This window comes from Salmo salar, chromosome 27 (genome assembly GCF_965601325.2).
Source record: "Salmo salar chromosome 27, fSalSal1, whole genome shotgun sequence".
Classification (NCBI taxonomy): Eukaryota; Metazoa; Chordata; class Actinopteri; order Salmoniformes; family Salmonidae; genus Salmo; species Salmo salar.
In genome coordinates, this window is record NC_138317.1 from 14,472,572 (window position 1) to 14,544,660 (window position 72,089).

The 72,089-nt window shown below is 42.9% G+C and overlaps 1 protein-coding gene across 1 annotated transcript; it reads left to right on the forward strand.

The window, feature by feature from the left end:
• The first annotated feature begins 19,371 nt into the window (after positions 1–19,371).
• LOC106588311 (brevican core protein) lies at positions 19,372–49,070 on the forward strand. Its single transcript, XM_014177151.3, has 14 exons — positions 19,372–19,562; positions 30,942–31,021; positions 31,740–32,126; positions 32,271–32,445; positions 32,952–33,079; positions 34,585–34,878; positions 35,065–36,945; positions 37,093–38,094; positions 43,296–43,403; positions 44,282–44,440; positions 44,951–45,033; positions 45,190–45,334; positions 45,621–45,803; positions 46,496–49,070. The coding sequence occupies exons 1-14, from the start codon at positions 19,543–19,545 to the stop codon at positions 46,621–46,623; spliced, it is 4,773 nt and encodes a 1,590-aa protein (XP_014032626.3). The 5' UTR covers positions 19,372–19,542; the 3' UTR covers positions 46,624–49,070.
• Positions 49,071–72,089: the final 23,019 nt, after the last annotated feature.

The following is a 72,089-nucleotide window of genomic DNA, read 5'->3' on the forward strand; positions in this document are numbered from 1 at the left end:
GAACAAATGATGACAGAAAAATCTCCCTATCTGGTATTCTCAATATTTAATTGTCATTACAAATTAAAATACATTTCCCAACAACCCATCTTTGAGCCTGCACAGTAATGACAAAAGTGACCTATAAAAATATGCCACCCTGTATTTTCCTTTATGTGGTAAATAAGCAGGAACTGTAACAGTTAAATACGACCGCTGAGAGTGACTCAGATGGGCTAAATTACAGACTTCGAATATACACAACTCGGTTCCTTCTAATTTAGGTAATGTACTTGGGTAACCCTGCCTGTCCATGGAAAACAAATGCATCCCACCTGTAGGCATGGATTAAGTAAAATGTTTGTTTACTTACTGATTGTGGGTTATTTGTTTCAAGGAGTTCCAGCATATTTCTGAAGCAATGTTGAACCGCATTTGAAATCACGCCCATGAGTCACTTAATGACCTGTGTGCTACCAGATGATGGTTTCTGTGTGTCTATGGCACAGGAAGTCGGTGGGACCTTAATTGGGGAGAACAGGCTCGTCGTAATGGCTGGATCGGAATAAGTGGAATGGTATCAAACACATGGTTTCCATGTGTTTGATGCCATTCCATTCGCTGTGTTCCAGCCATTATTATGAGCCGTCCTCCCCTCAGCAGCCTCCACTGGCTATGGTTACTTGCATGTCAGAAAATGTTTATATTATAACTGAGGAATGCGTCTGGTTTTGTTTGGTCGGATCCATTTAACGTGGCTTCCCTCACCAAAGGGTATTTGGTTATTATTGGTAGCGAATTGAAACTGAATTAATTCACAGTGGCAGTTTTTTCTGGGCACCTTCATTGGGCCTCATGTAAGCTAAGAAACTGTCCTTATTTCTTAACATAATAATTCTCAAAGCTTTTGCACGCTGAGACGTGGCACAAATAGTCTTGTGCTTTAGGACCACCAATCACCCTTGTTCAATGTGTATTTAGTCGTCCACCTGGATGCCTGAACAAACCAGCCAGGTCCTCAAAAGGAAAACGCCTCTGTCCTTATAACATCGGGCACACAGCCATGTAATCTCTATAGACAAACATTGGCAGTAGAATGGCCTTACTGAAGAGCTCAGTGACTTTCAACGTGGCACCATCATAGGATGCCACCTTTCCAACAAGTGAGTTCGTCAAATCTCTGCCCTGCTAGAGCTGCCCCGGTCAACTGTAAGTGCTGTGAAATGGAAATGTCTAGGAGCAACAACGGCTCTTCTGCGAAGTGGTAGGCCACACAAGCTCACAGAATGGGACCGCCGAGTGCTTAAGCGCGTAGCGAGTAAAAAAAATCGCCTGTCCTAGGTTGCAACACTCACTAATGAGTTCCAAACTGCACCTGGAAGCAACATCAGTACAATAACTGTTCATCGGGAGCTTCATGAAATGGGTTTCCATGGCCGAGCAGCCACACACAAGCCTAAGATCACCATGCCCAATGCCAAGCGTCGGCTGGAGTGGTGTAAAGCTCGCCGCCATTGGACTCTGGAGCATTGGAAACGTGTTCTCTGGGGTGATGAATCACGCTTAGGGTTGCAAAGGTTCGGAAACTTTCCAGTAAATTTCCATGGGAAGTTAAGCCCGGGAGTTTTGGTAATTTTGCTTAAATTCATCAAAAAAGTTAGCTTATAACAGTGGGGTACAGATAAGGCAATTCTAGGTCTTGTGGCATATTTTGGTTAACCTATCCCCAAATCAATCTAATTGCAACCCTCTGCATGTACAGTGCATTCTTCCGTCACATGTGCAGTGCACTGTTCCAACACATGTACAGCTGATTCTCAAGATCTTGCACACTAATGAGATGCTATTGAGCCCACACTACTACACTGTCTGAGCCAAGGACTACATGCTTTCTGGTAAGTTTTGATAACAATACTGGGTGGGGTGAATATATTTTATATGACATACATGATAGGCTAACTAGTAAATAGTAGCCTACAGCAAAGTGTGTTTAAATCATTTCTAACTTGTTAACAATTTCTGCGTGTTAGTTTTTGCTACCATGTGGGTTTTAGCTTGCTTGTGCCTGCTACCTGAGTGTTAATTCACCTGTTTCCATATGTTTAATTTTAAAACATTTATTTTACAAAGGAGTTGTTTAATCTAACCCCTTAACTATTTATCTGTACATGGAATTGTATTTTGTTGTTTTTTTTACTCATTTTTTTATAATCTTTACCGGAAAATGCCATCTGATGTGTGGAAATATTTCACTGCAGCTAAGGTAGAAGGAAAAGAAGTGTACGTTTGCAAATACTGTGCCAAATCATATGTGAAGAATGCAACAAAGATGCAGAATCATCCAAGTATAGTCGTGGCCAAAAGTTTTGAGAATGACACAAATATTAATTTCCACAAAGTTTGCTGCTTCAGTGTCTTTAGATATTTTTGTCAGATGTTACTATGAAGTATAATTACAAGCATTTCATAAGTGTCAAAAGTTGCTCTCGGAGGATGTGTTGGTACCATTCTTTATTAATGGCTGTGTTCTTAGGCAAAATTGTGAGTGAGCCCACTCCCTTGGCTAGGAAGCAACCCCACACATGAATGGTCTCAGGATGCTTTACTGTTGGCATGACACAGGACTGATGGTAGCACACACCTTGTCTTCTCCGGACAAGCTTTTTTTCCGGATGCCCCAAACAATCGGAAAGGGGATTCATCAGAGAAAATGACTTTACCCCAGTCCTCAGCAGTCCAATCCCTGTACCTTTTTCCGAATATCAGTCTGTCCCTGATGTTTTTCCTGGAGAGGAGAGAAGTGGCTTCTTTGCTGCCCTTCTTGACCACAGGCCATCCTCCAAAAGTCTTCGCCTCACTGTGTGTGCAGATGCACTCACACCTGCCTGCTGCCATTCCTGAGCAAGCTCTGTACTGGTGGTGCCCCGATCCCGCAGCTGAATCAACTTTAGGAGATGGTCCTGGCGCTTGCTGGACTTTCTTGGGCGCCCTGAAGCCTTCTTCACAACAATTGAACCGCTCTCCTTGAAGTTTTTTATGATCCGATAAATGGTTGATTTAGGTGCAATCTTACTGGCAGCAATATCCTTGCCTGTGAAGCCCTTTTTGTGCAAAGCAATGATGACGGCACGTGTTTCCTTGCAGGTAACCATGGTCGACAGAGGAAGAACAATGATTCCAAGCACCGCCCTCCTTTTGAAGCTTCCAGTCTGTTATTCGAACTCAATCAGCATGACAGAGTGATCTCCAGCCTTGTCCTCGTCAACAGTCACACCTGTGTTAACGAGAGAATCACTGACATGATGTCAGCTGGTCCTTTTGTGGCAAGGCTGAAATGCAGTGGAAATGTTTTTGGGGGATTCAGTTCATTTGCATGGCAAAGAGGGACTTTGCAATTAATTGCAATTCATCTATATCACTCTTCATAACATTCTGGAGTATATGCAAATTGCCATCATACAAACTGAGGCAGCAGACTTTGTGAAAATTAATATTTGTGTCATTCTCAAAACTTTTGGACACGACTGTACATAAAGTTCCCTCAGCGCTCACAACAAGCAACCTCTGACAAAAGTCCCTCTACTTCTATTCAAGGTGAAAATGATGAATCAGACACCTTATCGATAGCAACAGCTCATGGTCCTCTTGGAATCAGAGTTTTTTGACTCAATGGAGGAACTTAGTCAGAGAAATGCTGATGAATGTCTTGCTCGAGCTGTGTATTGGAAGAGATTTCTGAATGTTCTTCGCCCAGCATACACCCCTCCAACCAGACATGCTTTATCTACTAATTTGCTGGATGCAGAGTTCAACAGAGTTCAAGTGAAGGTCAAGCAAATCATAGAGAAAGCAGACTGTATTGCAATCATCTCTGATGGGTGGTTGAATGTTCGTGGGCAAGGAATAATGAACTACATCATCTCTACCCCTCAACCAGTATTCTACAAGAGCATAGACCCACTGGTCTCTACATTGCAGATGAGCTGAATGCAGTCATAAATGACCTCGGACCACAGAAGGTATTTGCACTGGTGAAAGACAATGCTGCAAACATGAAGGCTGCTTGGTCTAAAGTGGAGGAGTCCTGCCCTCACATCACACCCATTGGCTGTGCTGCTCATGCATTGAATCTGCTCCTCAAGGACATCATGGCACTGAAAACAATGGATACATTCTACAAGAGAGCCAAGGAAATGGCTAGGTATGTGAAGGGTCATCAAGTTATAGCAGCAATGTACCTCACCAAGCAAAGTGAGAAGAATAAGAGCACCACATTGAAGCTGCCCAGCAACACCCGTTGGGGTGATGTTGTCATCATGTTTGACAGTCTCCTGGAGGGGAAGAGGCCATATCACAGTCTGCTGATATGGACAGCCCCATCAAGAGGATCTTCCTGGATGATGTATTTTGGGAGAGAGTGGTAAGCAGCCTGAAACTCCTGAAACCTATAGCAGTAGCCATTGCACGGATTGAGGGGGACTATGCCATTCTGTCTGATGTTCAGACTCTGCTTGCAGATGTAAGAGAAGAAATCCGTACTGCCCTGCCCACTGCACTGTTGCTCCAAGCAGAGGAAACTGCAGTTCTGAAATACATCAAAAAGCGTGAAGACTTCTGCCTGAAACCCATACATGAGGTGTGCATGTTGGACCCCAAGTATGCTGGCAAGAGCATCCTGTCTGGTGCAGAGATCAACAAGGCCTATGGTGTCATCACTACCATGTCTCGCCACCTTGGCCTGGATGAGGGCAAGGTTCTTGGCAGTCTGCCGAAGTACACTACCAAGCAAGGGTTTTGGGATGGAGATGCAATATGGCAGTCGTGCCAACATATCTCATCAGCCACCTGGTGGGAGAGACTTTGTGGATCTGAGGCTCTTTCCCCTGTTTCCTACATCATCCTCCAAATCCCACCAACATCAGCCGCCTCAGAGTGCAACTGGTCCTTGCTTCGGTACACACACACCAAAGCACGCAACAGGCTGACCAATACAAGGGTTGAAGAATTGGTGGCCATCCGGGCAAATTTGCGGCTTTTTTAGCGTGACAACGAGCCATCCTAAACAAGGTTGGAAAGTGACAGTGAAGATGAGGCCTCAGAGTCTGATGTTCAAGACGTGGACATTAAGGAGGTCCAGGGAGAAGACATGGAAGCCTGAGAGGAAGACAACCAAGCTTTAGTTTCTAGACTATCATTTTACAGATGTATGTTGAAAACGTTTTTGGGAGATGTGATGGATCATTGGGGATCATTCAATATTCCCTTTCTTTTGTTGTTCATTGAAATCATCCTATGTGAAGAGTCAACTCATTTAATTAAAGTTCAATTCGTAACTAAATAGTTTTTTTTATTTATATTGGAAGGATATAATAATTTGCAATTATGTCTACTCATGATAAGGTGAAAGGTTTATGTTTCTGTCTCCATACGATATGGTAAATATATCCAATGCAAAAAACACCTACATTTAAATGGTATTAATATTAATTTGCATATATTTCCGTTAATTCACATATATTTCCATTAATTCCACCTTTGAATATTCCCCAAAATGTGCAACCCTATTCACGCTTCACCATATGGCTTTCCGATGGATGAATTTGGGTTTGGCGGATGCCAGGTGAACGCTACCTGCCCCAATGCATAGTGCCAACTGTAAATATTGGTGGAGGAGGAATAATGGTCTGGGGCTGTTTTTCATGGTTCGTTCTAGGCCCTTAAGTCCCGTGAAGGGAAATCATACCGCTACATCATACAATGACATTCTAGACGATTCTGTGCTTCCAACTTTGTGGCAACAGGTTGGGGAAGGCCCTTTCCTGTTTTAGCATGACAATGCCCCCATGCACAAAGCAAGGTCCATACAGAAATGGTTTGTTGAGATCGGTGTGGAAGAACTTGACTGGCCTGCAGAGCCAGGACTTCAACCACATCGAACACCTTTGGGATGAATTGGAATGCCGACTGCGAGCCAGTCCTAATTGCCCAACCTCAGTGCCCGACCGCACCAATACTCTTGTGACTGAATTGAAGCAAGTCTCCGCAGCAATGTTCCAACATCTAGTGGAAAGCCTTCCCAGAAGAGTGGAGGCTGTTTTAGCAGTTAAGGGAGGACCAACTCCATATTTATGCCCATCATTTTTGGAATGAGATGTTCGATGAGCAGGTGTCCACATACTTTTGGTCATGTAGTGTCCATCAAAATGTATATTGTTACAAAATACCCCCCAAACAAATTATCTAAATAAATGACAAAATACTGGTGCCAAATAAAATACACAATATCTTGTATTTAAAATACAGAAATACAAAAGTCGATTCCCTTGTGGACCAAATTCACTGCATTATCCTTTTTCTGGAAGTGCATCCCTGTTTCAACTTTATTTCAAGTTCCTCCACTCATCCACCAACACCTATAATGACCTCACAGGATACTGCCATGAGACTTCTGATAAAATGTTCTAAAGGATCCTGTTACAAAATCACATGGATTTTCTTCTGGCCTTTCAAATACAAATGATAAAATACTAAAAAGTAATGGAGATACGTATTTCAAATATATGTAACAGAAATATTACGCATCCCTGACTGGAGGTAGGGAGGAGTGGTTCCCATCGCTGCACCGTAGGCAAGAACCAAGGTGTTGAATTGGATGCAAGCTGCTACTGGGAGCCAATGGAGAGTGCAAAGGAGCGGAGTGACATGGGAGAACTTGGGAAGACTGAACACCAGGCTACTTCGGCATTCATGGCACAAGCGCGGAGCCCAGCCAGCAAAGTTGCAAACCCCAGGTTGCAAGTAACATGCAACCTGGGGTTTAAATCTACATTTGCAGTATTTGATACCTGTTACGTCACCCCAGTCTGATTAGAAGGACCCACCTGGCCACCTGGATCTCTCTGGAGCACCACTCACTCTCCGGTAGCAGCGGCTGATCACACAGATGGTCTTTCTGCTCCCATAGATGGCGTCTGTGTTGTTGTCTATGATGGGTTTGCCTGTGGAATACATTTGCAAACCAATCCTTGGTAAATACAGTGTCTGTGTCACTACCGTCCAATTTCCTGCTCTAGTCAAGAAATCCTATAAGATTAGTGATTTTTCCAATAGAACCCTATAGGAGTCTCACAATCCTATTGGATTTTGTGTAACCTGTTTCAGAATCCTAGTGGAATTTTATTGAACTACTTTTTCCTATTGGGAATCAAAGGTAATCATATTGGACTCTATATGAGTCTCACAATCCTATAGAATTTTGTATCACCTCTATCAGAATCCAATTGGAATCCTATTGGACTACCTTTTTCCCTATTGGAAAAAATATATAATCTGATTGGATCCTATAAATCTTGTAGGATATTAGAATCCTATTAGAACTTTCTTAATTGAACCCAATAAATTATATACTGCTCAAAAAAATAAAGGGAACAGTAAAATAACACATCCCAGATCTGAATGAATGAAATAATCTTATTAAATACTTTTTTCTTTACATAGTTCAATGTGCTGACAACAAAATCACACAAAAATAATCAATGGAAATCCAATTTATCAACCCATGGAGGTTTGGATTTGGAGTCACACTCAAAATTAAAGTGGAAAACCACATTACAGGCTGATCCAACTTTGATGTAATGTCCTTAAAACAAGTCAAAATGAGGCTCAGTAGTGTGTGTGGCCTCCACGTGCCTGTATGACCTCCCTACAACGCCTGGGCATGCTCCTGATGAGGTGACGGATGGTCTCCTGAGGGATCTCCTCCCAGACCTGGACTAAAGCATCCGCTAACTCCTAGACAGTCTGTGGTGCAACGTGGCGTTGGTGGATGGAGCGAGACATGATGTCCCAGATGTGCTCAGTTGGATTCAGGTCTGGGGAATGGGCGCACCAGTCCATAGCATCAATGCCTTCCTCTTGCAGGAACTGCTGACACACTCCAGCCACATGAGGTCTAGCATTGTCTTGCATTAGGAGGAACCCAGGGCCAACCGCACCAGCATATGGTCTCACAAGGGGTCTGAGGATCTCATCTCGGTACCTAATGGCAGTCAGGCTACCTCTGGCGAGCACATGGAGGGCTGTGCGGCCCCCCAAAGAAATGCCACCCCACACCATGACTGACCCACCGCCAAACCGGTCATGCTGGAGGATGTTGCAGGCAGCAGAACGTTCTCCACGGCGTCTCCAAACTCTGTCACGTCTGTCACATGTGCTCAGTGTGAACCTGCTTCATCTGTGAAGAGCACAGGGCGCCAGTGGCGAATTTGCCAATCTTGGTGTTCTCTGGCAAATGCCAAACGTCCTGCACGGTGTTGGGCTGTAAGCACAACCCCCACCTGTGGACGTCGGGCGCTCATACCACCCTCATGGAGTCTGTTTCTGACCATTTGAGCAGACACATGCACGTTTGTGGCCTGCTGGAGGTCATTTTGCAGGGCTCTGGCAGTGCTCCTCCTGCTCCTCCTTGCACAAAGGCGGAGGTAGCGGTCCTGCTGCTGGGTTGTTGCCCTCCTACGGCCTCCTCCACGTCTCCTGATGTACTGGCCTGTCTCCTGGTAGCGCCTCCATGCTCTGGACACTACGCTGACAGACACAGCAAACCTTTTTGCCACAGCTCGCATTGATGTGCCATCCTGGATGAGCTGCACTACCTGAGCCACTTGTGTGGTTTGTAGACTCCGTCTCATGCTACCACTAGAGTGAAAGCACCGCCAGCATTCAAAAGTGACCAAAACATCAGCCAGGAAGCATAAGAACTGAGAACTGGTCTGTGGTCACCACCTGCCGAACCACTCCTTTATTGGGGGTGTCTTGCTAATTGCTTATAATTTCCACCTGTTGTCCATTCCATTTGCACAACAGCATGTGAAATGTATTGTCAATCAGTGTTGCTTCCTAAGTGGACAGTTTGATTTCACAGAAGTGTGATTGACTTGGAGTTACATTGTGTTGTTTAAGTGTTCCCTTTATTTTTTTGAGCAGTGTAGTTTGTTGTCGGAACTTCCAGTACAATACAACGACATGAATCACAAAATGTTTGCTGATCATAAACAACAGTTGTATATTAATTTCTGTTTTATTCACCTGTAAGAAAGCCTGCCCCTTTAAGAGTGACTGATTAAGTCACAGCTAGCGCAAGCCTGCAGTGTTTATTAGCCTAACTCCCAAGTTCAGCTTGCCAACTGTGGCTGTGCAAAGAATCTCAGTTTTTCTAACATTATTATTCTGTTTTATCCTTAACTATGCATGAATGCAAGAACTGTGAGAACAATATTTGTTTCCTTATGTTTCCTGACGAAGTTGTCAATGTTTTTGTCATATTTTCGTCATTGTACATAATTTTATTCACACATTTTTATGCTACAGTGGTTCCTCCTTTAAAAGTTGTGTCATACTGCGGCACACCCTACGTGCTGCTGCAGCATTCTGTGGCACGCCATTTAATTAATTCTCAGCCATTTCTTCTGTTACTGCAAGTTATTACTAGTTTGACCACAAGAGGGCCTCTTTGAGAAGCATTTGATAGTATTCCGTATTGGCAACCTTTTTTGTAATAACATAGTATATGGGATTGATTTTAAGAAATGTGGCTTAATTAATATTATGGTGTTTCCATTGAGAGAAAAATTGTTAGTTTGTAAATTCAGAACGTTTTGCTCTCGGAGTGCACACTGGACGTTCGGGCCGAGGAGTAGGGTTGATTTGAGCATTCTGGCCTTACAACGGCAGTCAAGCACCCAAGCTAACGTTGGCTAGCTACTTTCAGACACAAATAAGACCACTCTGACCATTTTAGTTTTCGTGTTACTGTAAGGCGTGAATATGGGAGGCGAAGTCAAGTTCAGGAGAGCGGAGTATAATAAACAGGCACACTTTAATACCAGTTACCAAATGACAGCACATAACACATACAAGTGCCAAACAAATAACAGTCACTCACAAATACAACATGGGGAACAGAGGGTTAAATAATAAACAAGTGATTGGTGAGTGAAGCCAGGTGTGTAAGACAAAGACAAAACAAATGGAACATGAAAAGTGGATCGGCGATGGCGATGGCTAGAAAGCCGGTGACGTCGACCGCCGAACGCCGCCCGAACAAGGAGAGGGACCGACTTCGGCAGAAGTCGTGACAGTTAGCCAGAGCGTTGGTGACTGTAAATGTGCTGCTGGAAACAATTTAATTACGTATTTTTCCCGACGTTTACTGACACCGGCCATATTCAATGGGTTTTGAGTGCTCGTAAAGTAATTATTCTGCGCTCTGGTACACTGCGCTCTGAAATCCGTGTAGATAGTAGGCTGGACACATTGCATTTTTAACAACGTTCTTTTCTGACAAAAATGAGTTCATTTTATCCGCCGTGGAGCCCAGTTTCATAATATGACCATATTTCCCAGGTTCTTGCTGTCGTTTTGAAGTAATCGCGAAAAAACAGGCCTTATTTTAGTGCATTTTTCACCCTGCCAGCTCCTATTAGTTTTATTGAGCACCGTGGCACCAACTCGCCTTCCGAATGTTCTATTCCCAGGTTATTGTTCAACGTCACAATGCCTGCTTCACTATTGTTGGCAGTGAGACCTGCTCACATTGTTTTATAGTTAAAATTTAAACAACAAAATGTAAACAACAAAAATAATATTGGAACTCTGCGGTCTTCCCATTGTTTCCTATTACAATTATCACAATTATAATGCATTTATGTGTTTATAACACCTGGATAATGAACTTCTTTCAATAAAGCATTTCACATTCTCCACTGGTTGAAATTAAGTATCTCATTGAAATACTATCCTGTGTCCTCAATTAATGCAGATGAAGAGAGTTAGATATGCATAGTTTTTTTCTCTATATATGAATTACAAATCAATCATGTTTCTAATCTATTGCATAGTTACAATGTGTAATCATTGATGTCCCAGGAGCAGAAGTGGTAAACACTGTTGAAGTGTATAATTGTAATACATACATGCAGACACAGCATCATTCAAATAATGGAGTTTGATATGACTGAAAAAGAATGTCTCAGAGGTTCATACCTGAACCGCACCTTTATTTGCCAAGGAAGAGTACATGATCAGTGAATATATTCAATGTACAGGCTACAATGTGGGAATCTTATGCGTGGTAATAACTACAGTACATGTGTATATAGAACTTGCATCCTTGGCACAATAAAGTTATTATATTCTACTCTATCCATAGACTTCATTAATGCCATTCAGACTTGAAGTTGATACAACAACTATGATAGCTAAGGTTCATAGATAGGTTCTGAACTAATATTCATACCAAACGTTTTAGGGTCCATACACAGATCGGCTACATACAGAAGCTAGCTACACATCCATAGGCATACAGTTATTTTTATCCTCCACTACACAATAAGCAAGTAAATAGTTAACTAGCTATGTTACTTCAGCTGCATTGCAAGGAAAGCTTACACAATTGTACATTCAATTTAGGGTAAATGCTTTAGCTAGCTAGATTCTTTACTTCTACTGTTTCACAAGACGACAGCCTGGTTTGCTGGTTTTGTCAGGAGTCCCCAAAACATTATACAACACGAATTACAAATTCATTCTCCTAACACTAGCTAGCTGGCTAATGTTAGCTTGTCAGATAACTTGCTAAATAGCGATTTTTGTAAATTAACTTTATGACAAAAAAATATTTGTTTGTCTCTACATTTACTAGCATATTCCTCTCAATTGTAAATGTTTTACTTGACTCGTTATGACGTTATAACAACTTACATCTGGCTCCACCGTAATGTTTTGTCAGCCATCTTTGTTCACGAACGCCAATAAGGCAACGGTGGCTTGCGTCAAAATTCGTCATTGGAACCACTCGATATGATTAGTCATATAAAAACCTTGGGACCCAAATGCATAATGAGTGCTCTAACTCCCCCTTGTGGTGGTCTGGAGCAATGAAGCCGTGATGCTGGGTACCTCTATGTCCCGCAGTGCAAGCTCGCAACTTTTGAAGGAGGAACCACTGTAGCTAGGTGAATCACCCAGCAGGTAACATTTATACCATAATTTTCTGGTTGTAAACGGCTTTTCTGGTTGAGAAGACATTATATTAACCGATTACAACCAATGAGTTAATTACAAGCAGGTAAATACTTGTTTTCCGATAAATGAAGACCCCCCCCCCCCACACACACACACACACACACAACTACCTGTCTTGAAGTCCCGATGGTACAGCCCTGCTCTTCCTCTCCCTCAGAACTCAGAGCTCATCTTGGGTGTTTGAGACAAAGGCGCCGTACTGATGAGGTGTGCACCATTTCCTCCTCTTGGTGTCATGGAGATAAGCCAGGAAGAGGTACTAGGCATAGACCACCTGCCATCTCATTTAAAGGACACCATCAGGGTGAGGAGAACCAAGGAAGTGGTGGAGATGAAGCAGAAGAAGCCTATGTCTACCCAATAGGAGTGGATGTCGAGGTCCAACAGTTTATTGCCGCTTTGATCATCCGGGGGTTTGCAGACTAAGTCATGAGCATAAATAACTTGTCTGGCTATTGTTCTTATTTATTTAATCCCAATTTCATGGTATCCAATTGGTAGTAGTTACAGTCTTATCTCATCACTGCAACTCCCGTACAGACTACTTCTTGACACAACACACATCCAACCCGGAAGCCAGCCACACCAATGTGTCAGAGGAAACACCATACACCTGGCAACCTGGACAGCATGCACTGCACCCGGCCTGCCACAGGAGTTGCTAGTGCGCAACGAGACAAGGATATCCCTGCCGGCCAAACCCTTCCTAACCAAGACGACGCCGGGCCAGTTGTACGTCGCCCCATGGACCTCCCGGTCGCAGCCGGCTGCGACAGAGCCTGGGCTCGATCCCAGAATCTCTGGTGGCACAGCTAGCACTGCGATGCAGTGCCTTACACCACTGCGCCACCCGGGAGGCCTGGCTATTGTTCTTCACCCACTGGATGAACCAAGCAATCGTGCAGTCAGCCCACTAGACACGCACTGGTTGAATCAATGTTGTTTCCATGTCATTTCAATTAAATTACATCGAACCAACGTGGAATAGACGTTGAATTGACATCTGCGCCCAGTGGGAGGTGAAAGGGTTATCTTGCTTGTATGGGGAAATCTAAAGACAGAAGTCGGCCATAGGTTAGGTGGAGCTGTTTTAGCATTGGAATTGGACGAAACAGCTCTGTAAGGAAGGCCTGAGATGCCTTTATAACTGATGTCAAGGTACACCGACTGAAGGGTCTGGGTGCAGGGTCTTAATACCAAAACCTCCTGCAATGAAAATTATAACGATCTCAGACCTTCAATAAAACATATTTTTTTGGTCAGCAGATGCTCCTATCCAGAGCAATTTACAGGACCAATTAGGGTTAAGTACCTTGCTCATGGGCATATCGACAGATTTTTCACCTAGTCAGCTCTGGGATTCGAACCAGCAACTTTTCAGTTAATGGCCCAGCGCTCTTAACCACTAGGGTACCTACAAAATTAAGCGGTAAACTACAAGGTACTCCCCGGAGACCATGATTGCCAATCATCAGGTAATCTAGAGATGACATGTTAGCAGGGGCGAAAATCTGATATCAACTTTGGGGGGGACAATTACATGAAATTTTCTCAAGAGCAATTCCTGAGGGGGACACCAAAAGTAGTGCTGTAACACATAGCCTACGTTGTAATATGGTAAATGTATATTGAGGAACCAAAGAAATAAGGTGTTTGCCGTACTCCTAACTACCGGTACCCAATACTACACAACTAATCACAACAGCAATACCATTGCCTTTAACAAATCTTAGTTCAGTCACCAGTTTAAGTTGAGAGTGGGGGTATCCATGGCATTTTCCAATTATGTTCCTATTTTACAAGTAAAAAAAATGGAGAACCTTTCATAATGTTGCCAAACAAAGACTCAACAAACTTACCTGAGACTCCCTGTCTCTGCCAGTCTGTCCATGCATATCTGTCCCCAGCTCTGCTGTCTGTGTGCCATCTGTAGCCTGCTCTGCCTAATGACATCATTGTGAAAGATTTCCATTAGAATTTCATTTCTTTCTTATGAACATTTTAACAACTAGTCTTTGAGATATTAGGCTACTAGGGTTCTTACTATGCGTTTTGGTGTATTGAAAAATACTCTGATGTCCGTCTTTTATTTTTCTGCCATTTTTCTACCTGGCTGGCTGGCTGGCTACACACACAAGTGTGTAGGTTATTTACAGTAGGAGATGGGCTTCTATCATCTTCAATCATTCTATTTGGGCTTCGATCTAAAAGGTAGCTAGCAAATGTGAAACAGATTAAAATGACAAGAGTTGACAGCTGTATGAGTTCACCATTTACACAACATATGCTGCAACCTTTTGTAATTTTAATAGTTTGTTTCATATTGGCTGGCTTCCAACAATAGCTGAATTTGCAAAGCTAGCGAGCACCAATTCAGTTTCAGTGGTGTTTGCTATAATCTTTGCTACCCGGGTTAAATAAAGGTGAAATAAAATAAATAAATAAAAGTTCCCTTGTGACAATTTAGCTTTTGCAACGAGACCATTAAATATATTTAAGACAATGGTAGAGGAGAGTGTAGTTCTGTTCAGTTTGGATTTCAGTTTATCGCTAACCTTATCACAGGGACTTTGAAGCACTAACTTACATCATCTGCATGCTGATCTTGGAATAAATTGACGATAGCAAAGATTCCATCTTTGACGACGCCACATAAATGGAATAGGTACTGGCTAGCTTAATAGTTAATATTTGCGCGCTAGCTCTGCATATTCAGCTAGTGTGTGTGCGCGATTGACTGGATTAACCTCACGTCAGTTACGTGCATTGAGTGCCTTTCAGACAGTAGATACGACCTCTCTGTTACCTAGCAAGCTAAGGAACTGGCAGTGGATCAAACCATTGTGAGGCAAAGGGTGGGGGGGTCGCAATCTTTTGAAACTTAAAAATGCGCTATTAAGTGTCTATAATCAGCACAATTGCTTTCATTGCGTATTATTAATATTATTTAAATTACATAGTTATGTTTCAGTGATATATTGGGGGGGACAAATCATATTTTTCCCAGGATGGGGGGGGTCGTGTCCCCCCCGTGTCTCCCGGGATTTCCGCCCCTGCATGTTAGAGAAACGGTAGAGGGATTGGTTTATCTGTTTCATAGAAGAAAGCATTACCGTATATATCAAAGTTTCGTAAGCTTCTTAGTCCTGTGAACATAGCATATAATATTGATACATTTTATTTGATGACAGATGGAGTATTGTAACACAAGACGTATGTGGCAGGGTTTACAGACAATCCCGAAATACAAAAAGAAAACCAGCCCTGTCTTGCTTCCAGACAAATTAAACAACTTCTTTGAGCGCTTTGAGGACAATACTGTGCCACCGATGCGGCCCGCTTTCAAAGACTGTGCGCTCTCCTTCTCCATGGCCGACGTGAGTAAAACATGTAAACGTGTTAACCCTCGCAAGGCTGCCGGCCCAGACGGCATCCCTAGCCGCGTCCTCAGAGAATGCGCAGACCAGCTGGTTGGTGTGTTTACGGACATATTCAATCAATCCCTATCCCAGTCTGCTGTCCCCACATGCTTCAAGATGGCAACCATTGTTCCTGTTCCCAAGAAAGCTAAGGTAACTAAACTAAATGACTATCGCCCCTTAGCACTCACTTCTGTCATTATGAAGTGCTTTGAGAGACTAGTCAAGGATCATATCACCTCCACCCTATCTGACACCCTAGACCCACTTCAATTTGCTTACCACCCCAATAGGTCCACAGACGATGCAATCGCCATCATACTGCACAATCCTATCTGGACAAAAGGAATACCTATGTAAGAATTCTGTTCATTGACTACAGCTCAGCATTCAACACCATAGTACCCTCCAAACTCATCATTAAGCTTGAGACCCTGGGTCTCGACCCTGCCCTGTGCAACTGGGTCCTGGACTTCCTGATGGTCTGCCCCCAGGTGGTGAAGGTAGAAAACAACATCTCCACTCCGCTGATCCTCAACACTGGGGCCCCACAAAGGTGTGTTTTCAGCCAGCTCCTGTACTCCCTGTTCACCCATGACTGCGTGGCCACACAGGCCTCCAACTCAATCATCGCGTATGCAGAAGACACAACAGTGGTAGGCTTGATTACCAACAATGACAAGACAGCCTACAGGGAGGGGATGATGGCCCTCGGAGTGTGGTGTCAGGAAAATAACCTCTCACTCAATGTCAGCAAAACAAAAGAGATGATAGTGGACTTCAGGAAACAGCAAAGGGAGCACCCCCCTATTCACATCGATGGGACAGCAGTGGAGAAGATGGAACGTTTTAAGTTCCTCGGTGTACATAGCACTGACAAACTGAAATGGTTCACGCACACAGACATTGTGGTGAAGAAGGCGCAACAGCGCCTCTTCAACCTTAGGAGGCTAAGAAAATGTGGCTTGTCACTGAAAACCCTCACAAACTTTTGTAGGTGCAAAATCCTGTTGAGCTGTATCACTGCTTAGTACGGCAACTGCACCGCCCACAACCGCAAGGCTCTCCAGAGGGTGGTGCGGTCTGCACAACGCATCACCGGGGCCAAACTACCTGCCCTCCAGGACACCTACAACACCCGATGTCACAGGAAGGCAAAAAAGATCATCAAGGACAATAACCACCCGAGCCACTGCCTGTTCACTCTGCTTCCATCCAGAAGGTGAGGTGAGTACAGGTGCATTAAAGCTGGGACAGAGAGATTGAAAAACAGCTTCTATCTCAAGGCAATCAGATTGTTAAACAGCCATCACTAGCACAGAGAGGCGGCTGCCTACCTACAGACTTGATATCATTGGCCACTGTAATAAATGTAACACTAGTCACTTTAATAATGCCACTTTAATAATGTTTACATATCTCGCATTACTCATCTCATATGTATATACTGTATACTGTATCCTTCACTATCTATTCTTACTATCTATTGCATCTTAGCCGCTCTGTCACTGCTCATACATATATTTTTTCTAATCCCATTCCTTTACTAGATTGTGTGTATTAGGTTTTGTTGTGGAATTGTTAGATATTACCTGTTAGATACTGCTACACTCTCAGATCTAGAAGCATAAGCATTTCGCTACACTCACAATAATATCTGCTAACCATGTGTATGTGACCAATAAAATTTGATTTGAAGGTTGGCCAAGTCCGTCAAAGGCCCCGGGTTTCAAATGGAAAATGTGATTTCCAGATGAATTTAAATTATTTAGTGATCATAAGCTTTTAAAGTATTCTGTTCAGATTGATTTAAGTCAAATGTCTCTAGTTTCTGCAAACCCTCCTTGAAAGTATTACCCAAGGTCTGGATATAGTTGGTCCCAAGATTTATGTTCTTTAACCTATACAGGATCGGTGGGTCCCTTGCGGGACGGTTGAGCTAGCGTGGGCTAATGTGATTTGCATGAAGAAACAAGAACATTTCCCAGGACATAGACATATCTGATATTAGCAGAAAGCTTACATTCTTGTTAATCTAACTGCACTGTCCAATTTACAGTAGATATTACAGTGAAATAATACCATGCTATTGTTTGAGGAGAGTGCACAGCTATGAACTTGAAAATGTACTAATAAACCAATTAGGCACATTTGGGCAGTCTTGATACACAATTCTGAACAGAAATGCAATGGTTCATTGGATCAGTCTAAAACTTTGCACATACACTGCTGCCATCTAGTGGCCAAAATCTAAATTGCCCCTGGGCTGGAATAATACATTATAGCCTTTCTCTTACATTTCAAAGATGATGGAACAAAAAAAAAACCAAAACTCATGTTTTTTCTTTGTTTTATCTTTTAACCTTTCCAATGTGTTACATTCTCCTACATTCCTTTCACATTTCCACAAACTTCAAAGTGTTTCCTTTCAAATGGTATCAATAATATGCACATGCTTGCTTCAGGTCCTGAGCTATAGGCAGTTAGATTTGTAATTTTAGGCAAAAATTTGGCAAAAATCCTGGAAACAACAGCCTTCAACATTTGGGATGTTGTTGTTGTTAAGGTTGAGTCTGTGAGTCCCGTGAGATTGGCAAAATCTGAACAGCCTAGTTCAGGGATGGGCAACTCCAGTCCTCGGGGCCTGATTGGTGTCACACTTTTGCCCCAGCCTCAGCTAACCCACCTGACTCCAGTAATCAACCGATCAAGATCTTCATTTTAGAACGCAAAGGGTTTAATCAGCTGTGGTTGGCAAAGGATGGGGAAAAAGTGTGACTCCACTCAGGATAATGCTGGGTTGGGCAGGTTGTGAGAGAGGCTGAAATTTCACCACAGAAATGGCACCTTTTTCTGGGTTTAAAAAAATTATCCCATACATAGCCAGCAAAACAGCCTTAAAACATGTTTTGCAATGTTTTTTATTGGACAATTCCAGGTATTCTCTCCCTGTTTCAGTCCGTTTTCTTCTATTTGAAGCATAATGAACACGACCTAGCCCTTTCTGCTTTGCCATTTCCCGCCTAAACAGTCCCAGCAATGTCTCATCAGTGTTCAATTCCTCTGGGTCTCGCCACTTCTGCCAAGACAGAGGACATCTACAAAGCACCATTCACTCACAGTTTAACCCCAAGGATGGGATGCCTCACTGTGTGCTTGCTTTGCATACTGCTCTTTGGGGATAAGAAGACAATGTTGTCATTGATACACTTTCAGAAATCATTAGCAGAAGAGGAACTTTGTGAAGTTCAAAGGTCTTTGTCAACTTTTGTGTACATAAACATTGTGTGTATTCATTTTGATTGAAATAATCCTACGTTCACATAATTAAATATTCACATCTGGAACTTCGAAATAATGTGTAAAATGTTCATTGACCAAAATAAACCAATTGAAGTGCATGATAAACTTATTGTAAATGCATTATTCATGGTTACCTGCAGGCATACATTACATTCAATAAATACTTTTTCATAGGCTGCATCTTCCCATCGCCTTCTTTGCATGCTCTCTGCGACTCTGGTCTATTCTCTCTCGACTCTTACCTGCAGCATCAGCAATTTGCCCGAATGCTGCACTGACTGACGCACTCTCCCCCTTCGTCTTTCCTCTCTACCCACGGCATTTCTCTTATATTGCTCCCTTGCAATAAAACCATGTCTTATCCTTTCCATTAAACGTCATTAAACGTCACGAATAAGCCTACGTTGAGACGTCGCTCAAACAGTTCAACTGCATTGAATGTCATCCCACTTTTACTCCATCCCTTTACACGGACACATTCTCCTCCGTCTTCTTAGTTGAATGAAAAAAGTGGGCAGTTCAAGATTTCATATTTGCCCTCACTGACTCAAACTCTCTCTTTTCTCCCTGTCCTTTGCAGCCGGTAGGACGTACGCGTCCCATACCTGCATAGAGTTCCTAGTATTCTTGGGTACAGTATTGAACGTCGCAATATCCCGCGCGCACTGCACCAAGTGAGGGAGCCGATGCCGAAAAGACTTCCCATCCTTTCAACCCCAAAAATATTATAAAATCCAGGATTGGACAACCATTAATCGAAATGTTTGTCAAAATAATGCGGTAGGTGACGTTTTATTGATAATTTAGCCTAACACGTTTGGACCGATGGCGTTTAAATGAGGGCAGAAAGTTATAGTTGGCTTTGTCAGAGTATATATATATATAGCCTGCACTTATGTGTGACATGCAGTTTTCTTTATTTCCTCTCATTGCTTTCCTTCCCCGGTGGTCCTGAATTTAGCCTACTCTTATTTAAATGGGCTATAATAGGGCTACAAGCAGGATTAGACCGTTTAGGGTCGTATTTCTTTTAAGCTCACCTGCGCACTCAGAATGTTTTTTTTCTTAAGAATAACGTTCCACGTTTCTTATTCTACAGTGAAAATCGGATGCGTAATTTGAACCTCTTTTCATCAGATTGAGAATAAATCCAGTAGCATAACTTTTCATTTCACAATCTCTCTGCATTGTCTTTTGACTGATGCATCTTTAACTTTGCTTTGTAGCTTAAAGTTTAATACTACAGAGCTGTGCATGTTCCACAAACTGTATTTCCACATAAATACGTACTTTCATCAGCAGTATAATTTAGGAAGAGACAACTTCCGCACATGGTTGGTTTAACCCTTAAGAGTCTATTGACGCGTTAATCTAAGAAACATCATTTTAAACAATCCCCATAAAAATCCATCAGTTTAAACTAGAGATATGTTTTTTGTGTACAGGGGCTGCGTCTCAATGACCACATCCACCTATGTCAGCCTTCCGCATCTGTGGTGGAAGGTGGCCAAGCTACAGTGGTGTTTGTCAAACCATGAGATGTCCAAAAATCAGTCTTCTCAGAATAAAATCTGTAGCATCCAAAAGGGTTCGGCCTACAAACTAAAGTGACCCCTCTATGGAAAGATGAGACTCTCGAGAATACTATGGTGTTCATACAAATGAATGGAAGTATGAGGGTAGTTTTGTGCCAACAAAAGTATGGGGTTAAATATGTGTCCAAAAAAAGGAAAATATTTCCTGACACTTAAAAACCTTATGATTTATTTTTTTTACTGTATTTTTTGTTGTTGCCATTTATGAATATATTATTCAATGTGTTTCTAGTGGCAATAGTAGTAAACGCCAAATTAAATATTTGATCAAATCATACATAAAAAAATATATATTTATATACCTAAAGGGGTATTAAAATTCAAAATCAATGGCTTAGACTTTTAGGTTTTAGCTCTTTTTATAATGTAGAAACCTAAACACCATTAAACTCTATCTCTATCCATCCATTAAAGCACAAAATAACTTTCCTTCACCACTTTCGTTTTTGCTGTCCTCTAGTACAGTACCACTCCTAGTACTTCTCAGTTTCAACAGGGTCATAAATAACACCTCTCTAACTGTCTTTAGTCTTTGCTTTTCCTTTCTCTTTCTCCCACTCTGTCTATTCCCACTGGGCACACACTGGTTGAATCAACTTTGTTTCCACGTAACTTCAATGAAATTGAAGGAATAGACAATGAATTGACGTCTGTGCCCAGTGGGTTTTCTCCCCCCCCCCCCCCCCCCCCCCCTCTCTGTCCCTCTCTCTAATGTAGTCTCTTAGTGGACATGTTGCCTTTGGCATCACAGGCTATAAGCGTCCATCTCTGTCAGGTGACATCCAACTTTGATGCAGCCCAAAACGTGATTTTGCTGTGTTTTATATATATTTCCACACTATGAGGTTGGAATAATACTGTGAAATTGTGAAAATTATGATAATGCCCTTTTAGTATAAGAGCTGTTTGAAAAGACAGCCTGAAATGTTTGCCTTTTTTGGTAGGATGGAGTTTTGGCCTGCCTGGTGACATCATCAATAGAACAATAAGAAAGAGAGTTCCAAACCTCTCTGCCAATAACAGCTAGTTTTCAGTTTTCCACTCCCCACTCAGACCACTCCCAGACAGTCTTAGCGAAATTATTTTTGTTTCTTTTGAGAATTTTAATTGAAAACAGTCACAGTAAGGTACTTTATCCTTCCCCGAAAATAAAAATGGCTGCTTTAGACCTTAAAGCCTAATAAGTAGCAACTGTGGCGGGACAAAACCGTGGTGATATTTCATTTTAACATTTTAACTCTTTTCTAAAGAGAGTCGTTGCTTATTCACATGATGGGTTTTGACCCCTGCGGCACTGCTTAGGCACTTTAATCTAGTGGCACCAATAGGATTTTAGCTAATAACTACCAAACTATTATCAATATTGAACTTCAGGGATCATTTTAACCGACCTATAATGCCAGATATCGTTTCAAACGGCTGGTGACACGGTGGGTGTGTATTACTTTTTACTATCGCCAGCTTGTGTACTTTGTTGCTACAAAGGTTGTTGTCTATATCCCATATTACAGTAGAACACCCACCCCCCAAGATATTTTTGAGAGATACGGTCTTGAAAAACAAATGTTATTGCCACTATTGGTAGTGAATGTGAACTTCTGAAGAGTTCATCAACCACTGGTAGGTTGTACATCTATGTTGAAACCAGAGTTGGGGTCAGTTCAATTTCAATGCTTCTTTAGTTTATTTGAAGACACTTTCTGATAGACTCTGGGTTCAATCAAATGACATTTTCAACCAACCGTTTCCCACTCAAGAAGCTGAAATTTCAATAGTGGGGTGCTTGTGTGATTCACACACTTTTTGATGGCTAAGTGAAATGGAAGGATGGCTGGGTAAACTTAATAGATCTATTAGCATTTACAATCTCTATGGAATCTCCAGTCCAGCCCAAAGAATATAGAATAATCCTGACTCGAGATTTCCAAGTCAATTACATCAATCTCCCATTGACATCAATACTTAATTTACATGAAAGTTCGAATTACAGCACACACACATTTCTCAAGTTACGATGCGGCCGTAAATGGCTGGAGAGGTCAGATTTGCAAGCTCGTGGTATGTGGGATAGAGTGAACAGACACTGTGGAGTTGGAGAGTAATTTCCCCCACGGGACTTTTTAATTTTTTTTAACAGATATGAGTGATTTATGAATTTGAGGAAGCAGGTTTGAGGAACAAGCAAAAAGTATCTGAGGTCTACATGGTTGTTAAAGGGATAGTTCACCCAAATTACATTGTTTCCTTTCAACCCAAAGTGTGGATTTTCGTTTCAGAGTAAGGAAACAAATAAGTAATGTGGGTGAAGTATCTATTTAACAGACAAGGTTGTAGGGAAGATTCAGAGGTAGTATTTTAAAAAAGGAACTTGAACTAGCCTTCTGTGTTCATTGAACAAGGGGAAGTTAGACGAATTAACTAGGGTTACGGAGGTTAGACCAGTGATGAAGAGACTAAGAGCTGAGAGAATTAAAAACAAGCGGCCAACATTCTCTTGTGTATCTGGGCCAGAACATTCCTTTTGTCATTTTCTATAAAACAACATGTGGATGTTGTGTTCTTGCTAGGCCGTGCAGAGACTGCTAAAATCCTCTGCTTCCCCTGTGACACAGTCTCCTCAGTCTTCTCATCCGGGAAACCAGGACATCATGCACCTTTTTGTCTTTCATCCCACCCTGCAGGAGGCGAGAGCAGGACACTCTGAGTGCACTCTGTTTCTCTGGCTTTTACCACGCAGCCTCGGGGTCTGTGGGCTCCTTTAGTTCAGTTCAGTAATGGACACGGTATATAGGGGGAGAGGAGCGGGGGGGGGGGGGATGGGGAGTGGGAGCAAAAACAGAAACGTGAGAGGTGTCCATATGAGTGAATGGGCCTGAACAAATACTGATGGAAGTGGAGAGCAGGAGGTAAGGAGGGAGAGTAAGATTATTTCTAAACTAAACACTCCATTAAGCAACGTTGAAATGAGGTGACAGAAAACGTAACCGCACTAAAATCGTTGCAAGAGTCACTGCTGTAATACCAAGAGCTTTTAGCTGTTTATGTGATTTGACCTTGATATGGCTCTTGTACAGTACAAGTGTTTGATATCATAATAAAGTGCAGCATGGGTTGTGAGGACCTATTTTCAAAGTCCCCACAATTACTCCTCAACACCTACATAAGCGGTTTGCTTGCATTGTGCCTGTCTTTTTGTGCCTGCATAAAGCGTCCATCATGGTCCGAACCATGTGTTCTACAACAATGGACCGTTGGCTTTCCGCGCGGCTCAAGCAATTTTCTTCAACTGTCAACACATTCAAATGAAAAAAGGACGCGTACATGGTGCCACGTTGGTTGGGAATTTTAGGAAGGTGCGCATTCGGACAGTACATCCCCCCGCGGACGATGGTCTCAGAGCCACGTAGCTATGTCACAGTGGGACGCAGTACTATCACGTCTCAGCGTCTGTGGACGATGATTTACGCTTTAAGAACTGCTTGAAAGAGCCCTATTTTGCACTGTGTGTATCATGTACTTGAGGATAATTTTCTGGACATGGCAGTGCTGTTGGTGGCGTCTCTGGGCCAAGCTTGAGTTCTATTCGCTGCTTTCTTAATTAAAAAGAGCAGAAAAGCTGACGGCACAATAACTGGCCAAGGGCGTTCTTTCTGAAAGATGTAGCCAAGAGAAGCACCAAAGAATTCAGGCTTGACGGCCATTTTATTCACCGTCATCAGTCTGTCGCCATTAGGATGAACACAAACCTGTGTTTACGGATACTCGTGTAACAATTATACAGTTTGAGACGCCCTTGGTTAGTGTCCTCTTCATGTGCTCATTGCTTTTCTTCAAGTCCTGTTTTAAGTGATTCCTTGTAGCTTTTGGCTTCTTTTTCCATAAAATAAAGAAAACGGGCCAGTGTTTCTTGTCCTGTAATTTTCCAATGTGGACTTTTGTAAGAGAATGGGTATAAAGTGAAACACAGTGTGCAGCTGTCCACTCGCCTGCCGCTCGCCTTTTGTGCGACGTTTTCCAGTCAAGAATATTAATGGCTGCCTGTCTGGGGAGCTAACCCAGCTGGCGCGAATACAAACAACATTTATTCCACCACAAGGCAGTGTCGTTTTATACGACACTTGTGTCTATTTGTTTGCGCTGTGTTTGGATTCCTTTGACTGGATTTGATATACACTAACAGCAATGATGAGAGTAAGGATGGAAGAAAAAAAAGCATAGATGAACAATCTGTGTACTGCAATTGACTCAATTGCGAGCGACTTCAGAGTTGAAGCGTGAGGCTAAACTTATCTGCTGTTTTGGTCCTGTAGCTACCACGTTGTAGCTGCGTAAGGCACACCTGTACATGCGCAGATACTACAGTTGAAGTCAGAAGTTTACATACACTTAGGTTGGAGTCATTAAAACTTGTTTTTCAACCACTCCACAAATTTCTTGTTTTAACAAACTATAGTCTTGGCATATTGGTTAGAACATCTACTTCGTGCATGACACAAGTAATTTTTCAAACAATTGTTTACACACAGATTATTTCACTTATAATTCACTGTCAGAAGTTTATATACACTAAGTTGACTGTGCCTTTAAACAGCTTGGAAAATTCCAGAAAATGATGTCATGGCTTTAGAAGCTTCTGATAGGCTAATTGACATCATTTGAGTCAATTGAAGGTGTACCTGTGGATGTATTTCAAGGCCTACCTTCAAACTCAGTGCCTCTTTGCTTGACATCATGGGAAAATCTAAAGAAATCAGCCAAGACCTCAGAAAAATTATTGTAGACCTCCACAAGTCTGGTTCATCCTTGGGAGCAATTTCCAAATGCCTGAAGGTACCACGTTCATCTGTACAAACAATAGTACGCGAGTATAAACACCATGGGACCACGTAGCCATCATACCGCTCAGGAAAGAGATGCATTCTTTCTCCTAGAGATGAACGTATTTTGGTGCGAAAAGTGCAAATCAATCCCAGAACAACAGCAAAGGACCTTGTGAAGATGCTGGAGGAAACAGGTACAAAAGTATCTATATCCACAGTAAAATGAGTCCTATATCGACATAACCTGAAAGGCCGCTCAGCAAGGAAGAAGCCACTGCTCCAAAACCGCCATAAAAAAGCCAGACTACGGTTTGCAACTGCACATGGGGACAAAGATTGTACTTTTTGGAGAAATGTTCTCCGGTCTGATGAAACAGAAATAGAACTGTTTAGCCATAATGACCATGGTTATGTTTGGAGGAAAATGGGGGAGGCTTGCAAGCCGAAGAACACCATCCCAACCGTGAAGAACGGTGGTGGCAGCATCATGTTGTGGGGGGGGCTTTGCTGCAGGATGGACTGGTGCACTTCACAAAATAGATGGCAACATGAGGAAGGACAATTATGTGTATATATTGAAGCAACATCTCAAGACATCAGTCAGGAAGTTAAAGCTTGGTCGCAAATGGGTCTAACATATGGACAATGACCCCAAGCACTCTTCCAAAGTTGTGGCAAAATGGCTTAAGGACAACAAAGGCAAGGTATTGGAGTGGCCATCACAAAGCCCTGACCTCAATCCCATAGAAAATCTGTGGGCAGAACTGAAAAAGTGTGTGCGAGCAAGGAGGCCTACAAACCTGACTCAGTTACGCCAGCTCCGTCAGGAGGAACGGGCCAAAATTCACCCAACTTATTGTGGGAAGCTTGTGAAGGGCTACCCGAAACATTTGACCCAAGTTAAACAATTTAAAGGCAATGCTACCAAATACTAATTGAGTGTATGTAAACCTCTGACCCACTGGGAATGTGATGAAAGAAATGAAAGCTGAAATAAATCATTCTCTCTGCTATTATTCTGACATTTCACATTCTTAAAATAAAGTGGTGATCCTAACTGACCTAAGACAGGGAATCTTTACTAGGATTAAATGTCAGGAATTGTGAAAAACTGAGTTTAAATGTATTTGGCTAAGGTGTATGTAAACTTCCGACTTCAACTGTATGTGTGACCGTGTGAGAGCAAAGTCTTGCATCGTTCTCATCTCAATTTTTGCGGTGCTGCTCAATAAACGTCGTAATGCCGAGTCTACCTTTTAAGTAATACAGAATAATATTTACTTACGCTGTTGTTCATCTGTCTCTGTCTATGTAATTACTTTGTAATGACACAGTTTTAGGCACATACTTTGAAGTGGTCCCGAAATGCTCATAGTCAAAGGACATATAGGGACATGACTTTCAGTTTCACTTAACTCATCAGAGTGAATATCCACAAGAGTGAGCAGTAGTAGTTTCTTACTTTTTACATGTAGGTCGTACTTGGCAGCTAAAAGCTGAATTGCACACAACACATACAAGTAAACAAATCTCAAAGCACATGAAAGCAAAACAACCATCAATTAAAAATATGAATGACATGAGTATAGGTCTGGACTGCAAAATTCTTAGTACTTAAAGCCTCAAGCAGGTCGAGCAACAACCGCGTACATATACATAGCTACAACCTGCACCAGAGTAGGTACTGTACAAGCCCTTTAACACAGACAGCTCAGAGTAGGCAATGTGGTATCTCCTGCACTTATCTCTTCCTTACCATTGCTTGTATCATGATGTAAGGCAGGGTTCCCCAACTGGCGGCCCGCGGGCCAGGTTTTATTTGTCCCTCCCAAATTTTCTGAACAAAAAACAACAACAAATGATTAAAACAAATTTGAATGGAATTTTCATTGTTGGACATAAAAGACTGTAAAAACACCAGGAAATCGGCTCCAAGTGATTTTAATTTAAGAAATCTGTTGCCAAGTATTCCCACGCATAATAGAGAGACACATGATTGTATTCAAATGTAAGCAAGGTTTGAAATTATTATGTTTTAGTCAAACATTAGATCTGTTTGGGCTGCGTGTGGTCAATTTGCAGTCTATAAATGATTTGTAATTATGTTCCGGCCCCCCGAACATCCACTCCAGAAATAAAATCGGCCTGCGGCTGAATCTAGTTGATGATCCCTGATGTATGGTGACCTTGGGTATCCAGAGAAGTGTACATGTATAACATACAGTGCATTCGGAAAATATTCAGACACCTCGAGTTTTTCCACATTTTGTTATGTTACAGCCTTATTCTAAAATGTATTGAATAAATGTTATCCCTCATCAATCTACGCACTATACCCCATAATGACAAAGTGAAAACACGTATTTAGAAAATGTAGCAAATGTATTAAAAACAGAAATACCTTATTACATAAGTATTCAGACCCTTTGCTATGAGACTAGAAATTGAGCTCAGGTGCATTCCGTTGATCATCCTTGAGATGTTTCTACTATCCCGGCTCAGGCTAAAACCCAGATGCAGACACAGGAGGCGGATAGTATGAGTCTCAGAGGTTATTAAAGTAGAGGGGCAGGCAAAAGGTAAGTCAAGCAGGCACAGGACGGCAGGCAATACGTAGGTCAAGGCAGGCAAAGAGTCGCAATCCAAATCAGAGTCAGGCAGGTACAGGATGGCAGGCAGGATCAGGGTCAGAACAGGCAGAAAGGTCAGAACTGGGAGAATCATGCTGTTGGGATGTTTTTCAGCGGCAGGGACTGGGAGACTAGTCAGGATCAAGGGAAAGATGAACGGAGCAAAGTACAGAGAGATCTTTGATGACAACCTGCTCCAGAGTGCTCAGGACCTCAGACTGGGGCGAAGGTTAACCTTCCAACAGGACAACGACCCTAAAAACACAGCCAAGACAATGCAGGAGTGGCTTCGGGACAAGTTTTCTGAATGTCCTTGAGTGGCCCAGTCAGAACCCGGACTTGTACACAATAAAATATCTCTGGAAAGACCTGAAAATAACTGTGCAGCAATGCACCCCATCCAACCTGACAGAGCTTGAGAGGATCTGCAGAGAAGAATGGGAGAAACTCCCCAAATACAGGTGTGCCAAGCTTGTAGCATCATACCCAAAAAGACTCGAGGCTGTAAACGCTGCCAAAGGTGCTTCAACAAAGTACTGAGTAAAGGGACTGGATACTTATGTAAACGTAATTTTTCCATTTTGCTTTGTCATTATGGTGTATTGTGTGTAAATTGATGAGGGAAAAAAAACCAACTTAATCCATTTTAGAATAAGGCTGTAACTTAACAAAATGTGGAAAATGTCACGGGGTCTGCATACTTTCCGAAGGCACTGTATGTACTAGGTCGCCATGGTCAAGCGAATGAACGTGGCTCTGTTTAGAGGGTGTCTGGGGCTCATTTAGTAGGCCAGTAGTAAGCTCTGTCAAACTGAGATGGAGGTGGATTGGTACAACTGGTGCTTGATTATTAGAATTTCAGTCACATAGAATGACAAAAAAAAAGCCTGAGTCAAGCCAGCTGGATAGGAGTGAACTCCCCCAACATGAAACACACACACACACACACACACACACACACACACACACACACACACACACACACACACACACACACACACACACACACACACACACACACACACACACAGAGAGAGAGAGAGTATTTGTGTGTATTTTGATGAGAAGACCTTCATTTAATGTGAGCAGGGCTGTGTTTTTGGGGCAGCTCACAGACTCTGCTTGTCTCTAAAACAGTGTCTGCAGTCAAAGTCACTTAATTGTCTACTGTGTTTGTTAATAGTCTACTGTGTCTGGGGGAGGGGGGGCGGGGGGGCAGGATCGAGTTTGGGAAACCCTGAGCTAACCTAACGTAGCCAGGCATAAAAGAAACGCCTGAAACAAGATCCCCCTTCCCCCCCCCCCCCCACATGCTGGTCTTGACGATAATAAAAAACTGTCGTCGGAGGTTCTCTTCTGCACTGTTCAACCAATCCAGTAAATGTGAAGGAGGAGTTAAGATAGAGTGTTACCTTGATAACGTCCATTTGTTGGCAACTCCACTAAGGCTACCAGCCAAAACATTCAGGGAGATTCCCCCGTCCTCCTCTCCTCCGTGACCAGGAAACCCGATAAGTGGTTGAGGAGTGTCAGTTCGTTAGTGTCCTCCTCACCTCAGTAGCCTCCTCTCGCGAAGTGCGTCCTCTACGTATTCTCCGCTGAACATTTAAAAAAAAAATCTGCCACACCCCCTTTGAATAAGCTGTTGCACATGCACATATTAAAAAAATATATGCTACTTATCCTTTTATCTATAAAATCTCTAGCACAACTAGCTAAATGTATTTTTACTACTTCATACATTTATTTTGGGTTACCACACCTTTAAACGTCAAGCACTAGTGAAGAAGGTCTCATTTCAAAGAAGTGGATTTGCTTCCACGTTTCCTCCCGTTCTCTCCTTGATTACCTTTGACCTTTTTTAAAAAGAGGGGTGGACAGAGGAGAGGTCGCAAGGAGTTGAGCAAAACCAATTGAGATTCTATCTTCATCATTGATGGAGGAAGAGAGGTTTTTATGACCAGCTAAGCCAAATGGCAGTAAACTAGGCAACATAGGAAAAACTGGGATGACATAATGATGTTATAATGACTGAAATCATCATTTTATAGGTGATTAAACTGGTGGTCAAGGCACACAAAACGTAATTGTTTTAATTTATGTGAGGCAAAAGGTAAAATCCTACCCTTTTGGAGAAGGATCTGAAAAGTACTCAAAAGTATGAAGTAACGTTTGTTGCCCTGTCCTTTCTGAAAAGGGCCTGAAAAGTATTTTGAAAAACTTTAAAAGAAGGCAAAAACTAGGCTTCTTCTGCTGTCTTTTGTGTGAGGTCAAAGTAAAAGCTTTGTTCGGTTAACTTTCCTGAAACGTAGTCACTCAAAAATGCTTCTGCCCTTATTTGTGTGATGTAGACGTTTATGGTCCCTCCCCTTTCCATCGTGGCCGACTCTGTGAGTTCGTGTGAGGTCAGTAAGAGCGGCCTGCCATGCCTGCTGAGCTAATAACAGGGCCAGACTGGGGAAGGAGCACTGGCAGGCAGCCCTGGGCTATGCAGACATGCAATTTGCTCGTGGAGGTGATGAATCGCTTCCGGTCAGATGTTGACTTACCCCTTTTTGGGGGCTGAGCTACTGCTCCTCTCATGCCTCTGTGTCCTGTATTAGGCTTTCAAAGCCCCTGATCCTTTTATTTCATTTAATTGTGACCGTTTAGTCTTTACTTTATTCCCATAAATGGTAAATGTTCTGTCCTCCACCACACATTTTTTCATCATGTGTGCTTTCCCCTAATCTCTTCATCAACTCCACTTTCAATCTCATCATCCTCTGTTTCACCACATATCCCTCTCTCTGCTCCTTCTCGCTCTCAGCTCTCCATCGATCTGTTTGACCCTGTTTATCTCCTTCAATCTACGTGTTTACCCTCTGGCATTGATCTAACACTTTAATACTCATCATTCATTACATTTTGACCCCTCTGTCCTTATGTACACTCAAATCATAGAGGGTAAATAATGTGGGAGTAAAATAAGCTTTTATAAGAATATTGTAACCAATTGGCAAAATAGAGATTGTTTCTTCGATGCAGTACAAACAAGGTGCATTTGCCATAGGGTGTATATGGAATATGTCCCATTTCCCCCCCCATCTCACTCTCACTACCTCTCCTCCACAGACCAGTAAGGTTCCTCTCCCTTCTGTGCGCAGTTTGCCACCTGACCATGGCTTTCCCCGCCCAAACAGGATACTCAGAAGGTACAAATCTTCTAAAGTGTCTTTTGATGGACTATTATTATATGGGATGGCAATGCATTGCATTAAAACATTTATTTTGAGATCAGATTATTATTTTAAAGCGATACTTCGGGATTTTCTCCTTTATGTACTTCCCCAGAGTCAAATGAACTTGTGGATACCATTTTTATGTCTCTGCGTGCAGTTTGAAAGAAGTTGTTAACTAGCGTTAGCCTGATTGCTAACTAGCAGTATGCTAACTGTTCCTGAAGACTTACAGTCAAAACTGTTCCTGTAGACTTCCAGTCATTGTGCTAATGCTAGTTAGCATTGGCATGCAAAACTACCTCTTAACTTCTTTCATACTGGATGCAGAGACATAAAAATAACCTTAGCAGCCCTGTGGTCCTCATGAACAAAAATGTAAAGCCTCAGTTACTGTGTAGTATTTGCTGCATAATTGTTGCTGTTATGCTCGAGTTTTGAGATAGTTAAGTTAAACATAAATTGTGTATAATTTATATTTATATATATTCAACACGTACCTGATTAAAGTATTTGGTTTTCCGCCATTCCATGATCATGGAATCTCAGAACTCATCCGTGGAATATAAAAATTGCTGCAAAATCTTGGAGATTGTCCCCAAAATGCATTATTCACCACCACCACTAGAGGACAATAGCCATCCACTTACTCATTAGCATCGTTTACTGACTGTACCTCTCCTTCCTGACCTAGACGACAACCGCCAACTCCAGGTCACCATCTCCAAGACAACCCCCATCTCTGCTGCACACCTGGGGGGCTCCATCACAATCACCTGTCTGGTGTCCCTGTCACCTGGGCCCCCCTCATCCTCCACGCCCCCCATCCCGCCCCGGGTCAAGTGGAGCGTGTTGCATGAGGGGGAGCAGGAGGAGACAGAGATCCTGGTGGCGCGGGGTCAAAGGGTGAAGGTCAGTGAGGCCTACAGAGAACGAGCCTCCCTGGTCAACTTTGCAGACTCGCCTGAGGACCTCTCCCTCTGGTTGGGGGAGCTGCGCTCAAGCGACACGGGGCACTACCGCTGCGAGGTGCAGCAAGGCCTGGACGACGCCAGTGATTTCACACAGATAAAGGTCAAAGGTAACAGAGGTTGTAGGAGTCGTTGTGAATTTTTGTACGTTTTTTTATTTGTCTTGCAGTTTTTACCACATATTGTGTATTTAAGCCTGTCCGAATTTCTCTGTGTGTCTATGTTTGTGTTTGTGCACACGCGTGTGCATATAGGTGTGGTCTTCCACTACAGACATGCCTCTGGCCGCTATGCATTTTCGTTCAGTGAGGCCCAGAGGGCATGCGAGGGCATTGGGGCACACATCGCCACTCCCGACCAGCTTCTGGCAGCCTATTACGATGGCTATGAGCAATGTGACGCCGGCTGGCTCGCTGACCAATCTGTCAGGTAAACCCCAGTATCCACAACATGACCTATAATACAAAGACACATTTCTTAAAGTTGCTAGACTTTGTTTTGACTACCTGAGTTATTAACGAGAAAGTGCTCAGGTGCCAAGGTTATAGAATGACAACCCACAGCAGTGAGCTAATTCACACGTCTAATAGGCTACTGGGGCTTTGAATTTGGCCCACTGTGTGGTATGTTATGCTATTTCACGCAGAAGCTGTTGCCCTTTTCTGGCAGAATGTGTGTTGACCTGACGGCAGCTGAATCCTCCTCCTGCTCACTCTAGTCCTGCTGTTAAATATGCTAGATTTCCTCATGTGTAATGTCATGGCTTACATGTGTAAGATAGGGACTGCATTTGGTCCATGTTTCCAACACACAAAAAAATCCTGCTAACAGATTATACAGCAATGACTGAGGCCCCTCACCTGTCAAAGTTACTTTACAATGCTTTCTACTCACAGGAAATACAAATATTTTCTGTTCTTGCACCTATTCTGCAGATATCCAATCCAAGTTCCCCGGGAAGGTTGCTATGGTGACATGGATGGCCGTCCGGGATTGAGGAACTATGGGACGCTGGAATCAGAGGAGCTGTTTGATGTGTATTGTTATGTGGATCATATTGATGGTAAAAAACAACAACTTGTGAATAGTTCCCTGTAAAAAAGGATGTAAATGTGATTCTACAGAGCAATAACATATGTTTGTAAGTCTGTGACGTTGCAACAAAAATCATAAAGGACAAAATATTAAGGACACTTGCTCTTTCCATGACATAAACTGACCAGGTGATTCAGGGTGAAAGCTATGATCCCTTATTGATATCACTTGATAAATCCACTTAAATCAGCGTAGATGAAGGGGAGGAGACAGGTTAAAGAAGGATTTTTAAGCCTTGAGACAATTGAGGCATGGATTGTGTATGTGTACCATTCTGAGGGTGAATGGACAAGACAAAAGATTTAAGTGCACTTGAATGGGGAATCGTAGTAGGTGCCAGGCACACCAGTTTGAGTGTGTCAAGAACTGCAATGCTGCTGGGTTATCCATGCTCAACAGTTTCCCCTGTGCATCAAGAATGGTCCACCACCCAAAGGACATCCAGCTAACTTGTCACAACTGTGGGAATTATTGGAGTCAACATGGGCCAGCATCCCTGTGGAACATGTTCAACACCTTGTAGAGTCCATGCCCTGACAAATTGAGTCTGTTCTGAGGGCAAAAGGAGGGTGAAACTCAATATTAGGAAGGTGTTCCTAATGTTTTGTACACTCAGTGTAGTCTATGTAAATTTGTCAATTCAGATGCTTTGTCGTTATATATTATCATGTGTTCTAAAGGCACTCTATCAAATGACTGTGTTAGGTCTCCATAAAGGGATAGTTCACCCAAATTACAAAGTGACATATTGGTTTCCTTACCCTGCAAACAGTCTATGAACAAGGTATGACAGCAATCCATGCTTTGACTTAGTTTCCCTGGTACTGTTTCCACATGCTAACGTTTTAGCATTCAGCATTTGTGGCACCATTCAAGTCATGGGACCAATATTAGCATTTTTCACACATCATGTTCAAATCATCTATAAATTACTTTGTGAGCTTCACAATTTTAGATACTTTCGGATTATTTGGACATGATGTGCGAAAAATGCTAATATCGGCCCCATTTCTTGAATGGGATTTGTGCCACAAATGCTAAAACGTTAGCATGTTGTAACAGTCCCAGAGAAACTAAACTAAAGCATGGATTGCTGTCATACCTTGACCATAGCCTACTTACAGGGCAAGGAAACCCATATATAATTTTGTAATTTTGTTGAACTATCCCTTTAAGTTACAGGCATGGAGGGTTTTTAGCTAGTGGACAGAGTACACACTTTAGATGAGTCAGATCATTAGTATTTAAACAGCATACACTTTAGACATTGACAGTACTTTTCCTCCAAGGACAGTTACAATACCTTTTTTTATGTGTAACATATTCAAAGTCAATTTCCCAACCAAGGTCTCATTCTCCCACGTATTCAGCCTTTTGTGTTTTTCCAGATACTGCAGGGAAATGAAGGATCTAGGACAAGCGTCTGGAATCTAATTCCCATTAGGAGTCTAACACGTGACCCTTTTTGTGTAGGGGAGGTGTTCCATGGCTCTGCCCCTGAGCAGCTGTCATTGGACGAGGCTCGGGCTTACTGCGAGAAGGAAGGGGCAGAGCTGGCTACCACAGGGCAGCTGTACGTGGCGTGGAGCAAGGGTTTGGACAGCTGCAACCCTGGCTGGCTGTCTGACGGCAGTGTGCGGTACCCCATCATCATCCCTAGGGAGCGCTGTGGAGGGCCTCAGGCAGGGGTCAAGACCCTATATCGCTACAGCAACCAGACAGGCTTCCCTGAATCATCCAGCCGCCATGATGTTTACTGTTTCAGAGGTCTGAGTATTGTACTGGACTAATTCATTGTAAAATAGATCATATAGGTTTTAGTATTGCCAGAGATTTGTCGGATTGCATGCTTCCGGCGATTCTGTTGTGATGTTATGCAGAGAATGTGTTTGTCATATGAATGGAGATACAACTATCTCCCTGAGTCTCCTGTCTAACCCCTGTTCTTCTCAGGTATTGGGAATTCTCACACTGATGCCCCCATGGACTACATGGCCACTGAGCCAGAGGACATCGTACAAGATACTGTCGTTCTTTTGGAGCCTGCTGAGGAGCTCCATCTGAGCCAGGATACCGAGCAAGTGGAGCGAGAGGCCCAGAGTGTCCTGGAATCCCTCCCCGTCTTCCAGTCGGCTCCTGCTCAGGAGGACCTGCAGGGGACTCCCCCTACTGCTGTGTCAAGCACAGAGGTTCCCCTCACCCATACAGCCTCTTCCCAGGACCTTCTCCAGCCCTTTGACGAGACTTCAGTTCCTGTAGAAGAAAACTACTACGCCCAGCATGCTACTTCACTACCCAACACCTCCAGTGAGCCAGACTCCCTCCACAAAGAAGACTATCACTCCCAGCATTCTACTTCACTACCCAGCACCTCCAGTGAGCCAGAATCTCTCCACGAAAGAGACTATCACTCCCAGAATTCTAGTTCCATACCCAGCATCTCCAGTGAGTCAGACTCCCTCCACGAAAGAGACTATCACTCCCAGACTTCTAGTTCCATACCCAGTACCTCCAGTAAGCCAGACTCCCTCCACAAAGGAGACTATCACTCCCAGAATTCTAGTTCCATACCCAGTACCTCCAGTGAGCCAGACTCCCTCCACGAAGGAGACTATCACTCCCAGAATTCTAGTTCACTACCGAGCACCTCCAGTAAGCCAGACTCCCTCCATGAAGGAGACTATCACTCCCAGAATTCTAGTTCCATACCCAGCACCCCCAGTGAGCCAGACTCCCTCCACAAAGGAGACTATCACTCCCAGAATTCTAGTTCACTACCCAGCACCTCCAGTGTGCCAGACTCCCTCCATGAAGGAGACTATCACTCCCAGAATTCTAGTTCCATACCCAGTACCTCCAGTGAGCCAGATTCCCTCCACGAAGGAGACTATCACTCCCAGAATTCTACTTCACTACCCAGCACCTCCAGTGAGCCAGACTCCCTCCACAAAGGAGACTATCACTCCCAGAATTCTACTTCACGACCCAGCACCTCCAGTGAGCCAGACTCCCTCCACGAAGGAGACTATCCCTCCCTTCATTCTACTTCACTACCGAGTACCTCCAGTGAGCCAGACTCCCTCCACGAAGGAGACTATCACTCCCAGAATTCTACTTCACTACCCAGCACTTCCAGTGAGCCAGACTCCCTCCACAAAGGAGACTATCACTCCCAGAATTCTACTTCACTACCGAGCACCTCCAGTGAGCCAGACTCCCTCCACGAAGGAGACTATCACTCCCTTCATTCTACTTCACTACCGAGCATCTCCAGTGAGCCAGACTCCCTCCACGAAGGAGACTATCCCTCCCTTCATTCTACTTCACTACCCAGCACCTCTAGTGTGCTAGATTCTCTCCACGAAGGCAATTCCAGTCTCTACCAGCTAGTGCTGGAAACAACCCTAGAATTCCCAGAGCCGTCCTATGAGCCACACAGACATTACCAGCCGATGCCAGAGATGAACCCGGAGGAACCTGACTACCAACAGTCAGGATCTTCCAAGCACTTCCAGCCGATGCCAGAGACCAATCTCGAGTTGGATCAAGTGGAAGCCAACTACAGCACAACAGGAGGTAACCAGAGTCATCGGGAGAATACAAAAGAGACTACCACAATGGCCTTTGAACCCATAGAGAATGCTACCGAGGCACGTGGCCATGCCGCAGAGAGAAGACACAAAGAGGTGATCGTGGGAGAGCCTAAGGAGACATCCATCTCGACCGAGTCAACGGGAGAGCTTGATCCCCGCCCAGCATGGTCTACCCTCTCCCCCTACGCTAATGCAACCTCAGTGTGGTCACCCCTGGATGGATCTGGAGATGTGTCCCAAGGTATGGCCAATGTGGCAGCCAATTCCTAAAGTACTTAGGGCTATAGCTTTATGATACATACTCCTAACTCTATTTACTTTGTCATTGTAGAGCCGTGTAGAACTTGATAATGATGCAACAAAAATGTTTATTGTACTTTCTTTACAGAGATAGAACTAGGTGTCCACCAGGGAATCCATACAGACAGATCCCCCACCTCCTCCCCCACCTCCTCCTCCTCCTCCTTCACCACTCACATGTCTGCCTCCCCTGGAGCCACCAGCATCCCCAGTGAGGAGCAGACAGAAGTTACGCATTCAAGCAGCATCTTATCTGGACTGGATCATTCTGAGGAGCTGGGACTGGATGTGTACTCCATAGTAGGCCATCCACAAATAATCTTGCAGGGAACTTCCTCCGCTAGGCCGGAAGGCAGCACCAGTCTAGATTTTGAGGGTATCATCATTCCAGAGAGATTGGTACCTTCAGGAGAAGTGGAGCTGGCACCAGGGGAGTCTGATGAGGAGCACCTGGGGTCTGGAGAGGGCATAGCCACTACCGAGTCTCCAGACCTCTCCACCACCTCCCAGCTGCCTGTCGAGTTTACCACTATGGGCTATCAAACAACAACCTTGTCCAGAATAGAGATGGATCCCATAACCACGGACCCTGAAGAAGACGGAAGTGGACATGAGCCAAGCACCGATGAACCATCCCTGGGAGAAAAAGTGACCGTCTTCCCCCTTGAGTCGCAAACATCCAGCTGGGATCTGCACCGCACCACCTCTGCACCCCAAGAGTCTCAGGACGACCTTGAATACAGTGGGGAACCCCTTTCCACCTCTTCCCAGACAGATCTTCCAGACTCCTCAGAAGAACGTGATCTGTTTGGGTCAGACTCCTTGTCCACCTCAAGTACGGATCCCACAGCAGCCACCATGTCCACATCCACCATGTACACCTCCACAGAGTGGGCCACACGGACCTGGAGCCCCACCACCTCCACGACACAAGGTCCCCCAGAAACATCTGAGCCGGAGAGGGTGACGGCTTTTATGCCGCCCGTGGATCAGGGCCGGTTGGATCTGGAATTCGGCCTCACCCAGCCACCCACCCTGCTCATGTTGCCCAATGAGAGGGCTGCCGTGGGCAGTGCCAGGAAGATTTCAGGTAACACTAGAGCCACCCTAACCAGCCTAACCGCCCTCCTCTTGCTACTCGGCACCGTGATACACTAAACCCTGGCCACTCCCACCCCAAGCTGCCTTGCTCTACTTTCTGCAAACCACCAGCCTCCCAACGGCTCCTCTTCGTCTGTCTCACTGTTTGTCTCAGCAGCCCACTCACCCTCCTTCCCTTCCCTCCCAGATAAAGAGCACCCTGCTTCTCGTCATTGACAGATATATGGGACAACTCCCTTTTACCATTTGTCAAAAAAACCAGTCTTGCTGTGCATCATGTTTTTTTTTTTTTCACTCAAAGATTGACTTCTGTGAAGTACTGTATTGCCCGGACACACCATTTCTGTGAAAGAGAATTGCAATGCTTGTTTGTCTCCTCCTATTCTTCCTGCAAGACTGATGACCGACTTGCAACTTCACCGTCTTGAATGTTTCAGCATTCAGACAGTCAATTTCCTCTTACCAGGGGCCCATATTAATTTGAGCACAATTCCAAATGAAAAAAAGTAAAGATTACAGATATTATTGATTTAATAGAGGGATAGCATCCCGATTACAAAACATCAGCACCTTTTTTAAACTTACTCAGCAGCTATTGAGTTAGTCTATAGTAGATTGTATAGCACAGAATGCCACTTTTATAACCACAGTAACGGAATGTTTCTTGTAGATATCTAAATTACATCTATCAGAATATTTGTAATGTTAATTGAGGTACAAATGTCTGTAATGCCATCAATCTCCCAGTGTAACATACCATTTGAAGAATGACAATGACCTCCTAGATGGCAGTCTGATCATAGTTTTTTTTCCTGAAAATGTTAACCATTTGTAATGAGTAAGAGTTGCTTAATGGAAAAGGGAGGCTGGTTCATTGTTTGACGCTAAAATGACATCAGTGTGACATGATTAGTTCCATGCCATCTAATCTAAAATGGTCTTTGCAGATTGTGATTGCATAGATGGAGAGTAAGAATCAGCATCTCACAAGCACAGCTAACAGCATTGGTTGTTCTTTAAACATGTGTGCTTTCTCCTCTAAGGAATTAACTCATACAGGATGGCACAATTCATAAAACCATTCAACCAACAGACCATAAACCAGCCCGTTGGATAACTTGAACTGAATTGTATAAAATGCTACATTCGCTGTCTCATTTTAGTAAATGTGCTTTTACACAGAGACGTAACCATTAAAGGTGAAAATTAGAGGACATGACCTTTAATCTTTGGTTTAGTCACTGGTGCTTTACTTTCCTGACAGATTAGGTAGAAGTTTCCCTAACCACTGACACAGCATCTTGTATTTTTTCATCCACCCGATGGTTAAAATCAGGGGTTGGGTAATCTGATCCTACAACTGTAGTTAAGGACACTTTCTACCTCAAGCTTTCGCGCCACAGGTGAAGCCAGATACATTGCCTTCGGAAAGAATTCAGACCCCTTGACATTTTCCACATTTTGCTAGGTTAAAGCCTTCTTCTAAAATGTGTTAAATTGTTTTTTTCCCCTAATCAATCGACACACATTACCCCATAATGACAAAGCAAAAACACGATTTATAAACATTTTAAAACTGAAATATTACATTTATTATTATTCAGACCCTTTACTCAGTACTTTGTTGAAGCACCTTTGGCAGTGATTACAGTCTCAATACTTTTTGGGTATGATGCCACAAGCTTTGCACACCTGTATTTGGGGAGTTTCTCCCATTATTCTCTGCAGATCCTCTCAAGCGCTGTCAGCTTGGATGGGAAGTGTTGCTGTACAGTTAGTTATTTTCAGGTCTCTCCAGAGATGTTCGATCGGGTTCAAAACCGGGCTCTGGCTGGGCCTCTCAAGGACATTCAGAGACTTGTCCTGAAGACACTCATGCGTTGTCTTGGCTGTGTGCTTAGGGTCATTGTCCTGTTGGAAGGTGAACCTTCGCTCCAGTCTGAAGTCCTGAGCGCTCTGGAGCAGGTTTTCATCAAGAAACTCTCTATACTTTGCTCCATTCATCTTTGCCTCGATCCTGACTAGTCTCCCAGTCCCTGCTGCTGAAAAACATCCCCACAGCATGATGCTGCCACCACCATGCTTCACCATAGGGATGGTGCCAGGTTTCCTCCAGAAGTGATGCTTGACATTCAGGCCAAAGAGTTCAATCTTGGTTTCATTAGACCAGAGAATCTTGTTTCTCATGGTCTGAGAGTCTTTAGGTGCCTTTTGGCAAACTCCAAGTGGGCTGTCAATTGCCTTTCACTGAGGAGTGGCTTCCGTCTTGCCACTCTACCATGAAGGTCTGATTGGTGGAGTGCTGCAGAGATGGTTGTCCTTCTGGAAGATTTTCCTATCTCCACAGAGAGGAACTCTGGAGCTCTGTCAGAGTGACCATCGGGTTCTTGGTCACCTCCCTGACCAAGGCCCTTCTCCCCAATTGCTCATTTTGGCCAGGCAGCCAGCTCTAGGAAGAGTCTTGGTGGTTCCAAACTTCTTCCATGTTATTGGGGACCTTCAATGCTGCAGACATTTTTTGGTACCCTTCCCCAGATCGGTGTTTTAACACAATCCTGTCTCGGAGCTCTACGGACAATTCCTTCCACCTCCTGGCTTGGTTTTTGCTCTGACATGCACTGTCAATTGTCGGACCTTACATAGACAGGTGTGTGCCTTTCCAAATCATATCCAATCAATTGAATTTACCACAGGTCGACTCCAATCAAGTTGTAGAAACATCTCAAGGATGATCAATGGAAACAGGATGAAATTTCGCGTCTCATAGCAAAGGGTCTGAATACTTAAGTAAATAAGTTATTTCTAAAAACCAGTTTTCGCTTTGTCATTATGGAGTATTGTGTGTAGATTGCTGAGGATATATTTTTTAATAAATTTTAGAATAAGGCTGTAACGTAACAAAATGTGGAAAAAGTCAAGGGGTCTGAAGGCACTGTACAGGCCTTGTGAGTGTTGTATCAACTCAATATGGGAACTTTGGTGCCACCTACTGGCTGATTTCATGTTAAGCAGAATCAAATCAAATTTCATTGGTCACATTCACATATTTAGCAGATGTTATTGGGGGTGTAGCGAAATGCTTGTGTTCCTAGCTCCAACAGTGCAGTAGTATCTAACAGTGCAGTAGTATCTAAAAACAATTCACAACAATACACAGAAATGTAAAAGTTAAAGAATGGAATTAAGAAATATATAAATATTATGTCGAAGTGGCGTTGACTAAAATACAGTATAACAGAATACAGTATATACATATGAGATGAGTAAAGCAGTATGTAAACATAATTTTTAAAGTGAATAGTGTTCCATTTTTACAATGGCCAGTGATTCCATGTCTATGTATATAGGGCAGCAGCCTCTAAGGTGCAGGGTTGAGTAACCGGGTGGAAGCCGGCTAGTGATGGCTATTTAACAGTCTGATATAAGCTGTTTTTCAGTCTCTCGGTCCCAGGTTTGATGCACCTGTACTGACCTCGCCTTCTGGATGATAACAGAGTGAACAGGCCGTGGCTCGGGTGGTGGATGTCCTTGATGATCTTTTTGGCCTTCCTGTGGCATCGGGTGCTGTAAGTGTCCTGGAGGGCAGGTAGTTTGCTCCCAGTGATGCGTTGTGCAGACCGCACCACCCTCTGGAGAGCCCTGCAGTTGCGGGCGGTGCAGTTGCCGTACCAGGTGGTGATACAGCCCAACAGAATGCTGTCAATTGTGCATCTGTAAAGGTTTGTGAGGGTTTTAGGGGCCAAGACAAATTTCTTCAACCTCCTGAGGTTGAAGAGGCGCTGTTACGCCTTCTTCACCACACTGTGTGGGTGGACCATTTCAGATCGTCATTGATTTGTACGCCGAGGAACTTGAAGTTTTCCACCTTTTCCTTCTGTTGTTTCCTGGAGTACACGATCAGCTCCTTTGTTTTGTTGACGTTGAGTGAGAGGTTATTTTCCTGGCACCACTCTCCCAAGACCCTCACCTCCTCCCTGTAGGCTGCCTCGTCAGGCCTACTACTGTTGTGTCGTCTGCAAACTTGATGATTGAGTTGGAGGCGTGCTTGGTCACACAGTCATGGGTAAACGGAGTACAGGAGGGGGCTGAGCACACACCCTTGTGGGGCCCCTGTGTTGAGGATCAGCGAAGTGGAGGTGTTGTTTCCTCCTTCACCACCTGGGGGCAGTCCGTCAGGAAGTCCAGGACCCAGTCAGACCCAGGGTCCCGAGCTTAATGATGAGCTTCGAGGGTACTAAAGGAAAGGAGAACAGGGAGGTATTCTTGTCTGATACATGTGTGCGCTCCATCCAGTCTGACACAAGAGGCGAAGTGATACTTTCAGTTAGATTATATTTGGTGTTCTTACATTTTCATACCAAATGTCTGATGTCTAAGTCTCACTCTCTCACTTCTGGTTCCAGCCCAGGTTACATTTACAGTAGATTGCAGAAATACCACTATAAGGTATGAGGCATCCATAATGTGTCTTAGTTCATTTTGACAATTGTCAGCAAACTTAACACCGTACTTTGGTAATATGTTCCGGACCAAAATATAACTACACAGAGATACATGCAAAAGTATAACCAATGGAAAACATAATGACAGGTTCATTGTAGGCAATCAATTGCAGATAAAGACAGTACTACAAATTCCCTTGCCCTCTATATCACCATCACTGCATTCCTAATTAGTACAACACTGAAATCAGCATAATTGTAGATGTGATAGAAATGACTCATCCTCACCAGAAGAGGGCGAAATTACCCTGAGGGTTAACAAGTACTTGACCTGGAAAATAGTGTGGGAATCATTCAAGGTTACAGGGATATCTTCAGCGAACATGACAAGGACTGTGGTCAAACTGAGTTAATGGAACATCATTCGGGCAGGAGATAAAGCACCTTATTCGGGCAGCCTTACAGACCTTTACCAACCTTGCTTTTTCTTTACATAATCTCTAAACTCCTCTGTCTTCAACTCTTTTTATCATCATATTCATATTTTAACCAACTTTGTTTTCTTTCTCCTCTTGGCTGCTGCTGCCGTCACTGCCTTCTACACACTAGGCTATAATTGTATGACATTATCATTCTATTGTTTGTACAACAGTACAACTTTATTATTTACTAGTAGTATTACTACATTACCAGACACACTGCATATGGTTATCAGAGCTGTCAGGACTGGCCTCTTGCTGTGTTTCAGATGCCTGTCTGGAGGACCCCTGTGCCAACGGCGGCACCTGCGTTGAGATGGGCGGGAGCACCAAATGCCTCTGTTTGCCCAGCTATGGTGGTGACCTCTGTCAGACAGGTGAGCTCCTCATTCGGCTGTTACAGTATCTCCATAATTGTAAGAGTGCTATCAAGCAGTGTTGTAATCCCCCAGTAATGCATTACCACATTCAGGAAAAAATATTTTGGGGATTGTATGTACTGAAGCAGAATAAGTCAGCCACGTTCCAGTCATCTTCACAATAAAAGAAGTAAAAGGAAGTGAGAGGTCCTTCATTGTTTTGTTATTATAAGGTAAGACAGTTGTGCTAGTCTAGTTTTGTAGAACTAGTCTATTAATAACTAACTCAAAATCAATCAAATGGAAATATTACACACTGTGGCTTTAGGAGCCTGTCAAACTCAAAGACCCACCTTGTTCAAAGAGGACAAAACCTTTCTTTTGGAACAATTGTCTCCTTCAGTTCTGTCTGATGCAGGCTGTTCTCTGAGACCTGCTTGCTATGCCACTGTGTTCCTGTCACACAGATTTAGGGATGAGAAAATAGAAATGGAAAGAAGGTGAGATGAGAAGTGTTCTTTAGATGGATGAAGCTCATGGATCCATCTGCTCCGTGAATCAGGGAAAATGTAAGGCAGGATTCAATCAAAGGCCATTTTCCTAACATTCGCGGAGATCACATTCATGTCAACACCTTGAATGTCGGCTCAAGCTTAAACAACTTCCTTCAAAAGTCAGGTGCGTTGCACTTGTCGACAATGCGTCTTCGATTGAATCCCAGCCAAGGTCTTTAAGGTAGTTTCGTTCGGATCGCCTCATTGTTTTTCAAAACCAACCCTTCTCTTTCTTTCTTTTTCAATGGTCAGAAAAGCTCAACAAATCTTACCCTTTCCCTCTTAATCATTCAAATGAATTAATAAAATCTCTCCCTCCCTCCCTTCTGTTCTGTCTCTTAGATCTGGAGCAGTGTGAGGTGGGCTGGCAGAAGTTCCACGGGAACTGCTACAAGCACTTCAACCAGCGGATGAGCTGGGAGGTGGCGGAACAGCACTGTCGCATGGTGGGGGGCCACCTGGCATCAATCATGACACCTGAAGAGAAGGACTTCATTAACAGTACGCTGGGAGTAGTGACAGAAAGCCACCGAACTTCATACACCACCTTTCCTCTTTCATTGATAGGCTACTTCATTTGTTAGCATAGTGTACCAGTTTACTGCACATTAATACATCGGAAAGACAACAGCTAGCTCTCAAGGTTTTATGTGTGCTGTTTATTAGCATAGGAAGGACAAATGTCATGCCATTGACCCTGCTGGGCGGAAGTGCTACATGCTAATGGTAATCTGAGTGAGGTAGTTCACCAAAATTACAAAATAAGTTACCAACTGCTGACATTAGCCAAAAAACAATTGAAGTGCTGCGGACAGCTTCAGCATGTTCTAAACTACGTGGCCATATTACCTCCAGTTAACTTCAAACCAAGTCATTTGGCAATACAAACCCTGGCAGAGTTGTTGATATTAGCAGTGGAAGCACAAAGACAAAGACCTACGGTATAACTTGTTAGAGAAGCGATAGGACTACTGCTTGAAAAGAAAAGAAAATGTATTATTCTATCCGCAGATAACTTTAAGGAGTATCAGTGGACTGGACTGAACGACAAAACCATTGAGGGGGATTTCCACTGGTCCGATGGCAACCCATTGGTGAGTCCAGAGAGATTAGTTTGACAGAGAAAAAGTACTGGGTCAAAACCTGTCCACAGGATGACGTGCAGCTACAAAGACTAAAGGAAACACAAGACGTTAGCCCCGATGCTTATAAACTACTACAGCTCTGTGTCTCTCACCTTGTCTTCACAGCTCTATGAGAATTGGTACAGGGGCCAGCCTGACAGTTACTTCCTGTCTGGAGAGGACTGTGTGGTGATGGTATGGCATGATTCTGGGCGCTGGAGCGACGTGCCCTGCAACTACCACCTGGCCTACACCTGCAAGAAAGGCACCTGTGAGTAATGGACATGATGTTACTACAAACAAGCACCAATCGACCAGTTCCTTTACCTACTGTACCTGTAACTACCTCGATGCAATAGATTACATTGATGTAACTTAGAGGTCTATAGAAGTAGTCGTAGATGTTTAATGCACACATTCAATACAGTCCCAAACTATTGTCCTGCCCAAAACTGTATTGAATGTGTACATCGGACAAATATTCTTTCAACTTTTCATTAATTTATTTTCGATTTAAAATACATTATCACCTACAGTCTTCTTAACTCCTCCCACAGCTTCATGTGGTCCTCCCCCCAAAGTCCGGAACGCATCCGCGTTTGGCAAAATTCGCCAGAGGTACGAGACAGACGCCGTTGTGCGCTACTACTGTGCCCAGGGCTTCCAGCAGAGACGAAACCCTCTGGTCGTGTGCCTGCCGGGTGGCAAGTGGGGGGACCCCCAGATCCTCTGCATCCCTGGTATGAAAAGTTCTGTGACCCACCCACTTATCTCTAATTTGTGACCATGTTCCATTACAGTTTTGATATTGCTAAATATGACTCAAGAACAGTTATTGAGATACAGTTAATCTCTCGTACAGACTGTCAGCAAGAATGAAGATCTGAAGAATCATGATTTAGTACATGAGTGTCACTGATTCTTCCGATGAATTAAGGAGATGCTTAAGTGTGGAGACGGGGATTTTAACCGGAACGTTAGTTGTTGTTCTGTAGTGGGGAGTTGCTGAATCTACTTTAGCTCTGGAAGATAAGATCTGTCATTGGGATTCAATCAAAGTCGCATTGTCGACAAGCACACTGCACTTGAAAGGTAGTTTACACTTGAGCCAACATTCGCAGCGTTTACTGTGAATGCAGTCTACACGACTGTCAGGAAATTGCCTGTAGAAGGCGCAATGTTGACAGTGTTGTGCCCTTGTCGAAATGTGCCTTTCATTGAGTCCCGTCCTAAGTCAAGGCAATGCCATAGCAGCAGGCAAAGCCAACCCAGAAGACTAGTGTCTAAATCAGAGGGTGTTCTCACTCCGGAGATGGTGTGGGAGGAACAAGATAGATGTATGAAAGTTGTGAACAAATTACACTACATTTTTATCCAACAGATTTGTCAGAAGTCTTTTATTTTCAACTTTGTGCTGGGGGTTTCCTTTCAGGGGCAGGAAGCACAGCACAGACAGTAGGAGCAACATCACTAACCACAGGAAGCCAGGAGCTGGCTGAAGAGGAATCACAAACAACAAAGGAAACACCTCAATTCTGGGACATCAAGTGGAACTTTTAAATTTCATACCATGTCCCAGTACACTTCAAGAGTTTCCTTTCCTCATTGACCAGAGATCTGAAATGGCTTAACAGGTAAAGGCAGTAGGGTGATCTTGGAGGAAAGGAGACAAGGAAAGAGTACTGGGACACAGGGTCAGTCAAGCATAACCTCTTACATTCCTACTGTCCTCCCCAAAGCACATAGATCTGAGTCTGTTGTTGGGATAGCCTGGGCTTGAAGGTCTCTTGTAGCCCTACATAGGATGCAATTAATTGCAATGGTGTCCTAGAACGCTTTAATACAGAACCCAGAACATATTCTGTGAAAATCCTATCACTGAGGCATATCTATAATCAGTAACTCCTTGTCCGTTCATCCAGATTGTATAATGTGTGGATCTGTAAATAAACTTTTCTCCAAACCGGCACATAAGCCCAGGTGTGGTAGACAGACAGTGGTAGGATATGCAGTAGCTCGTCTTGAGCACGGTCTATCACAGGTGAGTCTGGTGCCGGTTTGGTTCAGACGGTTTCTTTAAAGATATCCACACATTGGACAATCCAGAAGGATGGACAAGGAGGTATGGATTGTAGATGTGAATTCAGTAAAAGGATTATTGGAAACAGGTAAACCGATGGACTTTTTGCCAGATATGTTCCGGGGTCATCTGTAAGCCCAGGTCTCTTGTTGGTTTTTAACAGGCCTCAGCACACTAATGGTGTTCAGTGATCTCATCTCCACAATTTATCATGTCAGTTCTCAATCATTGTTTATTGACTATTATTGGCAAATCAACTTTATAAATCCACCCATAATATTTTCAACAACAGCTGGTCTGTTTGCAATTCCATTAATATTCTATCAGCTAAGGACTACCTGGGGTCTGTTCAGGAGGGTGTAAACGTTACAGAACGTTCAGATAGAAATGTATTGTGTAGAATAGATATGATTGCCCCGCCTGGCCTCAGAGCCATACAAAATATAATTGTGTAGTTCTGAGCACCTCCAAGAGGTATGATCCCTACAGTCTAGCAATCCAAAGGTTGCGTGTTCGAGTCGCGTCGGGGATATCTGTAGCATTTTAGCTAACCTTTCCCCTAACCCTTATTCTAAAGTTAACCCAATACACCTGCTATGTAAATTCACCTAACCTTTGTCTTTTTAGTTCTCCTAACCTTTGTAGTTAGTTCCTGTAACTCCCAACTTAAATTGTCCCTGTAATTGTCCTTTGTTGTTACAGCGCAGACAAAGACTTGCAATACTATATGTCCTCCAAGACGTATGATACTGTACGTCCTCTAATTCGCATGATATTGTACAACCACTATTTTATTCATAATGAAATGTAATGTATCATCCTGAATTGAGTGTCACAGATTTACGTACCGATTCATACCAATTGCCCTGACACCAGGTTGGATTGCCTGTAGACTCGGGACTTGGGAACGACTGTAGTTCTATTAGTAATATTTCTACCTGCAAGGATTTGAACTTTTCATCTTATTGAGTACACTGCAGGACAGGTGAGTCATTATAGGGATGTCTGGTTGAGTGTTGACTCTGTGGTCCAACTTAACCTGTCCTACATCACTACCCCTATGTCCTTTATGAGTCCCCTTCATAAAACGAAAAGGACTGCATAGGTGTACGCAATATGATGGAAACTCCACCAATCCTACCAGAGGGCTAGGTGTGGCTATTCCCACATTGCTGATACCAATACAAATATTTCAGATGCACGAGGTGACTTAACAAAGTCTTCGGAATGGAAAGAATGGTTGGTTTGGAATTGGGGCAGAAAATCCCTGCAATCTTAGGAACCCATATCAATTCTTGAACTCAGCATTATTTCCATCTCAACCATCTCACAACCTTACGCCTTCTTGGACTTTTGTCATCAACAGACTTCATATGAAAAATGGTGCTAACTCCCGTGCGTATGATACCTGCATGAAGTACGTTAAAACATTTTCATCCATAAGAATCAAAATGGCAGGTTTGTGCAGCAGGATGTTAGAAAAAAAAGAACAACTACAAACAAGCTTGTTTATAATGTCAATTCCATTATCGAAGTAGAATTTACATTTCTCAGAGTGGTCATAATTCATTTGGGGTGAAAAAGGCTAGAGTGAGTGAGTAGCATGCACAAGATTTGACCATGGTGATGATGCCATTACTGTACTTATCAATGATATTAATTTTGTCTCAAAGTATGTTTTAATTACTGTCCACTCTTCCCTGTGATAGATGCCCTACATTTTACTGACACAGTTCTATGAAAAGCTTTATGTTGTAATAAAGTTTTTTTTTTGAATAAAGCAAGGATTTAATGAGTATTAACCACACAGCCATTATCGGAAATTGTATTTGTTTGTTCTTTATTTGCTTCGGTTTTTATACGCATCTTTTACGGTAATACTGTTCCTTCCTAAACCAACTAAAATAAAATTTGAATGTTTCTGTGACTTTTTGTGTGCCTATTTAGTTGGTGTGGAGGATCAACAATTGAGATGGAGTCAGAGGTCCAGGTACACATTTTTTAATTGTTTTATTTAACAGTCCAGGTGATGATGAAGTCTGTATCTAGAGGTTGTATTTACAAAAAAAAAAAAAAAAAAAAGAGTCAAAATACCCTTAAACTCATGCATCTACATACTGTACATGGCACTGGCAGAGCTGAAGTAACAGCATGTTACCTAGACAAGCAACTCTCCCAGAATGAGGAGCATCGGCATCCCAAAAAGATCTGCTCTACCCAGTGGCGATTTTAGCATGTACAGTGCATTCGAGAAAGTATTCAGACCCTGTCAAGGCTGTGGGTAACTGGTGAAAGGAGTCAGGCGCAGGAGAGCTGAGATGCGTGGACAAGGTATTTAATTCAAGAAAACACCAGTATAAACACAATACTAATGGTGCTGGAAAAATACCGGTACCATGAAATAAACGGGCGTAATAACAAAACCCGGTAACAATATACCAGCCGTCAGATACAGCCTTACAATAAAACAAACACGCACACAAACATGGGGGAAAACAGAGGGTTAAATAATGAACGTGTAATGGGGGAATTGAAACCAGGTGTGTAAAAAACAAAGACAAAACAAATGGAAAATGAAAAGTGGATCGGTGATGGCTAGAAGGCCGGTGACGTCGACCGCCGAACGCCGCCCGAACAAGGAGAGGGACCGACTCCGGCAGAAGACGTGACAGACCCCTTGACTTTTTCCAAATTTTGTTACATTACAGCCTTATTCTAAAATAGATTACATTTGTTGTATTCCCCATCAATCTACACACAATACCCCATAATGACAAAATTTGGATACTTGTGTAAATAAGGTATTTCTGTTTTTTATTTTTAATACATACGCACAAATGTCTAAAACCTGTTTTTGCGTTGTCATTATGGGGTATTGTGTACTCCCTGTTCACCCATGACTGCGTGGCCTCGCACCCAATATTTATATATTCTTAATTCCATTCCTTTAGATTTGTGTGTATTGTTGTGAAATTGTTAGATATTACTGTTAGATATTACAGCACTGTTAGAGCTAGAAACACAAGCATTTCGCTTCACCAACAATGACATCTGCTAAACACGTGTATGTGACAAATACAATTTCATTTGATTTATTGTGTGTAGATTGATGAGAAACATGTTTTATTTAGTCAATTTTAGAACAAGGCTGTAACGTAACAAAATGTGGAAAAAGTCATTGGGTCTGAATACTTTCCAAATACACTTTACATTTTGGTGGGGCAACAAGATTTAAAGTGCCAGCAATGCCACTACACACCACAACACTAAACAATACATGAATTGTACTATAACAGTGACAAACGGTGCCCACAAACTGTTAGGGCCTACATAGAGCTTTCCTTTCAGCACCATGGAGTGAATCCTTACCACCATTACACCTGGCTATCAGCGGAGCCTTGTCTGGCAGCGAAACAGTTCATTCATCCTCAATTACTGCCTTTTCAAAACCATAGCTGATATGGCTGACTTGCTTAAACAAATCTGGTTACTACTGACTTCTTGTGGATTTGTTTAAGTCGATAAGAACTTTACTGAACATTTTGTTGAAAACAAATATTTCAATGAGAAGAGACTGTCACTGGAAAACATGGTTACAGACCCAACAACATTATATAGTATCTCCTCCTCGTCAAGAAAAGCACATAAGCTAATTATAATACACAAAGTAAGCAAAACAATGAAATCCTTCCAACATTGCCTAAAATGATGAATACGATACTAATGAGATAGACCTAGATAAGCAATAGGCCTGTAACAATTGAGATGTACAAACTAGGGCATAAGGGAACAATGAGCGGATAAGAGGCATTTGGATTGCGACAATGAGTGAGCTAAGATGGACGTAGTCCATATAACTATTTGTTCAGCACTTTTGAAATGTACAGTGACAGAATTCAAAACATGGGCCGTTTTTACAGTATTCTGCCTGTAAACCAAGTCAGAACCGTAGGATAAATAAAGGGGACATATAAGCAGACAAAGAAAGCTCTTACAATATTCAATGATGACATTTCTCTAAAACAGGCTATAGGCTACATGTGCACCACCAAGTCAGAACAGTAGGCTAAGTTCTGAGGGGGAAAGGGACCAAATAATTTATCAAGGCGAGACCCAGATGCAGACACAGGAGGCAGATGGTTGGAGTCTTACAATGTTTATTAATCCAAAGGGGTAGGCAAGAGAATGGTCGTGGACAAGCAAAAAGGTCAAAACAGATCAGAGTCCAATAGGTACCGAAAGGCAGGCAGGAAAGTAGTCCAGAGTCAGGCTGGGGTCAGAACCGGGAGGACTATAAAAAGAGAATAGAAAAGGAGTATGGGGAAAAACACGCTGGTTGACTTGACTAAACATACAAGACGAACTGGCACAGAGAGACAGGAAACACAGGGATAAATACACTGGGGAAAATAAGCGACACTTGGAGGGAGTGGAGACAATAACAGGAACAGGTGAAACAGATCAGGGCGTGACATTATTAGGGTGATGCACATGGGCTACTAACAGTTTACCACACCACATACACTTAGTATTACTTTAATAGCTACAGTATACATATCTCCCTGGCATATTACATCATTTATGCAGAAGCATACAAGACATTGTTGGACTCACCGTTGCTGTGCTGTGTTCACTTGAACAGGAAGGTGGCGTGGTGGTGACTTTGTCATCAAAGTCTGGCATTCTCTGGATTTATGGTGCTTTCAAGACAACTGGGAACTCTGAAAAAAACTAGGTTGAATCATGACGTCAGAGATCTTCAGGTCAGAGCTCTAGAAAGAGGCCCAAGTTCCCGACTTGGAATTCAGAGTTGGATGACCGTTCAAAACGCATTTTCCCAGTCAGAGATTCCAGTTGTTTTGAAAGCGGCAGAAGTCATGCTGGTTTGACAGCATGACCATTGTATTAAACCTTTTCTGGCCCATGGTGTCGCGTGTCAATGTTTATCCTTTTAAGCTTGGAAAAGAGACTCTTTCTGACAGATGTTGTAAATCCTTAAACCCAGACTTGGACCACACACCCTCTCCACCGAATAGCAGACAGAGGAAGCAAAATAGTGATTGCTTTGCAACGCTGTCAGTTAGCCACTGATTCCTTCAAAACCACTTATTGATGAATTTGCAATTTCCGACTTGTTGTGTAATGTTTATGTCCAATGGCCGATGAGCACCGTTTCGTTTTGTCTATAATTTCTCTTCATATGACAAGGGTTGAAAAGGATTTGCCAGATTGTCGATGTGATTCATGACGATGACTGCTTGTCTAGTTTGCTAGTTAAAATTTTGAAAGTATGATGTTGACATTTGTATTTGTATTTATTATGGATCCCCATTAGCTGCTGCCAAGGCTACTCTTCCTGGGGTTCAGCAATATTAAAGCAGTTATACTTTATTTTTAAAACATTACAATACAGTCACAACAGATTTCGCAACATATTAAGTGTCATCCAATTCTAAAAGCTTTAACAAGAGCAAGGTATTGTGTTTCATTTGAAAACAGCATAACATTTTCTAAAAACAGAATACTTCAGGTCATCCCATTAAGTGTCATCTCCCGTACATGATCAGTCCAATCAAAGATACGGTAGATAAAACGTGATTTTATCTGTGGCCAATGAACTTGAGCCTTCTTGGATGGGCACTTCTACTGTAAATCTATGGCAGCACCTAAGGGGGCTTGAACTGCCTAGCTCTCCCTGTAGATTCTGCGGTGACGTAGTGTCCCCATGAGTGACAGAACATTGAGCCAATCACAACGCAACTAGAGAAGATTACCAACGCCTACGCTCTGTATTTTTCGCTGGCTGCCCCTCCACCACAGAATGTACTGAGCAAGGCTGAAACCCCTGCATTTTAGAGCTGCCTTACTCAAGAAAGCGACTATGTTTGTATGCAGCTTTATTCACTCAATAAATGTGTTTTTACGTTGTTTGCAAACTGATATGTAACATGAATTAATGCCAAAATAACATGCAAATCAGGCAAAAAAACTAAAACATTATTGAACTCTGCAAGTTAGCTGTCTCCTGGGCACATGTACACACAACACGGTCCTCATATACTGATTTCTCACATAGATACACACCTTAAATCAGGTTAGGTTAAAGACCAGTTAACTAGGCCTTAAAGCATATCAATATTAGCAGGCTAGTTATTGGCTTCACATGAAGAATTTTTTTTTTGTCGTGATGATGTGCACTGGGTGAACTTTGAACAATGGATGTCAATTTGTGATCGCATTTCCTTCAACAAACGCGTACCTAGTGCATAGCCTTTCCCCCTATTTCCAAGAGAGCACATGTCGCTATAGGCCATGAATAGTCTACAAACAACCAGGGGTAGCCCTTGCCACCTGCTGGCACACATGCGGCCAGGGGGAGAGGTTATTCACCAGTTTGTTATGGCAACCTTCCAGGCTCCTCCAACAAACACACTAATAGGATGCAAAGTGACAGGGGAAGCCCTCGCCACATCCTCTTTTACACACGGTCAGGGGAAAGAGGATTTATTCACCAGTTTGTTCTGGTAAAGTTCCAGGTTTCTCCCAATTTCTCCTCCAAATTTCTTTCAGGCTTCCCCTTTATCACAAAGAAACAAACAAAGGCTTCTGGCCTCCTCCCTCTCCGGGAATGACCATCATACTGATTGTCCACACCTGAGTAATTATCAAGGCTTCCTGGTGGAGCACATCCACTAAACCGGTTGCCGCTTCCCCCTGGAAATGGAATGTGGAAATGTATGAGGGTAGTGGGTTGCCGAACTGTGTGCTAACACTAAAATTACACAAGTGTGTGTGTGAGAGAGAGACCGTGCCTTGTTACATTTTTTTAACCAGATGCAGTGAATGCCATCAAATGCAGTTAAAAATATTGTTAATTTCTTAGTATATTTTAAAAACAGACACACTACAAACATGTCAGTGTTCACTTACACTTGTTCTTCGTTGTAAGAACTTGGTTAATACCACTCGAAGAAAATAATATTTGATGTATTTGCTAATGTTACAGTAATAATCCATATTTATCAGAGGCTTCATCTTGCAATAAATTAGGTTAGTGAAACTTGGTCAGCATTAATTCATACCATTAAACAGCCATATATAAACGACTGGTGGCTGATCTCAGGTCTTGCGTATGTATGTCTAACATGCTGCATACATAGTGAAGGCTTCAGACAGCTATAATCTGAATCAACAGTGGCAGGAAAGGTTCCCTGGGTGAGAATATCAAAAGGGTAGTTGCAGTCAAAACACACATTTGTTCAGTTAAAACACATGCTAGGATTAATTTATTTTTTACCTAATTCTAGTTCATGTTGCAGGTTTTGTGAAATACATGGTACAGATACTTGGACACATCAGAGAACTATGGTTCCCATGATCCTATGGATTAAAATGAAAGGTCCTACTCCAAGCACATGGTCCCATGCAGTATTTACATAATTTAATATCTATTAGAAATGTAATTCTCATCCTTACAGATTCAATAGTATTCAACTTGAATAGGAGGAGGTACAGTATGAAAAGTTTCTGGGAAAAGAAGTAAATTCATATAGCATTGATAACTTCAACTTCTGAAATGGAGACGGTGTGTGAGGAAATTGTAAGTGGGTTTGTATCCACATTATAGCTAGTAACAAGGCAACCATGTGACAGAGAAACCAGGATTGCAGAAATAAATAGGCACATTGCAAGAACTCTCGTGTCCAGTTTTCTGTGGGTTAGGAGAATATTCCATCAACGTACCACCAAACATACACAGAAAATGGTTGCCATGTTCTTAGAACATAAGATATTATTGTTCTAGACACGTTTCAAGGGAACGTTGCAGGAACGTTTCTGTGTATCAGTTTCTGTGTGTAGGTGTAACCTGATAGGTGTACAGTAAGGCTGTAAGCAATAGGATGAATGCACTTTGAAGTAAATCTCAGCTCTGTTAAAAGTACACTCAAGAAAAACTTTCAGGAGCAGGAGGTTGGAACCAAAATTGTTTTCCAATCATTTAGATTATTTTTGTTCCGTTCCTCTGTTCCAACCAGCAAAATAAAGTTCTGAACAGATTCGAACCCCCAAAAAGTACCGGTTTATATTGTTCCTTTCTGTTCCTGTTTAAACCTCTGAATATTTTGGGTTTGTTTACATTTAGCTCAACATTAAATTATTTCACAAATCAGTGCGGATAGAGCAGCTTGCTGTGGAGCGGGTAAGTGATTTAATCTGTATAGGAAAGTTGTTAACAGAAAATTGTATTTGGCTGTAACAGCATGGTTTAATCATAATGAAAGACAAACACACACACCGTGCTGCCAGTCACAGTGTAAAGTATGAGATGCAACTGAAATTTTGAGGGTGAGGAGAGAATGAGGAGAGGATGGCAGAAACTTGAATTGAAGCGCTGGGAATTTTGTTACCACATGCATTATCTAAATTAGGCCCACGGAATTATACCTAAAGAGGAGCGGCTTCTATGGAAGAGCTTTGAATGTTTTTGAACTTCCGAGTTGGTTTAACGTTGGACCAAAGCTAGCTAGCTAGCTAACAAGCTTGTTTTTTTGTTTTTTTTCCCTTCTTTAAAAAAAAATTATGAACATGTCACGTCCTGACCAGCAGAGGGAGCAATTGTATTAGTTTTGGTCAGGACGTGGCAGAGATTTTGTGTTACTTGTGAGTTGATTGTTGGACTCCCAATTGAAGGCAGGTGTGTTGAGTTGCCTTTGATTGGGAGTCCTATATAGTAGTGTGTGTTTTTCCTTGGGGTGGTGGGTAGTTGTTTTTGCATTGCGTTTTGTGTGCCTGCAAAACTGTTGCAGTCGTGTTTATTGTTTTTTCCCTGTGGATGCTTTACTTGAGTTTATTAAAAATATGAGTATCCACATTCCCGCTGCGCCTTGGTCCATTCCTGACGACAGACCTTACAGAACTACCCACCAAACCAGGACCAAGCGGCGGAGGAGGAAGGAGCAACAGGAGTACAGCGTTATGGACTCGTGGACATGGGAACAAATCCTGGACGGAGAGGGACCATGGACTCAGGCTGGGGATTATCGCCTCCCGCAGTGGGAGATTGAAGCGGCGAGAGCGGAGAGGCGATACTATGAGGAGAGAGAGCGCAACGAGCACGAGAGGCAGCCCCAATACGTTTTTTGGGGGGGGGGCACACAGGACAGTCGGCGGAGCCGAGGGCGGAACCAGAGCCAGTCGGGCGGACATTGGAGGTGAGCGAGGGGTACGAGGCAGAGACTGTGAAGGAATTAATGGGAAGATTAAAGGAGAGAGAGATGAGAGAGCTGCTAGTTTGGTGCATAAGGCACGGCATTCGCCCTACGGAGCGTGTCGATGAAATGATGTCACCTGAGGCAGCTCTCCATACTCGTCCTGAGGTGCGTGCTGGTTGTCTGGTGAAGACTGTGCCTGCGCCCAGAAACAGGCCTCCTGCATGTCTTCCCAGCCCTGCACGTCCTGTGCCTACGCCCAGAACCAGGCCTCCTGCATGTCTTCCCATCCTGTTCAAACCCGTGCCTCCTCCACGGACCAGTCCTCCAGTGGGTCTCCCTATCCTGGTCAAGCCCGTGCCTCCTCCACGGACCAGTCCTCCAGTGGGTCTCCTCATCCTGGTCTCTCCTGTGCCACCCCTCAAACCAGGCCTCCAGCGGGTCTCCCCAGCCTGGTGAGTCCAGGGCCTGCGCCCAGAGCCAGGCCTCCTTCATGTCTCCCCAGCATGGTGAACCCTGAGCCAGATCTGCCAGAGTGGCCCGCCGTGCCGGATCTGCCAGAGTGGCCCGCCGTGCCGGATCTGCCAGAGTGGCCCGCCGTGCCGGATCTGCCAGAGTGGCCCGCCGTGCCGGATCTGCCAGAGTGGCCCGTCGTGCCGGATCTGCCAGAGTGGCCCGCCGTGCCGGATCTGCCCGAGTGGCCCGCCTGTCCTCTGGCCCAGCCCGAGTGGCCCGCCTGTGCTCCGGCCCAGCCCGAGTGGCCCGCCTGTCCTCCGGCCCAGCCCGAGTGGCCCGCCTGTCCTCCGGCCCAGCCCGAGTGGCCAGCCTGTCCTCCGGCCCAGCCCGAGTGGCCCGCCTGTCCTCCGGCCCAGCCCGAGTGGCCTGCCTGTCCTCCGGCCCAGCCAGAGTGGTCCGTCTGCCAGGGTCAGCCCGAGTGGCCCGTCTGTCCGGCGCAGCTATCGGCGCCACCGAAGTGGGCGACGCCGAAGGTGGAGCGAGGTTCACGTCCCGCACCTGAGCCACCTCCAGGATAGGTTGGTTGGGGAGGGAGGGTGTAGCACAGTGCCGTCGTTGACGGCAGCCACCCTCCCTTCCCTCCCTTATTGTTTAGGGGGTATTGTTTATTGGTTTTGTTTTCTTTTTTAAGGTGCATTCCGGGGTCTGCACCTTTAGGGGGGGGGTACTGTCATGTCCTAACCAGCAGAGGGAGCAATTGTATTCGTTTTGGTCAGGATGTGGCAGAGATTTTGTGTTACTTGTGAATTGATTGTTGGACTCCCAATTGAAGGCAGGTGTGTTGAGTTGCCTTTGATTGGGAGTCCTATATAGTAGTGTGTGTTTTTCCTTGGGGTGGTGGGTAGTTGTTTTTGCATTGCGTTTTGTGTGCCTGCAAAACTGTTGCTGTCGTGTTTATTGTTTTTTCCCTGTGGATGCTTTACTTGAGTTTATTAAAAATATGAGTATCCACATTCCCGCTGCGCCTTGGTCCATTCCTGACGACAGACCTTACAGAACACAACAAATACAAAACCCGAAATATTAAAAACAAGAGTACATAAACCTAACAAACAGGGGTATTACATATCGACATACATTTTCAATTTGTCTAAAAAATGTATGCTTTTTTGTTTTTACATTTACTGATCATTTCAAACTAATATTTAAATTCTATCTTAAATAAGGTAAAGAGGGGTTTGTTCTCTGCCCACTTCATTTCATGGATAAAGAATCTTCCGTGAAAGATAGACAAATTAACAATGAAAGGTAAATCAGGGTCCATATCATTTGGATGAAAATAAAACATAATATCAGAGTCTCTCAGATTAACATTAATAGTCGTTTCTTTTCAAATAAAATCTTCTAACTCACTCCAAAATCTTCTGACATACAGTTGAAGCCGGAAGTTTACATACACCTTAGCCAAATACATTTAAACTCAGTTTTTCACAATTCCTGACATTTAATCCAAGTAAAAATTCCCCAAATTGCGACCAAGCTTTAACTTCCTGACTGATGTCTTGAGATGTTGCTTCAATATATACACATCATTTTCCCCCCTCATGATGCCATCTATTTTGTGAAGTGCACCAGTCCCTCCTGCAGCAAAGCACCCCCACAACATGATGCTGCAACCCCCGTGCTTCACGGTTGGGATGGTATTCTTCGGCTTGCAAGCCTCCCGTTTTTTCCTCCAAACATAACGATAGTCATTATGGCCAAACAGTTATATTTTTGTTTCATCAGACCAGAGGTCATTTCTCCAAAAAGTACGACCTTTGTCCCCATGTGCAGTAGCAAACCGTAGTCTGGCTTTTTTATGACGGTTTTAGAGCAGTGGCTTCTTCCTTGCTGAGCGGCCTTTCAGGTTCTGTCGATATAGGACTCGTTTTACTGTGGCTATAGATACTTTTGTACCTGTTTCCTCCAACATCTTCACAAGGTCGTGTGCTGTTGTTCTGGGATTGATTTGCACTTTTCGCACACCAAAGTGAATGCGTCTCCTTCCTGAGTGGTATGACGGCTGCGTGGTCCCATGGTGTTTATACTTGCATACTATTGTTTGTACAGATGAACGTGGTACCTTCAGGCGTTTGGAAATTGCTCCGAAGGATGAACCAGAGTTGTGGAGGTCTACAATAGTTTTTCTGAGGTCTTGGCTGATTTCTTTAGATTTTCCTATAATGTCAAGCAAAGAGGCACTGAGTTTGAAGGTAGGCCTTGAAATACATCCACAGGTACACCGCCAATTGACTCAAATGATGTAAATTAACCTATCAGAAGCTTCTAAAGCCATGACATAATTTTCTGGAATTTACCAAGCTGTTTAAAGGCACAGTCAACTTAGTGTATGTAAACTTCTGACCTACTGGAATTGTGATACAGTGAATTATAAGTGAAATAATCTGTCTGTAAACAATTAATGTTGTTGTCAAACCAGTTCTGGAAAAACAAAGACTTGTTTTGTATTTTATGTCTTTATTTTTCCAGACTTTATACCTATGTGGGGAAAATTTGTGTTTGTACATGAGGTTCCAAGTTAGAAGTACTTGTTTATGAAAGTTAGCAAGCTTAATAGGGATTTACTCATATCAAAGTTGCATTTGAGTAAGAACTCTAGACCACAAATCTGTTGGAATATTAAATGAGGGATTATATTCCAAATGCAATCCTTATTTCTTAAATAGTTTTGAATCCATTTGATCTTAAAGATTATATTAGAGGTTTTAAAATCCAGAGCATTCAACCCTCCCTCACTTTGGGTGCTACACTTTTCTTAAATAATGAGGTTTATTCCTCCATTTATTCCTCCATATTCCTCCATATAAATAATTTAGTATCAACCATTTTAGTTACTGACAGAGGAACATCCAAGGCAAGTGTCACGTCCTGACCAGTAAAAGGGGTCATTTGTCATTGTAGTATGGTCAGGGCGTGGCAGGGGGTGTTGTTTTTGTGTGTTTTGGGGTTGGTTTGTTTCATGGGGATTTGTTCTAGTTTTCATTTTCTATGTTCATTTTCTTGTGTGGCCGAGTATGGTTTCCAATCAGAGGCAGGTGTCTTTCGTTGTCTCTGATTGGAAGCCATACTTAGGCAGCCTGTTTTTTTCCTGTGGGTTGTGGGTGGTTGTTTTCCGTATATAGTCTATGTTACCTTACGGAACTGTCGTGTGTCATTTTGTTAATTTTGGTTTAAGTGTTCACTTCACTTTACTTAAATAATAAAAAGAAGATGAGCACTCAACACGCTGCGGTTTGGTCCAATCCTTCTGACAGATGTGACAGCAAGGGAGGTTTAAACTAATTTGGACAGACCTTCAGATTTTGATAAAAGTACAAGTCCAGATAAAGAAAGATCTCATAATAACCAGGAGTTAAATCTCTTTCCAATTTTCTCTACAATAGGAGAGAAATTTAAATTGGCCCTGTCTTTCTGATCTTTGCTAACTTTAGTACCAAGATATGTGATCAAATCTTTTACAGGGATGTTACATACTGAGTGTAAGTCACACCTTTTCAACGCAAATAATTCACATTTCCTAATATTCAGAGATAAACCAGATACATGTGAGAAGGCATTAATACATTGGCCCAGCGTTGTCTGGGTTAGGGAGGGTTTGGCCGGCAGGGATATCCTTGTCTCATCGCGCACTAGCGACTCCTGTGGCGGGCCGGGCGCAGTGCACGCTGACATGGTCGCCAGGTGTTCGGTGTTTCCTCCGATACATTGGTGAGGCTGGCTTCCGGGTTGGATGTGCATTGTGTCAAGAAGCAGTGCGGCTTGGTTGGGTTGTGTTTCGGAGGACGCATGGCTCTCGAGCTTCGCCTCTCCCGAGTCCGTACGGGAGTTGCAGCGATGAGACAAGACTGTAACTACCAATTGGATACCACGAAATTGGGGAGTGAAAAAAAGGGGAAAAAAGAAGGCATTAATACACTCAATAGCTTTCCTGACTTCATTATGATCTTTCAAAAAAAATGGTGGTGTCGTCAGCCGATGTGAACATTTTATCTCTTTGTCTTGTATCTGAATACCCCTAAAACTATCCTTATTTATATGAAGTGCCATAACTTGTGTGACCAATAAAAATAAGAAAGGAGAAATTGGGCATCCTTGTTTAATTCCACGTCTAATGTCGAATCTCTGTGAAGTTCCATGGGATAATTTAACAGAGCTGATACTATTATTGTAAAGTGTCTTAATTACACTTTGAAAATATTGACCAAAACCAAAAAATCTAAGAGTCTCAAAAAGAAAATAATGTTCAAATGAATCAAATGCCTTGTAAAAGTCTACAAATAGAATTATCTTCCATAATGTGCTCATTGTAGTCTATCAAGTCCAATACTAGTTGAATATTATTACATATATGTCTGCCCTTCATAAAACCAGACTGGGTGTAATCAATGATTTGGTCAATACCTTTTTTAAGTCTTTCAGCAAAGATGGATGCAAGTATCTTTCCATCATTGTTCATTAATGTGATTGGTCTCCAATTTTCTAACACCATAGAATCTTTGTTTGGTTTGGGTATTACAGAAATGAGGACTTGTGTCATAGAAACAGGCAGGACCCCTAAATCAATTGCCTCCTTAAAAACATTACATATAAATTCAACAATATCTTCCTGAAAATATTTACAGAATTCACTAATAATGCCATCATTCCCTGGAGATTTGTTCTCTTTTAACTTGCTGATCCATTTTTTTATTTCATTAATATAAATAATTTCTATGAATTTTGCATAGTCTTTGACAGAGTCTAGAAAGGCAGATATGTCACTAGTAGGACAGGCATTACTGGTATAAAGGTCACAAATTTTGAAATATCTTTTGGGTTTTCATTTTCTTTGCCATCTATATTAAGCTTATGAATAGATGTAAATTCCGATTTTTTTTCTCTCTAAACTGTAAAAGTATTTTGTGTTTTTATCACCTTCCTCCAACCATCTCCTTCTTGATCTTACAAATGCTCCTTTTGGTCTCTCTTCATACATTCGGTCCATTTCTAGTTGTAAAGAAAATAACTGACCCTTTCCTTCTTTGTCAAGGTCCTCCATAGAAATTAGATAAACTTAAGGAAAGGAGAGAGAAGGAAATACTTTATCTTCCCTCTATCTTTTAAGGTCAGCAAATTCTTTACCTCTCTTCATGGCTGTTTGTCTTACTTCATTAATTCCCAAGATTTCCCATAAGACTTAAATAGTTGGGCTTTCCTCCAATTGTCTTGTATAATATCTTTGGCATCCATCTTGAAATGATCATATTCCAACAGTCTACTATTGAGTTTCCAATAACTCTGATTCTTTTCATTAACTTCAGATCCATTCATATTTAAAGATAAGAATATAACTTTATGATCAGTAAGAATAGATGGTTCAATGGATACCTTGACAGTATTATCTAATGAATTAGAAATCAACCAGAAGTCAATTCTTGACTGTCTGGACATGTCCCTGTTACTCCAAGTGAAGTCCTTTTTATCAGGATATTTACATCTCCCAATATCAACTAATCCAAGACCAAGACATAGGTTATTAAACTCAGGATTAACAATGCTGGATCTGTTAGGAAGGGGATATCTGTCAATCATCACATTAGATACAGAATTAAAATCTCCACCTAAGATAATTTTGATATCCTGAAATACACCTATAACGCTATTAATCTCTTCTTCAAATTCTTGAAGTAATATCCTGTTGTTTTGTTTGTTGTTGGATGCATAAATATTCCCTAATAAAAACATTTCAATGTTGAAATTCACTGTTAAAATTAACCAACGTCCAGAGTGGTGATTCTTACTACTGATGACCTTCCCTTTAAATGCGCCTCTTAAAACTGCTACACCTGCAGTGGTGATTCTATACCTGCAGAGTGGTTGTCGCCATATGATAACCAGATGTCGTTACCCCATTGATTTTTCCAAAAATCTAGATCGGAAGAACAAGCATGAGTCTCTTGTTGAAAGTAAAAGTCTGCATTAAACCGTTTGCAATACAGCAAAATAGCCTTACGTTTGAGTAAATTATGAATACTCCTGACATTAATTGAACAAAGAGATAAAGACATAAACTTCAACCAACAAACTTGTTATGCTAATATAAGCTTTTCCTAAGGATATGTAACTCAAAAGGATTTCCATCCCATTATTAACCTCTCCAACAAAAAACAAATGTATTCTTACTCCCACAAGGGGAAGACATTGTGTACACTTTACAATAAGCAGTTATTCACCCATAGTTAGTGTTTAGTTTACCTGTTCTCAGGTCAGCCTTTTCTCATTCTGGTGTTTGTGTACATTTTTCATAATGAAAGGCTGCTTTTTACCTGGCAATTAGGCAGTTTTTTGGCCTTCCAGTCCTGGTCTACCAGCTAACAAGCTTGTGTGTGCAGAGCAGCACTAGAATGAAAAACACTTCTTACCATTTTGTAGTTAATAAATCCAACGTGACACGTGATAGCTAACTATAGTATCCTTATCTAGCATTGAAAAAGTCAATCCATTCTTCTCTAATAAACATCTCCCTAATTTCTGAATTATGCTTGTAACTTTGTCAGTAGGCTAAAGTAACCTATGCTCCAGAGAGGACAGGCAGGTCATAGCTTACACACATGAACGTATACTCACTGGCAAAGATTTCCAGCTGGCAGGCAGATGCTGGAATAAGTTTCTGAGTGACAGAGTGAGGGCTTTGCATAGACACCGTTGCAATTTTTGTGGGACTGGAAAAAAATGCCAAGGAATGTTAAAGAAGGTTATTAACCGGATCCAATGCTTTTAAAATAACGGTTCTGTTCCGGAACAGTATAGATCACGTTCGCTTTTAGTTCTGGTTCTGTTCCTTAAGTAATGTTGTTATTTTCTGCTTTTCTGTTCTGTTCCCTGAACCGGTTCCAACCCACGTTCAGGAGAATCATTAAAGCATGTTAACATGCCCCATCAACATTAGACAACTATACTGAAAGCCCTTAAATTGCTGAAATAAGTCAATCAAATCAGTGATGAGTAGGGTCAGATTAAATGACACATGACACGGACATGGTAGCATAGCAGGAAGATTGATGTACTGTGAACCAAGAGGTTGGGAGTTCAAATCCTAGGTGAGGACTGTTGAATATGAATTATTGTATAAATGAACATGCACAATCTAGTATATGTATGTTGAAAACACTGTATGTTAAAAGCACTGTGTGTGAGTATCCCTAACCTTGCCAACAGTAAAAGAGTGTTGAATGGTATAATGGAAATTCACCACCATGTTGTGGAAATTACCACAAGGGACACTTGATGTCAATCTTAAATGAACCATCCTTTCTTATCAGAGCACTGGAGAGGTTCCAACCAACTCAATGCACCATAGCACACATGTCAATCAGGAGATCTGCTGGGGCAGTCCCAGCAGTTGTCTTGTATATGGCTATACACAGACAAGTTCTATTTACATGATTTAGCATAATTAATTCATCATTACCGTTTTGTTTCTTTCATGTGACCGACCAATACTGGTTCATAACATGTGACAGACCAATACCTCATGAGGCTTCTTCTTTCTAAGCGGAGACCTTGAAACTGAGATATCTTTGGTTCGCAAAACAAAGGTCTGGGCATGCTGCCAAATTGCAGCTGCTGATAGTGAGGATTCGTTCAGTCAGTCACTTGCATGAACACAGAAAAGCACATGAATAGAACACAGAAATTAGTTATTAGAAAAGCTCAAACATAAAAAATGTCCAGCACGGTGGTTCACCAACCAGGGCCTTGATTGGCTCGGCAATAGTAACAAGGTGTGATGTGTAATAATACATTATTTTTTGGGGGGGAGGGACGTTTATTTGGGATCATCAGGCGACGTCCTGTATTCCAACTTAAATTATTTCTCAATTATGCTTTAAGATACAAGTGTCAAATAATAATATATTTTTTTTTTTTTTGTTCAAGTTTTGTAAAGAATCACCCTTTCCTGCTTCTTTCCATTCACTACACGGTTCAGGTGGCGTGCTCCATCCACCGCTGGAATCTTCAGCTTAAGATATGAAGCCTCAATGTCCAACAATACTCCTGATACAACACCTTTTATTGGTCCTATGCTCCGAAAACCAATGCTCTTCACTCCACAATGCTCTTCCCGGGACACAGGAAATAAAACATCAATAAAAACACTCCGGTTCACTCTGACTGACTCTACCTTTCCTAATGAATCTTTTACCATCTTTGGGACCTTAAATGGATCTCCCTAGAATACATCACTATTACCGAATCATACTACAACAAGAAACCGACTGTGTTTTTGCTCCATTTTTGTTGTTACTGTCTTCCACTCACTCTCACCGAACTCACTCAACGTGCCATATTCTTCTTCTTCTTCTACTTCTTCTTCTACTTCTTCTTCTTCTTCTACTTCTTCTTCTTTAAATTGGTATTGGAGGATCGCAACCAACTGAAAGGTGCATACACTGCCACCTACTGTACTGAAGTGTGAGGCCGGTCACATCCTCCCTATTCATGTATTTCTCTTATCTAGCCTCATGTTTCCACCAGTGGAGGCTTCTGAGGGGAGGACGGCTCGTAATAATGGCTGGAACGGCACAAATGGAATGGCATCAAACCATGTGTTTGATACCATTCCACCTATTCCGCTCCAGCCATTACCACGAGCCCGTCCTCCCCAATTAAGGTGCCACCAACCTCCTGTGGTTTCTACGTACTGTTCTGTACTGGGAATTCATTACACTTTGTGACACAAAAGGGAAGGGAAACAGGATGGGGAAAAGGGAAGAAAAATGGTCCTACCAACTAACCCTACACCATTAAAACCTCACCACTGTTTCACTACTTGGCCCTGATCTTACAACAGGCCGGCAGCCTGGTTAGGACAGGACACTATCATTAAAACCCACACTAACTCCACCGCAGTAAAATCTCGTACATCCAAGTACTTCTCTGCAGCTGCCACCACAACATCTATTTTCTGTGATTTACATTCCATTTCTGTGGTACAGTTGATAACCATGACTATGAACGCTAAGAATGTCACATCGACTCAAAAAGCTCTACCAGCCACCATTACTCCTCTTGAAACTCCCAGCAAAACTTCCATGCAATGGCTAAAATATTGCTCCTTCCAGGGTCTTGGGCTCTGTTTACAGGCAGCATAATTACGATATTTTTTCCTCTACAAATTGGTCATTTGACCAATCAGATGATCTATTTTGCCAATAATTGAACAAATGAGCACATTTGGGCAGCATGTGTAAATGCAGCCTTATTGACAAAAGATCTGATCTGATTGGTCAAAAGTACCAGAATTGCGCTGGCTGTGTAAACTAACAGAGCCATATTGGCGCAGTATTTGAGGGGTTGAATGGTTGCTGACGACTCACCCTGAATTTAATTCCACTGCTCAATTGATCGCACATACATACATTCGGTCTAAATCTGCCATCCTAGAAGTCGTTTGTGTGACTTCAGTGATTGGATCATTTCTAACAAATCAGTGTCAAAATTGATAACTCATCAAGTAGGCTGTCTCTGGCACAACCCATCGATTTCTGAGACCAATCAGAACGGTCAGAAATGGTTTGCGTTGTAAGAATCGTAGGGGAGGGAGGCAAAGTCAGACTCATTTTGGAGAAGAAACTACATTTGGCCGGAGCGGATGTGGATGGGTAAACTGTCAAGCTGAATAGGCCTTTGCGCTCACCTCCTTTTCTACCACTAGATGGCATTATTGAGGCATGTTTCTACACTCATGGTTGGGTGTGTTGAGAGAGCCAAGGGAAGACAGGACAAATGTTGTTATTAGTTTCAATGCACTGTTCTAGTGCATTTATTTTTGATAGCAGCTTGGGGGGGGACATTTTAACAACAGCCTTTTATTAGCTGTGTGATCATATTTATTATAGTCATTCAAGAGAGGAAACAAAACTCCTTACCAGCCTAATGATCTGTATTCGAGCTATTGTACATTTGAAAATGATTTCATGCCTATGATTGTGAACGTGTGTGTGTGTTGGCCGTATGTGTGAAAGATAATCCTCAGGAATTCTTTATATAAACTGTGATATTAGTGCGGCAAGGGATACTGTTGGCATCCGGATAGTGTTTCTCGTTTGGCTTAATTAATCCAGTTTCTGCTTTGAAAAGGATCAAACGACTGAAGTCACAGTTGCCGCGCTTATTTTTTGACGCACTGCGTTAAGCTGGGCCTGGGGGGTAGCTAGTGCCCTGTTTGTGTGTGATGGCGGAACAGAGTGGCTGAGTGGGCATCATCAGGAGAATCCCGCTATAGGCCCCATCTCCACGTAAACCAGCACGGCAGGGCTTTCCCATGAGCCAAGCCAGGTGCTCGTTTGCATTAATGAATGGACGGTAATTAAGAAAACATTTAATTCTGGCGTAAAGCTCTAATTCTAAATGCAAAAAAAATGCCACTAATTGGGATTATGATAATAACGACAAACCCGAGCAGAATCTTAAGCAAATTTGTCCGATCCTAACCAAGGTTGGCCCCTGCTAATCTTTTCACCATCAGCAACATGGAAAACAGCTTTATCAGATTTTGAACAGTGTGTATGTGCAGTGACAGCAATGAGGTGAACCCTGAATGCAGTTTTTCTTATGGTTGTTTGGCTAAAGTCTCAGGGTCTCAAACAAATATCCTATTGTCCACAACTCAACCGAGTTATGCTTGGACCAATGGCGTGGGGTTTTGTGCAGGACTGTGGTCTCAATACTAATTGAGTCAAAAGGAACCTTCTACATCTGCAAATCTGACTAGAGGAGGAACCTGCATTCTAGAAGGATGGCTGATATTGGGAGAGGGGGTTTAAAGAGGGGCCCGGCCACGGATCTCAGGCTGTCAATGGGCCCCAATAGGCTGGACATCAATAGGGAAGGTTGGACCGCTTACCTCCACCAAATAGGACAACTACACGGCCCCAAATGGGATTGCATTATGGGCCTTGACCCCAAGGTCATGGGGTCAAGAAGGGGTGAAGAGAGGCCAGTGCTTATGAACACTTTATGGAGTTCCTCATTTTTTTCAAAGGACGTGTAGCACTAATTGAAAACTGGTCAAAGATTTGCCCTCTGCCCCCACCCCAAGTGCAAGGTGCTTGTCGCTCGGTAATGACCAGCCATCCCAACTCCCATGGGTAGAAGAAGAGAAATTGTTAGAGGAGGGGGGTTCACCACATGACCTGCTACACAGTATATTTTCTAGGTATACTTTTTAAAATGTCACTAGCCAATAGAAAAAAAAGAAGGGGAGGTTTTAGTTAATGAGCAACCAATTGCAGCACAGCAAATTATTTTTTTAATTTTTTTTATTTCACCTTTATTTAACCAGGTAGGCAAGTTGAGAACAAGTTCTCATTTACAATTGCGACCTGGCCAAGATAAAGCAAAGCAGTTCGACAACATACAAAAACACAGAGTTACACATGGAGTAAAACAACATACAATCAATGATACAGTAGAAAAAAATAAGACTATATACAATGTGAGCAAATGATGTGAGATAAGGGAGGTGAAGGCAAAAAAGGCCATGGTGGCAGAGTAAATAATGTATAGCAAGTAAAACACTGGAATGGTAGATTTGTTATTTGAAGAAAGTTCAAAGTTAAAATATAAATAATATGGTGCAAAGGAGCAAAGGGGAAGAGGTAGTAGTTTGGGCTAAATTATAGATGGGCTATGTACAGGTGCAGTGATCTAGGAGCTGCTCTGATAGCTGGTGCTTAAAGCTAGTGAGGGAGATAAGTGTTTCCAGTTTCAGAGATTTTTGTAGTTCGTTCCAGTCATTGGCAGCAGAGAACTGGAAGGAGAGACGACCAAAGGAGGAGTTGGCTTTAGGGGTGACCAGAGAGATATACCTGCTGGAGCGCGTGCTACAGGTGGGTTCTGCTATGGTGACCAGTGAGCGGAGATAAGGGGGGACTTTAGCTAGCAGGGTCTTGTAGATGACCTGGAGCCAATGTATTTGGCGACGATTATGAAGCGAAGGCCAGCCAACGAGAGCGTACAGGTCGCAGTGGTGGGTAGTATATGGGGCTTTGGTGACAAAAACGGATGGCACTGTGATAGACTGCATCCAGCTTGTTGAGTAGGGTATTGGAGGCTATTTTGTAAATGACATCGCCGAAGTCGAGGATTGGTAGGATGGTCAGTTTTACGAGGGTAAGTTTGGCAGCATGAGTGAAGGATGCTTTGTTGCGAAATAGGAAGCCAATTCTAGATTTAACTTTGGATTGGAGATGATTGATGTGAGTCTGGAAGGAGAGTTTACAGTCTAACCAGACACCTAGGTATTTGTAGTTGTCCACAAATTCTAAGTCAGAACCGTCCAGAGAAGTGATGCTGGACAGGCGGGCAGGTGCAGACAGCGATCGGTTGAAGAGCATGCATTTAGTTTTACTTGTATTTAGGAGCAGTTGGAGACCATGGAAGGAGAATTGTATGGCATTGAAGCTCGTCTGGAGGGTTGTTAATACAGTGTCCAAAGAAGGGCCAGAAGTATACAGAATGGTGTCGTCTGCGTAGAGGTGGATCAGAGATTCACCAGCAGCAAGAGCGACATCATTGATGTATACAGAGAAAAGAGTTGGCCCAAGAATTGAACCCTGTGGTACCCCCATAGAGACTGCCAGAGGTCCGGACAGCAGGCCCTCCGATTTGACACACTGAACTCTATCAGAGAAGTAGTTGTTGAACCAGGCGACGCAATCGTTTGAGAAACCAAGGCTACTGAGTCTGCCGATGAGGATGTGGTGATTAACAGAGTCAAAAGCTTTGGCCAGGTCAATGAATATGGCAGCACAGTATTGTTTCTTATCGATGGCGGTTACGATGTCGTTTAGGACCTTGAGCGTGGCTGAGGTGCACCCATGACCAGCTCTGAAACCAGATTGCATAGCGGAGAGGGTGCGGTGGGATTCGAAATGGTCGGTAATCTGTTTGTTGACTTGGCTTTCGAAGACCTTAGAAAGGCAGGGTAGGATGGATATAGGTCTGTAGCAATTTGGGTAAAGAGTGTCACCTCCTTTGAAGAGGGGGATGACAGCAGCTGCTTTCCAATCTATGGGAATCTCAGACGACACGAAAGAGAGGTTGAACAGGCTAGTAATAGGGGTTGCAATAATTTCGGCAGATAATTTTAGAAAGAAAGGGTCCAGATTGTCAAGCCCAGCTGATTTGTAGGGGTCCAGATTTTGCAACTCTTTCAGAACATCAGCTGAATGGATTTGGGAGAAGGAGAAATGGGGGAGGCTTGGGCGAGTAGCTGTGGGGGGTGCAGTGCTGTTGAATGCAGTAGGGGTAGTTAGGTGGAAAGCATGGCCAGCCGTAGAAAAATGCTTATTGAAATTCTCAATTATAGTGGGCTTATCGGTGGTGACAGACTTTCCTATCCTCAGTGCAGTGGGCAGCTGGGAGGAGGTGTTCTTATTCTCCATGGACTTTACAATGTCCCAGAACTTTTTAGAGTTTGAGTTGCAGGAAGCAAATTTCTGTTTGAAAAAGCTAGCCTTGGCGTTTCTAACTGCCTGTGTGTATTGGTTTCTAACTTCCCTGAAAAGTTGCATATCGCCGGGGCAGTTCGATGCTAATGCAGAACGCCACAGGATATTTTTGTGCTGGTTAAGGGCAGTCAGGTCTGGGGAGAACCAAGGGCTATATCTGTTCCTGGTTCTAAATTTCTTGAAAGGGGCATGCTTATTTAAGATGGTGAGGAAGGCATTTAAAAAAAATAACCAGGCATCCTCTACTGACGGGATGAGGTCAATATCCTTCCAGGATACCAGGGCCAGGTCGATTAGAATAACAGCATTGGATCTCATAGGAGGGCTGGCATGTACAACATTTTTTTTAAATCATGTTAAACAGGCATGCAAAGTTGGCTGGGAATCCCACCAATATTCTTTACCCATAACCCTTCTGCCCAACTGTCATTGCATCCTGTCCCAAATTACCAACAACCTTTGTGTACAACAATCTCCCTTGCATTCCAATTAGCACAAATACAATATCAACAGCACTTTTAACATGGACAGTACCAACTCAAACCCTATCATTCCCTAGCTCTGGAGGAATCACTTACACACACATGAACACCACCATACACACACGCACACACGCACGCAACAGGAAATGTGAATTATTGTGTGGATTATAATTATTGGACATTTTTGTGGGGGTTGATACATTTTTCGCAAGAGAAAAACAATTTATAAACTTCAGAAGCCTTTTAAACCTAAAATACACTACAAGTTAAAAATGTCCTGCATTGCAGGAACGTTTACCTGCAACAGGGTGATCAGATTAAGAGCCTACGTCTGCACAGAGAGGCTTGCAGGAGAGCGTAAAAGAGAATGGGAGGAGAATGGTGGCAATGTAGGGAACAGCCTGAATGTTAATCAAACGTCAACAGCAGAAAAGGAGCAGTGGTGTGGAAGTAGATGGGTCTACTTGTTGATCCGTCGCTACCTACTACACTACATGGCCAAAAGTATGTGGACCCCACTTCAAATTAGTGGATTCAGCTATTTCAGCCACACCCGTTGCTAACAGATGTATCAAATCAAGCACACATCCATGCAATCTCCATAGACAAACATTGGCAGTAGAATGGCCCATACTGAAGATCAAAGTGACTTTCATTGTGGCACCGTCATAGGATCCAGCCTTTCCAACAAGTCAGTTCATCAAATGTTTTCCTTACTAGAGCTGCCCCTGTCAACAGTAAGTGCTGTTTTGTGAAGTGGAAACTTATAGGAGCAACAACAGCTCAGCCGGGAAGTGGTAGGCCACACAAGCTCACAGAATGGTACCGCTGAGTTCGGAAGTGCATGGCTCGCAAAAATTGTCTGTCCTCAGTTGCTACACTCCAAACTGCCTCTGGAAGCAACATCAGCACAAGAACTGCTCGTTGGGAGCTTCAAGAAATGGGTTTCCATGGCCGAGCAGCCCCACACAAGCTTAAGATCACAATACGCAATGCCAAGGGTCGGCTGGAGCGGTGTAAAGCTCGCTGCCATTGGACTCTGAAGCAGTGGTAATGTGTTCTCTGGAGTAATGAATCACTCTTCACCATCTGACAGTCCGACGGACGAACCTGGGTTTGGTGGATGCCAGGACAACACTACCTGCCCGAATGCTTAGTGCCAACTGTAAAGTTTGGTGGAGTAGGAATAATGGTCTGGAGCTGTTTTTCATAGTTTGGGCTAGGCCCCTTAGTTCCATTG

Bases quoted from the DNA above. Each gene is read 5' to 3' on its own strand.
- LOC106588311 (XM_014177151.3), top strand. From the start codon at position 19,543: ATGTTTGTCAAAATAATGCG. The intron at 19,563-30,941 runs GTAGGTGACGTT...TCTCCTCCACAG, and splicing joins ATGTTTGTCAAAATAATGCG to ACCAGTAAGGTTCCTCTCCC. The intron at 32,127-32,270 runs GTAACAGAGGTT...GTGTGCATATAG, and splicing joins CACACAGATAAAGGTCAAAG to GTGTGGTCTTCCACTACAGA.